Source organism: Chionomys nivalis, chromosome 1, assembly GCF_950005125.1.
Source record: "Chionomys nivalis chromosome 1, mChiNiv1.1, whole genome shotgun sequence".
Lineage (NCBI taxonomy): Eukaryota > Metazoa > Chordata > Mammalia > Rodentia > Cricetidae > Chionomys > Chionomys nivalis.
This window is the reverse complement of record NC_080086.1, coordinates 16017061-16088826: the sequence shown is the minus strand read 5'-3', so window position 1 is coordinate 16088826 and position 71766 is coordinate 16017061. Positions and strand designations below refer to the sequence as shown.

The following is a 71766-nucleotide window of genomic DNA, read 5'->3' as shown; positions in this document are numbered from 1 at the left end:
AGTTAATTAAGCACAAACATAATTCATAAATGACTTCTTCACTCATACATTTTAATTCCTTCAGTTATATGCTCACATTTTTTGCACTATTCTTGGATATCTTTATGACGACATTCCCAGCGCCTGACAATATGTTGAGCTTGTGAAATATTAATCAAATGCCGTGAGACTATATAGATACGTTTGTGGCTCAAGTGAAGCTGAGTGTGGGGCTTGTAAGTGCAATCCTAGTACTAGCGAGACGGAAGTAGGAGGGTCAGGAGTTCAAGGTTAGCCTGAGCGACATGAGACCTTGACTCAAAAAAAAAAAAAAAAAAGCAAAAAAAGCCTTATGAAGAACAACTGGTTTGAAAATTCCATCAATATACAGCTGTGTGTGTGCATGTTCAAGTATGTGAGTGTGCATGTGTGTGTGTGTGTGTGTGTGCCTGTGTGGGGAGGCCTGAGGTCAACCTTGGGTGTTGTTCTGTAGACACTATTCACTATGGTAATTTGTACATGCGTATGGCGTGTGTGCACGTATGTTTGTGAACATGCATGTACACACATAGGAGTTAGAAGTTGATGGCGAGTATCTTCTAGATCACCCCTCCCCCTTACATATTACATACTTGAACCCAGGGTTTCCAATTTGGCTAACCTCTCTAGCCAGCTTGCTCTGGAAATCTCTTGTCTGTCTCTGCTTGGTGAAGGCTGGCATAACAAGGCCGCCATGTTTGCCTGGCATTTTTATGGATACCGGGATCTGAGCTGTGGTCCTTATACTTCTGAGACGTGCTTTACCTACTGAGTCATCTCCCCAGCTCTATCCATTGTGTTGCTAAGAGACAGGGTCTCACATGGGCAAGGTTGGCTGGACAGGGAGCCACAGGGACCTGCCTGTCTCTACCTGCGGAGCACTGGAATAAAGAATGCGTGCCACCACATCTGGGTTTTTTACATGGGTTCTGGTCATCAAATTCAGGCCTCTTGTTTGCACAGTAAGTCCTTCACTGACTGAGCTATTTATCCAGCCCAGTATCCAGTTCTTTAGGAGCACATTGACAATATAAGGAAATCTGCCCGTCTGTGCTATGTCCGGTAATGACATGCCTGATTTTGCGTTTGCATCCAGATGTTGTTGTCTGGCATACTCTAGAATTAAGTCCATAAGCTACTTCAGAGCGATTTTAAAGCCTAATCTTTGCAAAGACTTCCAGGAACTGGATGGAGTCTTTAATCCCTCTTGCTGATCGGTTTCAGCAAATCCCTTGCCATCTCTTATTTTCCCATTCAGTAGCAATCCTTCATGCGTTGGTTCAAGTTCATTTTACCCCGTTTTTAGTTGGAGATGGAAATCAGTAGGACAACTGCCTCCCGCAGAGATGTCTTTGCACTCGTGAAATTCTCTGCTAATCATCCCTTGACTCCTCTTCTCAGCAACTGCGTAATTCTGGTTTTATAAACCCAGCAGTAAATCAAATAACAATGCCATTGGAGCCTGGGTGGCAAGCAGTGCGAGTCAGAAGAGTCACAGGGCCACTGTGTGCCTCACGGACCTGAACAAAATGCCATGTTTCGGGATAGAATTGAGACAGAGCCTGGATCGGCTATGAGAAAGGCGCATAAAACTTAAAACTACCAACTCAGTTTTACTGTCCTAACCTTTCCACACAGGTGTGACGCTAAAGCCCTTTAATCAGCCCTGTGGTTTTCCACAGAACCTCCCCGAGTGCCCCACACATCTCGTCTCATTAATGGATCCCAGACCTGTGCTGAGGCTGGAGCCGGACTGATGCCGAGAACAAGGGCACGGCTGTTCTCACCAGCCACACGTCTGCTTAGTCACACTGTGATTATTACTTCAATAGACAAACTTGTAGGCCAAGGAGATTTGCTTTCCAGCTAGCTCCATGGGCGCCATGATCACGCTTGTGGTTTCCCAGCTGCTGGCTCTTATGTATTTGGGTTCTTGTTTTCCCTAGCTGGTTGTAACCCTACACTTTCTATTGCGCTTCAGTTACTCGCTTCATGTTTTGATAACTGCTTCTTCCCAGACATAAGTTCTGAGTCTAGTCTCCCACCTGAATTATCTGGTGACTCCGCCCAGCCTTGGAGGGCAATTTGCATTTTAAAAGCACTGTAGTATTGATTTTTCTTCCCCCTCAAAACGTCAACTGACTCTGGCAATAACTATCATTTATCATCGGCAGACTATTTCCTGTTTAAAATGGAGCCTCTCTCTCTCTCTCTCTCTCTCTCTCTCTCTCTCTCTCTCTCTCTCTCTCTCAACAGGGTATCTCTGTACAGACCTGGCTGTCCTGATACTCAGTGTAGACCAGACTGGCCTCCAACTCAGAGATCTGCCTGCCTCTGCCTCCTGAATGCTTGGATTAAAGACATGTGCCACCATTGCCCAAGTTTTACTTTGTTTGTGTTTTTTTGAAACAGGGTTTCCCTGCGTAGTCCTAACTGTCCTGGAACTCACTCTGTATACTAGGTGAGCCTTGAACTCAGAGATCTGCTTTCCTCCAGCCTCCTGAGTACTGAGTGCTGGGATTAAAGGTGTGCACCACCACCACCCAGCTCAAGAAATGGGTTTTTCTAGTTTTAATTGGATAGTAGGCTAGTTCTGACCAAATTAAGAATGGAATTCTTCTGCGAGCTCTGAGACTTTCCTTATACCTTGTTTTTAAGACAGTCCTAATACGGCTTGGAATTCATCCTGTAGCCCAGGCCGGCATCAACTTTACATGGACTTTTTTGCCCCATTTCTGGGATTATGAGGTTGTTATACCACACCTGGCAACTCTTTATTTTTCTTTGTTTGAGACAGGGTGGTGCCTTAAACACATGTCTAACATTTGAGGGGCATGGAATAAGGGTCATTACAAGCATGCTTTGGGATATTATTATACTACAAGAACTTCTTTGTGGGATTAAAAAAAAAGCAGCAACTTTTATCCCATCTTCAGGTAGAAACTACGAAAGGAATTGTAAAGACTGACAGCCTGCAATCCCTTCCCCTCTCCCAGACCTCAGGGATCTGATGGGAAGCATCCACAGCTATACTTAATTTTGTAGGAAGGATATTTAGCATCCATTTCCGACTTTTCATCAGCGGAACTGAAAAGAACTAATAGATGCATTTATCTGGACAGGATTTAATTTGAATGTGCAATTAACTAGCGATAACAGCTCAGAATGTGTACGTACTTGAAAGCTTATATGCAATGTTTCTGAGCCTGGCAAACATTATGTGTCCCATACAATATATGAAATAGCATCTTTGTTACCCAATAGGAAGAAAATGGGAGAAATCAGTTGTCTATTAAGACACCAAAATTGATGAGAAACCGTGGCACTGGGCTATAGATAATGTCAGATGTTTCACAAGAGGCGTTAATGAGTCTTGATATGTTTTCAGATAACTGAAATTAGCCACTGTTCCTTCTAGGTTGACAGGAACCAAGCATCTTTGGGATCACGGATAATGTCAACCCCCAACAAAGCAGAGACAGGTGGCTTGATTTTATGTATAGATAAACATGTGACCTAGAAATTATCAAGAAAATGTCACACGAGCAGTTGCTCCCGGCCGACTAATGATCCTACATCTGAGCTTCTGCTTAGCGTTCAGATTCAGTGGTCTTTCCTGTTGTTTTTTATAACAGAGCCTTGAAAAAACATTTTTTTTGAAACAGTGAACAATTTGCAAAATAGAAACCCAGAAGTTATTGAACTCTGCGACTCTCCTGAGTGCTGAGTCCCACAAATCAGTTTTACATTTTATCTGGGTAAATTAACTTGCAGACTTAAACTTTTCAAAATGTCAACTACTTTTGCCAGGGTCTACTTTCGTGCTTGACAGCCGACATGCCTGAACTCGCCGTGGCCATATGTATCCCTAGCCTGGGGCTGGTTAACTCATTTTATTCTATTTGTTTATTTTATTATTATTTTTGGAGACACTCATGTGGTTCAAGCTGGTCTCGAACTCTGTGTCACCAAGGAGGACTATGAACACCCCAGCCTCTCGTATTAGCCTCTGTGTGTGCGACCACACCGGCTTAGTTAACTCATTTTAGTTAACTCATTGACAAGTAGCAGCAACAGTTGCACCTTTTCCTTAAGAGCCTTCAATTCTTTTTGTCTTGTTCTTTCCACATAAAGACTACGTTTTAGGAGATCTGCTTTCCACTGGGTTCCAAAAGGCTTTGTCTCTATACTTGACAGAACTCACCAAAAACTCTGGCCTGTGCCAGTGAGACGGCTCTGTGTTCTTTCTGCCTGCTTAATTCCCTCCCTGCCACAGTCCCTCCGGGTTGTACCTCTGGAGAGCTCCTGGTTCTCCATCCTGAAGCTGCGCTGGTAGACTGGGACCTGGCAGACGTTGCCTTGCGGAGGACACTCCTGCCTACTGCATCTGTAGAGGATGCACAGCTCAGGGATGATATACAGCAGCAGGAAGACCCAGGCGTTGGTGACGAGGCCAATGCAAATGACTGCGTCGTCCCACTGCGGCTGTCGCTGGAGCTGAGGGTTGCCTCTCAGGAGCATGGAGATCCACACCACCCAGATAATGATGGAGACCAGCACGGTGGCAAAGATGAGCCTCCCATGTTGCTTCCAGTTCTCACACGGGCCACAGAAGGTGGCCTTGGAGACAAAGAACGTGAGGGCCATCAGGAAGAGGACATAGATCAGGAGACAGACAAAGTCTACATTGAGCTCACAGGGTGTCATGTGCACGAACATCGACCCTCTCGTCATGATGAGGGTCACATACTCTATGGCGATGATGATCTGCAACAGGCTGACACCGATAGCAATGAAGAGGATTGTTGTCCAGCAGAAGGAGACTCTACCGCGGACCAGCTTCACCAGGTTGGAAGCGTGAGCCAAGAGGCAGGAGAAACAGATAGCAAAGAGAACCCCAAAGAGGAAGTAGCGGACAGGGGCGGTTTGTTGGTTGAGCTGGATGATGAAGGCAAAAGCAAGTCCGAAGAGCCCCAGCACACCGAGAAGGAAGAGGAACTGTGTGGGAAGCACGTTCCACTGGCTGCAGTCCTGCACCCTCCGCATGAGGAAGAGGACTGCCAGGAGCAGCAGTATTGTCACCACTATGCCAATCACTGCCAAGGACTCCAGAACGATGGTCCATGGCCCCTCATTGTCACAGAAGAGGTAATAGTCTTCTGTGGACTTCACGCAGTCCTCGTACATGGTGGCTTACAGGTAGACCTCACAGGGATGAATGCCTGGTCTCCTGCAGGGGAAAAGTGAAGATGAAGATAACTTGTGATGCTAAATTCACTCACAAGAATGCCTGCTGGGTGTCCTGTCCTTTGTTCCGAATGAAGACACCGAGCATTTGCAGGGAATGACTTCACCAAATAGTCACCCAGACCAGGAGAGTAACATTTTGTTTGACACCAATCTTCCTGGCTGGGATAAAGATCTGAGAGACACAAGTATAGTCTATAAATGTAGGAATACCATCTTCTCTACTAGCACCGTATTTATAACTGCTGTGTGTAGGTCAACCAGGAAGGAAATGAGAAGGCTAAACTAAACACTTCCACACTAACTTAGCTCCCTCTCTGCAGAGCCAAACCAGAATGCTCTTCCCTAGGTGACCCCAGATAGTTTGTCTGTTTTCACATCGGAATTTCCAAAGGCCACTTAAAGGCAAGCAGAATCTTCTTGTCTGATTGGTGGGCTCCTCGTTGCATCAGGCACTAGAATGTCAAGCCATCCTTGGTTGGATTGTCTCAAACACGGATGCCCTGCTTAAAGCAGAGAGAGGCCTGCCATGTTCCCCAGTAATTTGAATGGCTGTTTCTTCTTCCATTTTAATTCAAGTCATCCCAATGCAATGGGCTTTTATTAAACACCTGTTTTTTTGTTCATCAAAAAAAGTATACAAAATGTCACCTTCTTTCAAGTAACCTTACAGATATTTAGGACTAAAATCCCTGACTTAAATGAGGTGGCCTAGGAAAACAACAATTTTGAATCCAATAAAATAAAACAGCACAATAAGCAAACACAAGATACCCCGATGCATCTGGATACTCCCAACTCCATTCCCCCTCAGCTAGTCCAAACTCAGCTGGCAGGAGTGGGGATCCCGGTTCCCAGCTGCTGGAAGCCCACTTACCTCCTCGGTGCCTTCTCTGGAAACTGATGAGGCCGCAGTGGTGCTGAAGCTGCGACTGCAGTGAGTAAGGAGGAGACAGCTTCAGGTGCTTTAATCTCTCCTCAAATGGGCGGAAGACCTGCAGGACCTCACTCAGGTTCCAGAAGTGTCTATAAAAAGAACCGGAAGGACAGAAAGACACGCCTAGTCCAGTTTCCACGGAGAATCCTTTGGTGAGAACAATTATTTCTCATTTACTGCTGGCCAGAGGTGCTTCGGCCCGGAGAGGTGTGTCCTCAGGGACGTCTGCTTCCTTACAGTCTATTCCAATGTGTCTAGGACGCTATGGGGAGAATGCTTAATCCCCATTTCAGGGGCTTCTCCCAAAGTCTGATTTTAATCCTAAGATTCCAAAGAGCACCCATTAAGCAAAGTACCATGACTTTCTCTGGGCAGATAGAAGGGCGGTTTTACCTAGACTTGGTCTTCAAATAACTGATGGTGGATAAAACTGTGAAATTAGGGGGGACCCTTTTTCTCCGCCCTTGTCTTTGGGAAATCATTCCTGAGAGCCTGGCTGCTCACTGTGAGTGGTCTCTTTCCTGGACAAACCATTCTTGGTACCTCCCCGGGCTTTGACTGTGACCTCTCATCTTTATCTCCTCGGCCCCATTAACACACTTGCTTAGGCTCTTACTGCATCTGGGCATCCCTAGGTCCAGAGATGAAGGGAGTCATAACTGGAGGGCACCAGCCATACTGAAATAACACACTTATTTTTTCTATGGTGACCTATATAGTCCTCCAAAATGACTGTCCAGTTTCCCTTCTGATTCTTCTCCCATATTCAGTTTGAAGATACCACATTTGTGCACCCAGTTCGGTTTTGAGATACCCTGGGACCCAGCTCTACATTTTCCATCCAACCCTATTTCACCCAGATCGCTAGATTGTGTGGTTTAGCCAAGTTTGTTTTCTCAGAGCCTTGCAAAGAAATAAGCCCATCTCTCAGCTTGTCTTCGATACTGTCTCTATTTGGGATGACCTTTCACCTTTGGAATGACTCTTCACCTTCATTTCCATGTGCTTTGTTTCTCACCTAAACCCGACACCTACATCTAAAGGCTGCTCCACTAGATTTCCCAGATCCTTCTAGTCTTCCTGGCTTCCAGCCCTTGTTGAGTACCTTCGACTAAACTCTACAATACCTAAGAATACTTTCTGTTCAAAATGAAAGAAAGCCTAACTTTTGGGACCTAATTTATGAGTTAATTGTCTATAAATATGTGAAGTGGTAAATAATAAATAAAGTTGATAAATAAAAAACAACAAATAAGAAATATGTTGTCAACATGAGCTAGGAATGGCGATGCACACCTTTAATCCCAGCACTTGGGAGGCAGTGGCAGGCAGATCTCTGAGTTTGAGGCCAGCTTGGTCTATAGAGCGAGTTCCAGAACATTCAGGGCTACACAGAAAAACCCCTGTCTTGAAAAACAAAAACCAAACAGACCAGAAAGAAACGTGTCAAGGTTAACTGTCCTAATCTTACTTCCTTGATTGGATTTAAAGCCGCACGGGCATCAGGATTTTCATTGTTACTTCGGAGCACCTGACCCCACGTGGAGCATCTTCTGGTGCGAGGTTTGATGAAATGAGTGAATCTACTATTTCTGAGAAGAAAGTTTTTTCCCAGTGTGGCTTTCAGCATGTGCTTCTTAATGTCATCCACCCGCCAAGACCTCAGGTCTTTAACAAACCCTTGACAGGTTCCTTCTGAAATGTGTCTGTCTTAAGAGTCTCCTTAACTTCAAAGAGGTCATTTTCTCCTTTGGAGAACAGCCTTCTGGGATGGTTCACTTGCTTTTACCATCACTGTTGCCCCTCTGTAACTGTAAGACTAAAGCTTACGGTAAGGGAATGAACACTCTGCAGAGGACTGGACGGACATCCACGAGAATTCTCTCAGGAGCTCTGTGAGCCTTGGGACAGCTGCTAGCAGAGCTGTTTCCACTGACTTCTTCCAGGTGAACTGTTTTGGTGACCTCCACCCCTCCACCTTCCTTCAGGTTAGTCATGGCTCTCTCTCTCTCTCTTTGTTATATGAAGAGGCCTGCTGACCTTGGGGTGACTTGAGGCAGGTAAACTAATAGGTTAATGACCACAAAGCCCTTTGAGCACCTTGGATAAAAGGGCCTGTCTTAAGTATTAATTATTGTTATTTAAAAATCTAGGGTGATAGAATGAACCCATCTGTTGTTGGGCCTGGAGGATACAAGACCCATTTTGCCAACATAACACACATCCGAATTACTCACACCCCATTTGTTTTGGCTTCTACAAACAGCATCAGAACACACAGCTGAGATATGGCTTTGATGAATCAAAATACATCAATTCCAGCCGGTCCATTAAAAATGGCGATAAAACAATCAAGAGACCAAACGCCTTTTGCCAGAAATAACCCTCTCACAGGAATGGATCAGGGAGGCAATGTGAGCACTCATCAGCCCTAACTCTTCCATTCAGGGTGAGGAAGCCAACACCGCAACACGAGGAACTTAATAATAGAGAAGCGGAGGTCTAGACAGATGAAGGCAAGGACCCAAGGCAGCCAGGGTGTGCAAACCAAGACTCCAGGAAAGAAGCTGTGTCTGCAGAGATTGATTGACTGAGTACAACTTCAGCACTGTGGAGAGATTGGAATGTTGCGGGTCCAGAGGCCAGTTACTTTTTCTTGGGTGGTTCTAGTCCTCCGGAGCAGCCATTCCTTTGCCCACTTCTGTGTTAGAACTAACATCTCGTAACTCACAAATACACGCCTTTTGGAATCTATTAATTTAGCAGACGGCTAGCTTTCACCATCCCAAAAGCTCAGATAGCATCTTGGGTCCATAGAAAAGCCTCCTCCCCCCGGCCCCGTTCTTTCTACCTACCAATGAAATATAAACTTGCCTTGCTAGATGACTTTCTCTTTCCTATAAAAACTCCATGAAACTTCTTCTACATTGAAACATGGAATTTGGGGTAACCTAAATCTATGTTCCCGGGCCATGGTCACTCAAAATGGCTCCCTAATAAATGATCTCTTATTCCCTGTAAGAAGAGAGCTGCAGTTCTGGCATTGACGGCTGTCTAGGCATGCTCTTGCTGCGGTCCCAGGTTGAATTTTCTGACATGTCCCACGTCTTAGGGACAAGTCCTTAGAGTCAAGTCCTTAGATAGGAATTGTGGATTGGGACTAGACGAAAGGAAAAAGAACTGGAGTGTGAGAATGAGCCACATGTCCCTCACCCCACCGATACCGTGACTGGTCGCACGAGAAGAGGCTGTGAGAAGCGGGCCAGGAAAGGACTGTTTGTTCTTTGGTTCATTGATGTCCACAGGGTGCAATTGGCACATTGTAAAAGAAAAGCCCCAAGTCACCAGGTCCTTGTGCTTGACATTTCATGCTCTGTAGTCACCATCTTGAAATTCTTAATGCCTTTGTCTTGGATTTATGTTTGGTCAGTGAAGTGGGGTGGGGCCACAGTGCATGTGTGTGTTTCTTCAAGCCATGACTCAAGCATGACCCAGCTTCCCACAGTATCTTCCACAGACAGGTTCTTGCTAGCGCCCTGGATCAGTCAGCCTCCTCAGGCCTGTAGCTGAGCCTCAGCTGGGTCATGTGTCTGCATGGGTTAGGTAGGGTGCTTTGGGAACGAGGTGGGCACACTGCTCTCAGAAGGGGCTGTTAATGTATCTACTTCTATGCAGGACCCCTACATTTTCAATTTACTCTGAGTCTCAGAAATTATGTGGTTACCCCTAGATATCACATTCTGATAGTTTTCAGATAATAGTATATTGGTCTATATCAAATTGTATCAGTGTGTACAAACTGTGCAGTTTAGTTGTATGTACTAAGATGTTGTAAAGTACCACAACAACTAGTCTAGACTATTAAACTCTTAAAATCAGCTGAGTCTCATTTATAACTGTCTGGGTATTTTTAAAATTATTTATTTATGTTTTATTTTGACAGCAAGGTCTTACTTTGTAGCCCAGGTTGGTCTTTTACCCTGTAGCCTCACTCAGCCTCCAAAATGCTGGAATTACTGGTATAGGCCACAAGACCCGGCTGTCAGGTTCTTTTTTGAAAAGTTGGGAGCTGGAGAGATGGCTTAGTGGTTGAGGCTGCTCCCCCAGAGGACACAGGTTCAATTCCCAGCACCTACATGGCAGCTCACAGCCATATAAAACTCCAATCCCAGGGGATCTAATGTCTGCTTCTAGCCTCCCTAAGCCCTCACACATGTGGTACAAATACATGCAGACAGACACTCATACACTTAAAACAAAAATAAATAAATTCTCATAAAAAATTAAAAAGAGCACTTGCTACTCGCTTGAAGACCTGAGTTCAGTTCCCAGCTCCGTGCCAGGGGGTTCACAACTTCCCATAACTTCAGCCCTTTCCTGGCCTTGGAGTCATGGGCATATGCACGGCATACACTTAAACAGATACATTTTTAAAAATCTTACAAAAGGAAAGGAAAATTATTTTGTTTTCTCCCTAGTTTGTGGCTATTACAACCTTTCCGTTGCACTAATATATGTTTCTTTATAATGAGTTATTTGTAAAAGAATTGCTGTATTATTTGTGTGTATGCATATGTGCGTGCGTGTGTGTATGTGCGTGTGTGTGTGCGCGCGTGCGTGTGTGCATGTGTGTGTGCATGTGTGCATGTGTGTGTGCATGTGTGTGTGCGTGTGTGTGTGCGCGAAGCCAGGAGAAGGCAGTGGGTTCCCTAGAGCTGGGGTTGCAGGTGGTTGTGAGCTTCCTGACATAGATGACTGGGCACCAAACTGCAGTCTTCTGCAGGAGCAACAAGCACTTCTAAAAGCCAAGCATTTTCTCCTGGCTCATGGTTGCTTTATTAGCAGAAGAGAGCAGATAATGTGAAAAATACTGCAGGTCTATTCAAGTTCAACCGCTACATCTAGAAGCGATAGCCTGACACTACTAAGCCAAATGTTGACGCATAAAAATTTAATTTTCCTTAAGTTACTAAGTCCTGAAAGGGAAAATATAGATATAGAACCTTATAGCAGAGGTTATTCAAATGTGTTCTGGTGAACTGTGCAAGGCTTACAAAAATGACAGATAACATTATTTGCAATAAAATTCAGAAAAAAAGAAAGCTTAAAACCTTCAAAATAGTAATAAAAAATGTGTGTGCGCGCACACACACACACACACACACCTACACACCCACACACACCATGGCAGAGCCATGATATCCTGTCAATGAATATCCCATTTTTTTTGTTTTTTTTTTTTTCCAAAGGAAACATACCCAGACTTATTACTCTAGCTTCTATGTTGTCAACTTCTTTAATACAAAAAACTTATAATAATCTCCTGGCTGTACTGGGGTTACACAGCTGGTGGTGTCTTCGTCTATAGTATGTATGAAATGGTTCCTAGGACTTTGATGATAAAGTGATAAATTAGGCCGTGGACCGCTGTCAGTCATCAAGTCCACGCTGTCTTCCGTCAGGAGGGAGCAAAGCTCTCTGAACACTCTCAGCCTGGTGTGGAGCTCCAGGATTCAAACGTCAACGAGTATGGGGGCTGCGATTTCCTCAAACTCTTAGTTAGACCAGACACAAGTGACAAGAACAATCTTTACCATGTATTGCTCTTTTTAAATGTGGTTCAATCACACCTCAGTTAGCTACAAGCTCCAAGTTAGAGAAGTTCATTGCAGACTGTATATATCTTTCACAGATGCATATATTGTAGAAGGCTTCAGAGTAGCAGGTTGCCATATAGTTCTTTAAATTGATTTTTATTGAGCTCTACATTTTTCTCTGCTCCTCTCCCTGACTCTCCCCTCCCCTTCAACCCTCCCCCAAGGTCCCCAATGCTTCTAATTTACTCAGGAGATCTTGTCTTTTTCTACTTCTAATGTAGATTAGATCCATGTATGTCTCTCTTAGGGTCCTCATTGTTGTCTAGGTTCTCTGAGATTGGGATCTGTAGGCTGGTTTTCTTTGTTTTATGTTTAAAAACCACTTATGAGTGAGTATACATGATAATTGTCTTTCTGGGTCTGGGTTACCTCACTCAAAATGATATTTTCTAGTTCCATTCATTTGCCTGAAAATTTCAAGATGGCAGACTGTATATTTAGGGTGAAAAAACCTACAAAGGAATTGCAAAAATGAGCAAGAAATTAGATTAGACTAGATGGCAGAGTTTTAAAAAACCTACAAAGGAATTGCAAAAATGAGCAAGAAATTAGATTAAACTAGATGGCAGAGTTTTAAAAAACCTATAAAGGAATTGCAAAAATGAGCAAGAAATTAGATTAAACTAGATGGCAGAGTTTTAAAAATTATCAACACCACTGCTAATTTTTTTTATTGATTTTTATTGAGATCTACATTTTTCTCTGCTTTCCTCTCTGTCTTTCCCCTCCCCACTTCCACTCTCCCCCAAGGTCCCCATGTTCCCAATTTACTCCAGAGATCTTGTCTTTTTCTACTTTCTACTTCCCATGTGGATTAGATCTATGTAAGTCGCTCTTAGTGTCCTCATTGTTGTCTAAGTTCTCTGGGATTGTGGTTTGTAGGCTGGCTTTCTTTGCTCTATGTTTAAAAACCACCTATGAGTAAGTACATTTGATAATTGTCTTTCTGTGTCTGGGTTACCTCACTTAATGTTTTCTAGCTCCATCCATTTTCCTGCAAAATTCAAGATGTCGTTATTTTTTTCTGCTGTGTAGTACTCCATTGTGTAAATATACCACATTTTCCTTATACATTCTTCAGTCGAGGGGCATTTAGGTTGTTTCCAGGTTCTGGCTATGACAGACAATGCTGCTATGAACATAGTTGAGCACATGTCCTTGTGGCATGATTGAGCATCCTTTGGCTATAAACCCAAAAGTGGTATTACCGGGTCTTGAAGAAGGTTGTTTCCTAATTTTCTGAGAAATCACCACACTGACATCCAAAGGGGCTGTTCCAGCTTGCACTCCCACCAGCAATGCAGGAGTGTTCCCTTTCCCCCCCGCAACCTCTCCAGCATAAGTTGTCACCAGTGTTTTTGATCTTGGCCATTCTTACAGGTGTAAGATGGAATCTCAGAGTTGCTTTGATTTGCATTTCTCTGATGGCTAAGGATGTTGAACATTTCCTTAAGTGTCTTTCAGCCATCTTAGATTCCTCTGTTGAGAGTTCTCTGTTTAGGTTTGCACTTTTTTTTTTTTTAATTGGATTATGTGTTCTTTTGGTGACCAGTTTCTTGAGTTCTTTGTATATTTTGGAAACCAGACCTCTGTCTGATGTGGGGTTAGTGAAGATCTTTTCCCATTCTGTAGGCTGTCGTTTTGTCTTGTTGACAGTGTCCTTTGCTTTACAGAAGCTTCTCAGTTTCAGGACCAGCGGTAATTTATAATGAGGCCTTGACACTAAGATAGATTTTATTGATTTACTGGAATCAGATGAGGTGCTAGCACACAAAACTTGCAGAGAGATCTTTTGTTCGGATGTTGAAGCCGGCCATATCCACTCACCACACAGCCAAGTTTCTGTTTTCCAAAAGAAAAAACACGAAGTCTCAGAGCGACACCCACACTGCAAAAATTCGGAATTGAGAGTGAAAGTTTTGCTAGAGAGACGGCCAGCAGTTAGGAGTGCATACTGATTTTGCAGAGCGTTTGAACTCAGTTCCTGGAGCCCAGATCTAGCAGTTCTCAATCACTTGTAACCCACTATTCTGGCCTCTGGGGACTCCTGAAAACCTCTCCCCTTCCCCTATCCTCCCCCCTCCGATTTAAAAAAATTATTTAAATGTGTTAAGTTGAAAACTTTCTCAGCAGAGCATGGTGGCTCCCCTGTAATCTCAGCACTTAGGAGGCGGAGGTTTGGTGGAAGTTCAAGGCCAGCAGGCCAGCCTGGGCAACATGATGGTTTACCATCCAGCGTCAGCGGCAAAGTGAAACTGTCTCAAACAAAACAGAAACCAGCTAAGGAACTAATTAAACAAAACACCCAAAAACACACAAAACAAAACTATCTGACTTGACAAACATGTTTGGACATGGCATCTGGATAATAAGAATGCATGTTTAGGTGGTATTTGTAAATGCTTAATGAAATTAAATCACAGGATAGACAATGATATGTTTTAATATGCCAAGCACATTTAAGAATTTCAGAAGAAGACAGGGCAGTTTTCAAGATGTCCCTAATTATCTGACACTCTTCCTGCCAAGAAGGTGGGTCTGGTCCCCCTTCAGATCTAGGCTGGCCTTAGGCATTCGTCCATAGTCAGTAAACTACAGCGGGGTGTGATGACGCGTGAACTCCCAGGCAAGGCCAAAGCCTTGCGGCACCTGCATGGCATCTTGGATGGCTTGGTCACCAAATGCTCTCTCCTGGGACACAGCTGCCACACAGAGTGCACGTTTAGTCTCTCTGGTCCACAGTGCCAGCTGAGCCCAGCCTGCCAGCTGCCGCCACTAAAGCAAGAAATGATCCTCTTGTTCCCACTGTCCAGCTGAATCTCGAAGCTGAAATCACGTCTGTGTCGACAGGAGGGAACCGTGTGCTTTGTTATCATGCTGGCTTTCATTTTGACAGAGTTCTAAGCCAGCTTTGTCAAAGCCCAAGGCTTTTATCCCTATGGAAACAGGTAGAGCCACAGGCACCAGCATTGCCCTGAAAGGGCGTATGCTCTGAAGTGTTAAAAATGTTCTCATAAACTGAATGATTATAACTTCTGTGTGTTCCTTAACTGTTGCAACACACAGAAGGGGATAGAGAGTCAGCATGAATGAAATAATTAGACATATTGTTGTATCTTATTTTTTTTTTCAGGATCACGTTGGTTTATTTTTTCCAGAAGAAATAAAAACATAGGAATCAAATATACATTTTCTTTTCAGAATTCCAAGTGAATAATTGAATTAAACTTGGGAATAGGAGGTGACTTCCCTGACTTCTTACAAGGGAATAAGACCGAAAGGCTCACACGTGTTGTTTGGATCAATATTAATGAAAAATTTCCAGCATTACAGTCATTACTAGCAAATCTCTGTTGATAACAACCACAACAATCTACTAATGTGGATTTTTGGATTTTCAGCTTTGGTTGGACTTTCAAAGGCTGAATAATGTCACGGAGGAGCATCTGGTCTCTCCTCAGGCATTCCTCTGCAATAAGCTTATAATCAGGGCAGGATAAGCTCACAGCTAAACTTCCATTTTATTGAGGACAGGAAACACATTGTTTGACATATCATTGCTGGAGCATCACTTCGAAGGGGACTCTTCACTATCAACTTGACTGAGTCTGGAATCACCTAGGAGACACACCTCTGGGCATGTCTTTGAGACCATTTCATTCACCACGTAGTGAAGACCTTCCTGGGATATGGATGGCACATGCCATAGGCTGAAGTTCTGGACTGAATTTTTAAAAAGGAGAAAGCAAGTGGGACGCCAGCGTTCGTCACTCTCTGCTTCCTGACTGTGGATGCGAGGTGACCAGCCACCTCCCATTCCTGCCACCATGCCTTCTCACACCAGCCCTTAGCTTGCTTCTGTAGGGGTCTTGTCAGAGCAATGAGAAAAGGAACTAAACAATCACTGAGTGTACTCACTAAATGAAGAAGGCTAAGGTAAGGTGCACTCATAGGTAATATGATCTTACATCGTGATGTGGTTTATTGTTGATTAACACTGCTCTGCGGTGCCTGACTATGGCAGAAAGAAGCATGGCAACAGGCAGACAGGCTTGACACTGGAGCAATAGCTGAGAGCTGACATCTGATACATAAGCAAAGGAGGCAGGGGGAGAGATAGAGAGGGGGGAGAGAGAGAGAGAGAGAGAGAGAGAGAGAGAGAGAGAGAGAGAGAGCGAGCAAGCAAATAAAAACCACCATCATCAAATCAAAGGTTCCCAGTCATCCAGGAGAAACTGGATCCTGAGGTAGTGAGATGGAATTCTCGGTCAAGAATTCTGGAAGAAGCTGGCGTCTGGGGAGACGTCTAAGGAAGAGTACAAGCAGGGAGCAGCAGACAGTGAGCATCACCAAATCTTTTGTCACTTATCCCTCCATGGAAGGGCCTGGGGAAGGCCTGCTGGCATACGGCTAGAGTTCTGGGCAGCTTTCTTTTCTGCACCGTAAGCATTTTTGTAATATGGGCCAACAATGGTAACCGTGGGCAGAAATGTTCTATCTTCTATTGTTCTCAAGGGCACCGTGTCTTTACTAGTAAGAGGTTTTGATGTTCTCTCTCCCTGTTACAGTGCCAAGGGACCAACCTGGTTCAGGGCAAGGATTTTGGAGGACACTTGGCATAAATATATTTGAGTCTGAAGGAGTGTGGGAAACCTGGGTTTTAGGCCAGCTTGTCAGTGACTCAAAAACCATACAATAATTTACCAGTATCATGGACATTACACTTGCTAAGGAAGGATAGAAGAAAGAGTATGGGCTCCCTGACACCCCCAAACCTGCCCCACTAGAAGCCTCTGTGCCTCAGGTGACAGGAAAGCCACACTTATAGTGACAACAACAACCACAACAACAACACTCAAGAGTCAAGTCGGACATGCTGGTCTGCATCTGTATTCCCCGCTACTTGAGAGGCTGAGACAAGAGGATTGCTTGACTCTAGGAGTTCAAGACCAACCTGGGCAATATAGTGAGAACCTACTTAAAACAAACAAACAAGTGAGCAAAACCTTTGGGGCTGGGAAGATGGCTCAGCAGGCAAAGGCTCCAGAGGCCTTTGAGTTCTGTCCCAGAACCCACATGGTGGAAGAGAGAACCAACTCCCCCAAGTTGTTCACATATGAGTTAGGGCATGCTTGCACTCTCTGCCTCTGTCTCTGTCTCTCTCTCCAAGAAACACATAAATGTTAAATTTAAAGAATCTTTCTTTCATATGCAGTGCTTAGTCCATTAGGGAATCCTGTCTGGTCAATCTTCACACTATAAGCCTACTCTGGTAAGTGCTTTTCACTGCTTCAAGTGACAAACACCTTCCTTGCTTTGCTGTCACCGACCCCAGCTGGTCACTGACGCCTGCTCTCGTGAACCCAGCTCCGATCTTGCACTCGTTACAGTGCATCCTGATTCGCAGTAGAGGAGTTCCCTTCAAAGTTGACTTTGATCATTTCATCCTGTGCTTGCGCCCTGGAGGGGGCCTGTCCATTTTTCTGTGGAACAGTCAAAGGCTCTGCAACAGCCTTCGGTTCTTACATGGCCTCTGCTTGGTCCAACACGAACTCTTCTCGTCCGTGTTTCCCTCTGTTCCCTGTGGGACCCCCTAACCTTCCAGCAACCCTTAGTCACAGAGCCTCATCTTCCTTTGGGGCCTTTGCACTGGCTATTTCCTTGGTACATCTTTGTTTCCAGCCATCCATCTGCCCAGATGCTTGGCTAGCACCCAGAGCTGTTTTCTGGTCTCATGACCTCATTGGTAAAACTTATATACCATTCTCTTCACGAATTCCCTAACATCACTCATTTCCTTCTTCCCTACTTTTTAATTCAGCCATAGCACTTATTACTTCCTAAAATATGTCATACACGACACACATGTTTCCTCCACACCTGCTCTGCAAGGGTTTGTTTCGCTTGTTCGTTGACACATGTAATTGCCTAGAGTCGTATTTGGTGCATTGGAGGGGAGGAATAGAAAGTTTGTGAAATGAACAAATGATGAGAACATTTAATACTATTTTAGGTCAAACAGTAGAATCAAACTCAAAACAAACAATAAACAAACAAACAAGAACAATAAAAGCCACGGTGCAGGCTGAACTATGGTGAGTTAGAAAAGAGGATTGGCCGATTCCACAAGGTCCCATAAATTCTCAGCCCTGTCTGGTCATGGCTAGTGGAACAACACCATGAGTTTGTGATCCAGGAGAGGGTCCCTTTGCTTCTTACTGCCCCATGGATGTCCAGTTCTGAAGAAGGCCTTCCCTGTTCCCCTTTCATTTCTCCATTTTGCATGAGACTTTTAATGGCTGGAGAGAGGGCACAGTGGTTAAAAACACTGGCTGCTCTCCCAGAGGACCTGGGTTCTGTTCCCAGCACCCATATGGCAGCTCACAACTGTCTGTAACTCTGGTTCCAGAGGATCAGACATCCTCACATAGACATACATGTAGGCAAAAGGACTCTCATTCCACAAGACGTTGAGAGGAACTGGCAGGATGATACGCCAGCAAGGGGGCTTGCCTGAATGAGGATGGCCTTGCTGCCTCGGAGAAGGCTAATTCAGATTATGGCAGCGTGGGGGAGACAGATGCCATCTGAGAGCATCCAGTCAATCATCTCTTCCCAGGCTGATGTCCAGCATTTTGAGTTGAGTAGTCAGGTGAATGCTGGGTACACAAGACCCTGTTTCACATAAGCAGACTAGAATGCCCAAGGTCACATGGATAATAGGATATGTCAAAGCCAGAATTTGCCTCCTGGCAGCTTGACAGCTGGGTTCACACTCTCAGCCACTTGGCAGCCAAGTGGATGTTCAAGAATGGCGAATGAGACAAGGCGTGTGCCTACAGGTGAGGCAGAGGGAAGCGGCTCATCCTCCTGTGGGATTTACTCTGTGGCTTAGTGACTGTCCTCGAATCCCTGTGTCCTTAGGGTATGGGCCTTGGATGGAGATAGACAACTCTGTGAACCTGAACCTCCAGAAGCAGCACTGTCTCCCAGCAGTGATCTGAGTGACTTGTCTTTATCCTTCACCCTCTGTAGACAGCAGTTAAGCTCAAAAGTCACTCAGTTCTAAGACATGTTTCTGAACAGGCGATTCTGTCCTGTAGTCCAGACTAACTTCAAACCTGCTATATAAATGAGGATGAATTTGAACTCCTGATCCTTCCGATCCTCCTGCCTCCACCTCCCAGGTGCTCATCACACCGGGCTAGCCTAGGCCAGCCTAATGAATCTCCCAGTTCATCTGTAAACAGAACAGAGAAAATAGTGCCGATGACCTCCTTACAGGGTAAATCAGGTCAGTCACAGAATGAACAAGTAGCAGGGACACAGTGAATGTGTCATAGGTTTTAGTTATCAGTAGCTCGTTTTTGTTTTGCTAAGAAAAACACTCCTTTTAGATTTACTGATTTTATGCATGTGGGTGTTTTGCCTGCATGTATATATTTGCACCATGTGTGTGCCTTCAAAGGTCAGAAGAGGGCATCAGGTCCTCTAAAACTAGAGTCACAGACAGCTGTGGGCCACCAGGTAGGTCCTGGGCACCAAACCTAGGTCCCTTGCAAGAGCTACAAATGCTCTTAACTGTTGAACTGCGTCCCCAGACCCTTGCTTTATTTTTGAAACAGGGACTTGATATGTAACCCAGGCTGGCCTGGCAGCCTCCTGAGTGTTGGGATTACCTGGCAGTAGCTTTTTTTTTTTTTAATTCCACTTAATGTATATTAATAAAATCATGTACTGTGAACATGTGCGTATGCGTGTGTGTGTGCGTGCCTGTGTGCGTGCATGGAGAGAGTCTCATAGATCCCAGGATGTCCTTAAGCTTGCTCTGTAGCCAAGGATGCCCTTGAACTTCTGATCTCCCTCCCTCTACCTCCTCAGTGCTGGGACCACCACACCCAGCCTATGTGATGATGGGGACGAAACCCAGGACCTCATGAATGCTGGGCAAGTGCCCTGCCAATCTAGCTACACCCCAGACTCCATTGTGAGCAAACATAGCTCCAGGAAGCGGATGTGAGGTGGGGATAGAAATCACAGAGGCAGCGGCTGTTACTGGAGGAGCCAGGGAAAACATTGATGCTGCTGAAGCTGGACCTGAACAGGGTAGAGAGGGATGGGGGAGTCTGGCAGGGAGAGCACAGTGACATTGGGAAGGAGGCCCTGGGAGAGCATGGCAGAGGAACCTCTGGTTGCCACGGTGCTTCTGAAGAATAAGGGACTGAGGAGAGAGGAAGAAATGCCAGGTGAGAAGAGGTTGTGGCCTGGGGCAACATAAGCTTATGTTTTAAAAGATTTATTCTATTTATTTATTTATTTACTTATTTATTGTGTGTGTATGGGGTGTGTGTGTGTTTGTCTCTATATGTAGATGGAGATTCCCACAGAGGCCAGAAGAGGAACTTGGACCCATGGAGGTAGAGTAACAGGAGGTTGTGAGCTTTCCAGTGTGAATGCTGGGATCTGAACTCCAGTCCTCTGAAAGAGCAGCAAGTGCTTTAACCACTGAGCAATCTCTCCAACTCCACGACACGTCTTTGTCTGTTTGTTTATGAAGGTGTAGTTTACTCACAGAGACAAACAGTCCAACAGTTGGGCTGTGCAACGGCTCTTCACAGCCAACACCATTTCTTGCCTCGCTCACAGGCTGCTGTGCCATCTCGACCTTACTAGCTTGGCTCCTGATTCTGCATTTATGGCTATTATTTGGGTCTCGCCCCAGATTCTTAGGGATTGATGTCTCTATAGCAACAAAAGTAGGGAAAAGGTTAGCTCCAGTTCAGGACATAAATTCAAATGCCAAACCTGTGGCATCCACCAAATACAAACCCATCAAGGTGGCACGCCGTGAAACTGTGATTATTGTGCTCAAGATCAAAGAACATTACTCAAGAGTGGAGAAGCCAAGTGTAAATTACGGAGATCTTCCTTAAACGAGCCATGACTAAGTCTCTGGGCTCACTGAGGGTTCCTCTGTGTTTGTGCATACAATCACCCCATGACCCCAGGACACTCGTATGTAAGCTTAAGAATGTGGCATTGTGCCACGGTACACACAGAACAAATTTTACTGGACAGAGCTTGCAAAAATGCAAGGAGTGTTAAGGCCACGGGAAGGCGGTAGCTTCTGGGAAGAGGTAGAGCCTGTTCACGCACACACAGTTCAGGAGGCCGTAGCTCAAACTGTGCCCTGAACACTCAGTCCTGGGAAGGGTTGGTTAGTCATTGACACCTAAGTTCTTCTGGTCACTGGTTTCCAGTGCAGGTTTTTACCCATTTAAAACAGGAGCCATGCGCTCTACTCCAGCACCCCAGGGAGAGAAGTGAGACAAGACCGAACGATTTGAAAAATAAACTTCAGTTTTGGCAGTGATGCTGATGAGGGTAGGTGGGGACAGGAATTTTTAGTTTCCTCATTTGTAGATTGACAATGGGAAAGTCTGGTTCTTGTAGCCTACCATTTCTCTTTCATTCTCTTCCCTTCCCTTCCCTTCCCTTCCCTTCCCTTCCCTTCCCTTCCCTTCCCTTCCCTTCCCTTCCCTTCCCTTCCCTTCCCTTCCCTTCTTCCCTTCCCTTCCCTCCTTCCCTCCCTCTCACCTCCCCTCCTTTTTTCTTTGAGAGACCTGTCTAATTTTTAGCTCAGATTGGAACTCACTGTGAAGTCTAGGCTGGCCTTGAACTTGTGACAGTCGTGCCTTGGCCTTACAAGTGTGTGTCACCATGCCTGTCCTGTTTTGGGGTTTTGTTTATTTGTTTGTTTGTTTGCCCCTTGCTTGAAATAGGGGCTCAGGCAGCACAGGCTAGACTCAGACTCTTTACATAGCCAAGGCTGACTCTGAGCTTCCATTCCTCTTGGCTCTGAAGTTCAGGATTACAGGCACACACCACTCTGCCAGCTACTTTCCATTATTAAATGAAGAACTGGGGTAAACAACTTGTTTTGCTTCCTTAGCCCTTGTCCCTAGTGTCTTAGCTCTGTCACCATCATCTAGCCATCTGGGTTCTCAGTGTGAGGCAGGTGACTGAACACCCCCCCCCGACTGTGCTCCCCAGTTCTGGCTTTTGAAGGGGAGGGAGGGGAGCTGAAGAACAGCAGGAACTGGGGGCGAAGGCTGAGCAAACCTGCAGATCTGAGATCTGGCCACACCCATCCCACTGCTCTCCTGTGCCTTCTCTGACTTGCTCTGGGCAGACATACCTGCTCACTCCCTCATGCGACAGTTACTGCTGATTGTCCCCCAAAGTCATTCTGAATACCTGTCTCATCTGCCACTGACTTTCCTAGCTACAAAGGCACACACTCACTTCCCAGGTTGCACACACTTCTCAGGAGCACACACACCTTACAGTTTAAGTTGGCCTCACCAATTAGTAGAACTCTGCTATTTGAACTCTGGAATTTTTTTTTTCTCACACAATGAAACTACAGAAGTGGCATCTTCCTTTCCTTGGTGCTTTTCTGCCATTTTGCAATCCTGAGACAAAAAGCAAGCACCTGCCATTCAACATACTTGTGTGTTTCTTGCTGTGGGAGAAAAGAAAACCTTACCAGCTTCTTCTAAACACTTAACCGTATTCCTAAATGATATCTTGGGGTGGGGTGGAGTAGGGTAATTTAGAGACAGGGGTATTCCAGGCCTTTTTGAAAAGGTAGGGGTCAAGGTACCATCAATGGGATGATGAGACCCAGTCACCTGAAAAGGTAACAAAGAATGTACTGTCATTATGGCTGGACCGTATTGAGGAAGAGATCAGAGAGCAGGGAAGCAGAGGTCAAATCACATAGGGCTGTGCAGGTCAGAAAGACTTTCAGTTGTCTTAGTACAACAAGAGGGGATTGTGCTTATTTCCTGAACAGTGAAGCTGGGCTTCTTGTCTCAGCCATGTGCTCCTTCTTGTATTTTCTGCACCATGGGACAGAATTTTCCTTCTGAAATATGATGGGGGTCACATTCCTGATCAATGCCACAAATTACTTTTAATTTTGCTCAGGTCAAAATCCAAACTGGGGCTGGGAGATGGCTGAGTGATTAAGGGTGTTTGTTGCTCAATCATGAGGGCTTGAGTTTGGATCCCAGCATTCACATAAGAAGCCAGGCACCCCAACACCCTCTTTAGGCCTCTGTGTACACAAACATGCATGTGCACGCATATACATACACATACACACACACATATACACACACCATAAGTAAATAAAAATCCACATTGCCTGACATGACCTAAGGGCCCTATGCTACACTTCCTTTAGTCTTGGGTTCAGTGTGAAAGCCTGGGGTGGGTCTCACCTCCTCATCTGTGTGAGAGTCATGATACCACCCCCAATACAGAGTCAGAATGTGCAGTGAGTGTCATAGTATATGCACAGTGCACGAGGCGGTGAGGCCGATTTTTAGAGACAGCCTGGGCTGCAAACCAGAAGCCACCCCGAAAGGCCTCCAGCAATCACTTCATCAGCTATGGTCTCTCCTTACTCCACACCTTTGTATTTCTTCCCCTTACTAAGCACTGCACAGAGCTTCTGCTGTTCCCATAGTAACCAAACCCTGACTGGTGGCCTCCTGACTCTTTCCCGGGGATCTTTACAGTTGTCTAAGGCGGGGCTGTTGACGGGACTTGATCCTGGAACACTGCATGACCCCAAGCTCACTGCCTTGCCTACTCACAACCTGTTCCTGCTCAGCTATGCTCCCCGCTTCCCGCTCATGGCCTCTCGGTCTTTATCTTCTCTGTGGGCCAAACTACTCATTTTCTTCATTCCTATCTCGTTCAGTTAAGGAAACTGGACTCGGGCCTTTTCTGAGCTCATCTCATCATACTGAATAAATCCTCCTCCTGGTGAAATTCCCTGCCCCCAGGGCTGCTTGTGTGTGGGAGTGTGGTTGTTTTCTCCATCTGCTTTTGCCAACTTCTGCAAACCCCTGGGGACCACAGCTGCAAACCCGATCCTCAGCTATTGTTCCCAGATGCGCTGCCTGGTAGCCCTGGTACATAGCGGCTCAGAGGTAGTCAGGCATCAGAACACAGCCTCTTCTCTGGGATCCCTGAGGATGCTCTGCAGACTCCCGATCGCTAACTGCAGTGGCAAACATCAGCTGGGCTCCGCTAAGACTGTGAACCTTGGGGTTGGAGAAATGGCCCAATGGTGCTCGCTGCTCTTCCAGAGGACTGGAGTTCAGTTCCCGGCAATGAAAGTCAGGCGACTCCCAGTCTGCTGTAACTCCAGCTCCATGGGATCTGATGTCTTCTCATGGGCTCGGAGGGCCTCTGTACACACATGCACACACACACACACACACACACACGCACACACGCATGTAAAAATAAATATTTTTAAAAGGACTATAGAACCCAGGAAAAAAATTATACTTAGAATTGTCTCTGCCACTTAAGTCAAAGATTTGTTTTTTTTTGTTTCTTTCTAGATAAGTTCCTAAACCAATCATAGGTGAAAGCCCCTGCATAGATCACGTGTTCCCTCACTAACAAAAATACAAAGTTGATAACAATGTTTAAGAATCAGTTTTCAGTGACCCAGACAGCGGAGAAAATGTTGCTGGGATCTTTCTGATCTGCCACGGAATTTTATCCCTCAATAAGAAGGATGCTGCCAATCTTGACTTATTTTAGAAAAACCGGCAGGGAGAGAATTTGAAGAAAAGCTGGAACTGGAGAAGTACTGCCCCCTGTTGACCCCAAGTCAGAGGACAGAGTGGCACACTTCCAGGACGTTCTCAGTTCAGAGGGCCACTCATGTCTTCACGAGCCAGACCTCATTACGACGTCCATAGGGCTTCATGGGCGGGTCATATCCAGTACAGTAGTAAACGTCACCCTGGTAGGTGGCTGGCGTGCCCTCCAGGGCGGTACGGAGCTGGGTGGCGTGAGCGATGTAGTCTGCTTCCTTGGCATAACCACCAAATTGTCTGGAAATAGGAGAGCAAGGGCTGGTGAGAAAGGACACGATTGTGCAGGGAAGGCCATTCTTCAGAGAGAAGACACGGCCGTGGTTAGGTTAAGCAAGCTAAACAGGCAAGACTAGTGGGGTCCGGTTCACCTCATCTGTGAACATGCAAAGACTGTTGTTCTCAAGTTATGCATATTGCATGCAGCATTGCAATTAAAAAAAAAAATAAAAAAAAAAATAAAAACCTGTAACCCAGAGAATGAAATGCAGCTAAACAAGTCCCCTTAGGGGAGGCTGACAGTCTCAGGGCCTGTCCCCCTCTTCTCTGGCTCCCTCTGCTGCCTCAGCTGCTTCTCTTAGTCTGTCACTAGCAGGAAGGGACACCTAGGAGGAGCCACGGTGGGGGTAGCACTTGTATGTCTTCTAAAGCAGGGCAGCTGTCATGACGGAGCACATCCTAACGGAGACAAACAGTGTCTTCATTAGATGCTCACCAAGGCTGGGACCCCAGGGTGTCTTGGGAGGGATCCCATGCCAGCTTTACACGCTTTGACAACGAAGAAACCTCTTCTGCCCACCACCCCCCCCTTTTTTTTTCTTCAAAATTACGATAACTTCCTTTTCTAGGAAGAGACTCCTCACAGATGGGGTTACTTCTCTTGGTGGCAGAAACGGGGACTAGAGGAGCCGTCCCTTTCCGGGTGAGGCTCTTTCTTGTGTCATTGCCTCCACACCAAAACCCATCCCGCAGCCAGCTCTAAATATATCATTCTACATCTGGGTTACACTAACTTCTTTATTAGAGTCGAATACACCCGTATTGCTAATGAGCTTTGTGACTCAAAATCTGACTTCGCACCAGGCCGAGACGAGGCCAAATAATACATTATTTTTGGTGGGGTTCTTTGAATCATGCTTGGCTCTTTTACGAGCAGTTAGTCACACTCAGCAAGCATTCCGCCTGTTGATTACAGGGTCACCCAGGACTTCATCTGTGAGGCATTGCTCATCTTAAGGGCCAAACAACAGCCAGAGAATATTGGAGACGAAGCCAATTTCAATTGATTGCAACTTGGTTCTTCATGAAAACTGATGGCAGGGCAGGAGGCAGATGAAGACAGCTGAGTTCTGCTTCACTGGGACTTGTCGAGGAGGAAATTGGATTAGCAGACAGAAGATAAGTTTCAAGGGCTTTTCTAGCAATAAAGGCCCGTGAGGCGCTGGAGTTTTGTAATGTCTGTGTTTAAGGACTGCCCGTGTGAAAGAAAGAGGATCTAGCAATAGGGGCGTGAGCAGAAGGCTTCCCACAACCTCGACTTAGGCCTTGCTATGAAACTGTTCCGTGAAAACGGACAACTCACGTTCTCTCAACTACTAATTCTGGGTGGCTTGGGACAATGGCTCAGAGGTTAAGAGCACCTGTTGCTCTCACAGAGGACCTGAGTTCAGTTCCCAGCACCCACACAACACAGCAGCTCCAGGCAATCCAATGCCCTCTTCTGGTCTCTGAAGACGCAAAACCACATACAGACGTGCTTAATTAAATGTGAGATAAAATCTTAAAAAACAAAAACAGCGCTGGGCAATGGCAAAACAAAACAAAAAAAAAAACCAAACAAAAAACAACACTAAAGAACTGAATTTGGAAAGGTCCAGAAGTATTGGTTTTTTTTTTTTTTTTTTTTTTTTTTTTTTTTTTTTTTTTTGATTTTTGAGACAGGGTTTCTCTGTAGCTTTTGGTTCCTGTCCTGGAACTAGCTCTTGTAGACCAGGCTGGCCTCGAACTCACAGGGATCTGCCTGCCTCTGCCTCCCGAGTGCTGGGATTAAAAGGCATGCGCCACCATCGCCCGGCTCAGAAGTATTGTTCTTAAATGTGCCTTCATCAGCCGAAGGCAAAATGGCTGTGTGCCTGCTTCAATCCCAGGCCGGCCACAATCCAGCTCCCAGTCAAAGTCAAATCCTTTAGTATCTTGACTGTTTGAGTCCTTTGTTAAGTCAGGACGGTGACAGTGACAATCTTGAGAGGCTATCGGGGAACTGAAGTGAGAAAAGACTGCAGACTGCCCAGTGGAGTGCTAGGGGGTACAAGTGTCACAGCTGTCCCTTGCCATCTATGCGGTGCGTATGCTAGGTCTCCGCAAAGATATTAAAATCTGTAGTTGCTCAAGTCACATATGCAAAAGGCACAGTATCTGGATATGGCCCATGGGATCCTCTCATATGCTTGTGTGAGTGTGTGTGCACGCATGCGTGTGTGTGTGCAGGTACGTGTGAGGAGGATATGTGTATGTACGCTACAGCACAGGCGGAGGAGAGAAGACAACTTTTGGCAGTCAGTTTTCGCTTTCCGTGGTGGGGCTTGGGGCTCAAACTCAGATCTCCAGGCTTGCATGGCAAACACTTTCCCCACTGAGTACTGACCCCTCTCATGCCCTTCAAATAATTGTTGGATTATGGGCCATACCTCGTGCAATGGAAATGCTCTATAAATAGCTATTACAATGCATTTTTTAAGGGAATAATGATGAGGGGAAAAAGGTTTGTGGGGCCAGCGAATGGCTCATTTGGTAAAAATACTTGCCAACCAAGCCTGATGACCAGGGGATTCCCAGGATCCACGTGGTCAAAAAGAACCAACTCCTGCCAAGTCATTCAATGACATCCATATGCTCACCATGGCATGCACTCATTTACGTACGCATGAACGCATGCATGCACACACCACCACCACCACAAACAACAGCAGCTGTCTCCAAGTGTTTTGTAAAATGTTTAGATATGTTTGTTACAGGTGCGGCTTACAAGTATTTTGCCACACAGATCTGTGTTGGGTCAACCAGATAGACGAATATTCATGTGGTAATTTCTTAAAATTAAAAAAAAAAGAAGAAAGAAACGGGGGGATATCTGGGAGTTGGAGGACAGGCTCCAAAAAGCTACAAAGAAACCCTGTCTCAAAAAATAAAACAAAACAAAAAAGTCTATTTACTTATTATTTATTTATTTATTTAAGGGGTGTGTGTGTGTCTGTGTGGTGCATGATGCATGTCATGGTGCTGCGCTGTGACGGGGACCGAGAACAACTTGTGCAGGTCGTTTCTTTGTTTTCACAGTGTGGATCTGGAGAATTAAGCTCAGCGGTCAGCCTTGTGGGCCAACACCGTTATCAGCGGAGCCATCTCAACAGCCCTCACGTAGACCTTCCTAACTATTTTAATGTCTATCCGTCACCGTCACCGTGTGACAGCTAAATTTTGTCAGCTTGACTGGGTTTGGAATCACCCAGGGGACACACCTCAGGGTGTGCCTGTAAGAATGTTTCCGGCGACGTTTAACAGAGAAAAGAACGAGCATGCGCAGTGTGGCCTCACAGACTGCAAAGGAAGAGAAAGCGGGCTGAGCATCCACGGCGCCCATTACTCTCAGCTTGATGGATGCGCTGTGCCAGTTGCCTCACAGTCCTGTCTCCAGCTTCTCTGCCACGACGGACTGCATTCCCTCTCAAACCCAGCCTCTGAGGACCTTCCTCCCTTAAGCTGCTCTTTGTCAGGGTTTTTTTTTTTTTTTTGTCATAGCAACAAGGAAGCTAATGCACACTGAAATCGTAGACAGGGCAAAGAACTGGAGTCAGACAGGCTCACTGGGAAAGCGATGGAGCTGGTAGCAGAAGCACAGGCGTCTCCACTCAGGAGGTACTGGCTACAGTCACAGCGAGGAGAGCTCAAAAGTGGCTCTCAGGGGCCCAAGGACCTCAGTGGTGACTACAGGAACAGGACCTGACAAAGGACTCTTGGGAGGAGGAAACCCAGTGGAGGGTGACAAAGGGAATGTCATCACTCAAGAATTTATTAAGTTCACTCCTGAAAGCCCCCGGCTTCTTTAACATTTGTTCCTGGGAAAAACATGATGCTTGGAATAAAAATAAAATCTCCCTCTGGCTTCACCATGGAAACGACTAGAAAACAAACATCGCTGGGAGGGTCACAGAGACACGGGCATGTGCTCTCTTCTCTGCCCATTTTACCAACTCACTCCGGCCCCATCCCAGAAAGATATAAACAAACCAGACAGCCAACTCCACCCAGGACCACAGCCCCTCACACGGAGGAGGCATTGGCTGACTCAGCCCGTCACCACCACCAACCACCTCGTTCCTGCTGGTCTCAGCTTCCCCGCTGCACACAGCTCTCCAGATCATCAGTGCGCTCAAATGCGCACTAAGGAATGCTCGTAAAGTCCTTTGAGCTCCCAAAAGGAAATAAAGTGCTCCCATTGTTTCTGTAAGCCTGTTCATAAGTTTCTAACTCCTTGTCTTCAAAGAAGCTGTCCTCTAGGGCGCTGTATTTTATCGCGCCCAATGTCAGAATAGAGACTATGGTTACCATGGAAGCAAAAGACACAGACATAGACAGACAGACAGACAGACAGACAGACACATACACACACACACACACACACTTCCAGAAACAAGAGACTAACTAAATAGACTAGGGAAGTTAGGAGGTGGTTAAGAGGCAGACTCCCACCATGTTAGCTCTCTGAGGTCTTTGATGCTAACATTCAGTTTAGCATCACAGGGAAGGAGAAAAATGGAATGACTGTGGGATTGACCATCTAGTGTTGTCTAAACCTTTAACAGGAGGTCAACAGCAGCTGGCAGAGTTGGCTGCTGTCCTTTTCTCTCCCACTGTCACTGTGACAAACAGTGACCCAGGGCAACTCGGGGGAGAAAACGGTTTCTTTGGCTTACACTTCCACATCATAGTCCATTGAGGGAACTCAGGATGGGAATCTGGAGGCAGGAACTGAAGCAGAGGTCACAGAGGAACCTTGTTTACTGGCTTGCCACCCATGGCTTACTCACCTCGCTTTCTTATAGCACCAAGCACCACCAGCCCAGGGGCTGGCACCTCCCACAATGGGCTGTGCCTGCCCATATCAATCATTAATCAATAGAAGGCCCCAAAACAAAACAAAACAAAAAAACAAAACAAAAACCTCCTTACAGCCCAATATAATGAAGGTAATTTCTCAATTGAGATTCCCTCTTCCCAGGTGTGCTGGCTAGTTTTATGTCAGCACTCAAGCAAGGGTCTTTTCTTAATTGGTGATTAATGGGGGAGGGCCCAGTCCATAGTGGATGAGGCCACCCCTGGGCTGGTGGCTCTGGATTCTATAAGGAAGCAGACTGAGTGAGCCACGAAGAGCAAGCCAATCACTCCTCCATGGCCTCTGCATCAGCTTCTGCCTCCAGGTTCTTGCCCTGTGTGAGTCCCTGACCTGACTTTCTTCAGCGATGAACAGCAATGTGGACTCGTAAGTCACATAAGCCATTCCCTCCCCAAGTTGTTTTCAGGCATGGTGTTTCATCACAGCAATAGTGACCTTAACGAAGACACCAGGTGACTCTAGATTGTGCCACGTTGACAAAAACTAAGCAGCCCAGTGCTGTATGCCGCAGCTATGCACCAGGCATGAAGAACAGCAGCAGAGTAACTGCATATCTCAGTTCCGTAGCGAGGAGGGCATTTCGCTCAAGCAGATGGACAAGCCCTGACTGCGTGGAACATCCCTGGGCACAAAGCCCAGGCGGAGCACGACAGCTAAAGAGCTCCTGTGGTACCCTGGCCACCAGCTTTAACTGTTCGGTCAGACAGAGTATGTGGGCAGATGGAAACACAACCTAACGGGTGATGTGTGAACATTTACATATATGATTCTATCTCCTCCTTACAGTAAACTAGGCATACTTACATCTGTCCTACAGACATGGAAACTATGAATCATATGCCATCAATTCTAAGGTCATGGCTGCTGAGTGAACTGGGGCTGTATCGTTGGTCACCTGACAATGAACTCCTGGTTTCCAGTTTCCCCTCTCTTCTTTATTGTTTGCAGAGTAGGGAAGCAAACTAAAAATCATGCTCACACTGGGTAAGCTCTCATCACTGAGCCACACCCCTTGCCCTTCCAACTTCTTCTATTCACACATACACATATATACACACATATACTTATATAGACATATATACACACATAGACATATATACACACATATACATATATACATACATATACTTATATAGACATATATACTTATATAGACATATATACACACATATACATACACACATATACATGTATATGTACACACACACACATATAGCCAGTTATGGTGGTGCATACTTTTAATCCCAGAAGATCTCTTGTGAGTTCCAGGTCAGCCTGGTCTATCTATATAGTGAGTTCCAGGATAGCCAGGGCCAGGGCTACATGGTAAGGCTCTGTCTCAAACAAAGACTTAAAAGTATTCAGGTAGTATTACCTTTTTCCCAAAGGCATTTTATTTATCTAGAAAGTCCTGCTAATTAATGTATGATCTTTCTGAAGACACCTCTTTACAAGGCTGTAGGAAAAGAATTTAGTCACCAGACTTCATTATGGAAATAGTACTTCTGGTTAGAAATAGCCCTGTTGCTTTGTTTTATCAACCTTGCTTTCAGCTGAATCAGAGAGTGGCACACAGTGCTGGAAATGCACATTTGATTTGTGGTGACACCATGTGGCCAACCTAGGAACAATCCCACAATAAATTAGAATTTTATGTTCAGTTATAACACATTCATTCATGGAGCAAGGCTAAATCAGTGCAGTATTTGGCACTTTTCAATTTTGTTTTGGTTTGTTTGAGGCAAGGTTTTACTATGTACCCTGGGCTAGCCTCAAACTGTCTCCCAAGTGATGGGGTTATAGATATGTGCTGCCTTCATGTGTTTAGATTTCATAGAATTCCACAGACCCAGCTCAATTCTTCCTCCCCTCTCCCAATTCTCCCCTTTCCCTCTCTCTTTCCTTCTCTTCCTTCCTTCCTTCTGGTATGGGAAGTCCTTCTGTATATGTGTTGCTGTTATTGGTTAATGAATAAAAAAGATGCTTGGGACTATAGACAGGGCAGAATAGAGCTAGGTGGGAAAACTAAACTGAATGCTGGGAGAAAGGAGGTGGAATCAGAGAGACACCATGTAGCCGCCCAAGGAGAAAGATTTCCGCAGGAGCCTGATGGGACCTTGCCAGTAGGCCACGACCTCATAGTAATGCACAGATGAATAGAGATGGGTTAATTTAAGATATAAGAGCTAGCTAGCAATATGCCTAAGTGATTGGCCAAGCAGTGTTTTAATTAATACAGTTTCTGTGTGATTATTTCCAGTCCAGGTGGTCAGAATGAACAGTCTCCGCTAACATCTCTACCTCCCCAGCACTGGAATAGAAATGTGCGTTGCTGCCCCAAGCTTTTTCTTCATCACATAAGTGCTGGAGACCCAAACTCAGGTCCTCTGGTTTACACGGCAAGCAACGTCATCAACCGGCCCATCTCTCCAACTCTGAGTCGACCCTTTAATATTGATTTATTTGTGCACACATGTGTGCTGTGTGTGCGTGTGCATGTTTACACATGCCACGATGCCATATGGAGGCCAGAGGACAACTCTGGGGAGCTGATTCTCTCCACTTTGTTGAGCCTAGGGTTTCCTGTTTCTGCTGTTTCACCGAATGGCTAGATGACTATGGCTTCCAGATGGTTGTGTTTCCACCTCCCATCTCGCCATAGGGGTGCTGTGCTTGCAGGTGCATGACAGTGCATCTGTGCTTTCATGTGGGTTCTGGGGACTGAACTTAGGTTAGCAGGTTGTGTGGCTGTTCAGACCCACAGAGCCATCTCCCTGGTCCTAATTTACCCATTACCTAAATGCCCTTTTCCATCCTAAGGAACCAAGTTCCTCAGAGGGTGGTTAACTTGAGTTGAGAGCAGAAAACCGTAAGATGTTCTTGAAAGCAAGGAAGATGCCGAGAGGTGTGTCAAAAGGACAATGTGGTGAGTTCAAGACCAGCGTGGGATCCTAAGACCCAGTCTCACAAAGGGAGGGAGGGGCTGGAAATAGCTCAGTGGTAAAAGTGCTTGCATGAGATTCTGAGTGAATCTGCCGTCCTGACAATAAAAGCCAGGCACATAGCGAGAGCACCTGAAATATCAGCGCTCTCCTGGGGTGGCAGGAAGTGGAGACAGCTGGCCTGGTTTGGTAGTAGAAAAGGAGCAGGGTCTGTCTGAAACAAAGCAAACAGTAAGGATCAAGACCCAAGCTCTCCTCTGACCTTCACATCCTCTCCACGGCATATCCTCGCCTGCATTTATACCCACAACAAATAGATTCTTCTCAAAAAGTCTAGAAGGAAAAATGAAAAACAACAAAGAATGGGTACAAAGCAGTGCGATGCATCCAGCATGTCTAAAGTCGTAGGTTTCTATGGATGGTAAAAACAAAAACACACAAGCAACAGAGAGGAAGATCTCTGCCTTTGGGAGACATCGATGAAAGAAATCATCATTCTAAAAACTAGCAAAGGAGGAGAAGGTGACAGCCATGCATCCTGATCTTTCTATATGACCCTGCCTTTGTAGAACCAAACAAGGGAAGAGGGGAGACTTGTCTTTGTTGAGGTATGCCAGCTGATAAACGAAGGTGCAAATAGAGGACATTATTTGGTAAGCTCCAATGGGACAGGCACATAAGCGGGGACATCCATGGCTTATCAGAAAACTCCACAGAAACAGAGGTTAGTAGGCATAGGAGCCCCTACCAGGGCTCAGAACCTAGAGACACAGGAGCCCCTACCAGAGCTGAGCACCTAGAGATACAGGAACCCATACCAGAGCTCAGAACCTAGAGACACAGGAGCCCCTACCAGGGCTCAGTACTAGAGACACAGGAGCCCCTACCAGGGCTCAGTACTAGAGACACAGGAGCCCCTACCAGAGCCAAACCCCTAGGAAATACTTGGGCTCCAAACTCGAAGGCCTCAGTCTAAATGTATCTCTAGTACCAAATACCAGTCTCCAGGCAACACGGGACAAAAAGACATGTGTAAATGCCACATAAATGCAAGCTGCAAGACTGAGACATTTGGGAAACAACAGAACCACTGATCCACCAACCGCAAGAACAAATGAATGCGCTCTGTGGTGTGGAGAATTATAGATCGAAAAAGCTTAAAGATGGACTGACCAAAGCCAGATGGCTCAGCAGGTAAAGTACTTGCTGTACAAACCTAATGACTGGAGTTTGATCCCCCAAACTGGCAATGGAAGGAGAGAACTGATGACTAAAATTGTTCTCTGACCTCCAATGCACGTGTGAACACGCATCACACATACACAATAAAAAATTAACTGACTAATCACAAAGCAGTCATGGGTTCAAGTAAACCTTAAAGATGAACTGTAAGATGATGGGAGAGTCAGACATGGTCATGTATGCCTGTAATCCCAGAAATCGAGGCCACGGCTCAAGCACCCAAATAAGTAAGTAAATTAATAAACAAAGATCTAGATAAATAACTAGTTTATATTATTAGAATTGAGAAAATTACTATTAACATTTAGAAGTAGTATGGTATTATGATTGTACTTTTTAAAAGAAAATCCAGTAGTTCCATTAAACTATTTATGGGTGAAATCATATAATGCTTGGAATTACTCAAATAAGTAGTTCAGGGTGTTCTGCCTGTCATCATAAGACAGGAAACTGTCCCCGGGTTCACCATCCATGCGAATGACAGGTGCAAATGCTTTCACTATCTTTTGCTCTCTGCCTCTGGGGGTGCTCCTCAGTAGTAGAGTGATGGAGGAAGGTCATTGGTTAAAAAATAAAGAAACTGCTTGGCCCTCATAGGTTAGAACATAGGTGGGTGGAGTAAACAGAAAAGAATGCTGGGAGGAAGAGGAAGTGAGCTCAGACTCCATAGCTCTCCTCTCTGGGGCAGACACGATGAAGCTCTGACCCAGGATGGACATAGGCTAGAATTTTTCCTGGTAAGCGCACCTAATGGTGCTGCGCAGATTATTAGAAATGGGCGAAAAGTGTGAAGGAGAGGATGGGGGGAACTTGGGGAAACGGGATGATTGGAGATAAAGGAAGGTTGGATAGGTGAGCAGAAGCACATATCTTAGTTAAGGGAGCCACCTAAGGGTTGGCAAGAGACTTGAACCTGGAGTGGCTACCAGGTGCCAGGGCAATGTCCCCAGTTATTTCCTTGGGCAGCTGAGGATAGGGAACCTGAAATGACCCTATCCTATAGCCATACTGATGAATATCTTGCATATCACCATAGAACCTTCATCTAGCAATGGATGGAGAAAGAGACAGAGGCCCACACTGGAGCACCAGACTGAGCTCCCAAGGTTCTAACGAGGAGCAGAAGGAGGGAGAACATGAGCAAGGAAGGCAGGACCACGAGGGGTGCACCCACCCACTGAGACAGTGGGTCTGATCTATTGGGAGCTCACCAAGGCCAGCTGGACTGTGACTGAAAAAGCATGGGATAAAACCGGACTCTCTGAACATAGTGGACAATGAGAGCTGATGAGAGGCCAAGGACAATGGCACGGGGTTTTGATCCTACTTCATGTTCTGGCTTTGTGGGAGCCTAGACAGTTTGGATGTTCACCTTCCTAGACCTGGATGGAGTGGGGAGGACCTTGGACTTTCCACAGGGCAGGGAACCCTGACTGCTCTTAGGGCTGGAGAGGGAGGAGAAGAGGAGTGGGGGGAGGGGGAGGGGGCGGGAGGAGGGGGAGGGAAATGGGAGGCAGGGAGGAGGCGGAAAATTTTTTTTCAATAAAAAAAAAAGAAATGGGCTAAATTAATATGTGAGAATTAGCCTAGAAGAGGCTAGATATAATGGGCCAGGCAGTGTTTAAAAGAATACAGTTTGTGTGTTGTTATTTCGGGGCATAAGCTAGCCAGGCGACCAGGAGCTGGGCTGGCAGGAACACAGCCCGCAGCTCCTACTACAGTAGAGCATGCTTAGGATGAAAATTTCCATAAAATATTTAGCAATTATGTCAACAAAATATAACATATATTTTATATAATATAAAATAACAAAAGCAATTATACTGTGGTAGTTTGGGTGCAAATGTAGGCTCGGGTATTTGAACATGATTCCCCAGTTGGTGGCGCTGTTTGGGGAGATTATGAACCTTTGCAGGAGGAAAGATGTCAGTAGATGTGAGCTCTAAGAGTTTAAAGTCTTGCTCCATTTGCTTTCCTTTCTGTTTTGTGTTTCCTGTTGGGTTGTGATCTCTCAGCTTCTAGCTCGGGCCTCCTGCTCCCATGCACCAGCCACCATGATGGACACTCCTCTGGAGCCATAAGACAGAATAAACTCTATCTACAAGATTTTATCACGACAACAGAACAGTAACTATGACAGTACCAACCCATTATTCTGAGTCTGGATGGACAAATGGTTAGAGCTTTGCCGCATCCGCAACTGTGGCCACCACAGCTGAAGATGCTTGTCTTCCTCTGTACGTGGCTAGGTACCTGTCACCTGGTATTTTAACATAGGGGGAATCACCAACCACTCAGAAGAAACTTGGCCTCTGAGGGAGGCCTGGGGACCAAAGGACAAAAGACACGTGCTGGGGCTGGGGTGAGCGGGGAACTGATTCAATTGTGCCAATCTTCAGGTAATTACTAGATAGAGAATAATAGATCACAGCATTAAGTAACTTACAAATAGTGTTTTAGAGAGTATTAATAGGTAGCCTTTCACAGTAGCCCAGGGTACTGTGTATCACATTCATTTTATCAGCAGGGCTTAGCCTATGGGGAAAACTAGGCCTTTAAGAGGCTTAGTAACTTCTAAAGCAAAGTCTTGCTATTTAATGCAGCAGAACTGAGAATCATACTACATAATAGCAGTTTATACTTTGCACCAGACCACCTATCAAACTGCAGGAAGGAGAACAGGCAAGATAGAGTGGGCAAGACAGAGCAGGAATGACAGAGAGACCAGTAGACATCTAGGGGACGAGATTTAAGGAGGCTCTTACTCTCAGAGCTCACCCTGCACTTGGGTGGCTGTAGGAGTAAGTGCTTCCTTAAATTTTTGCATCCTGGGTCCCTCAGTTACCTATCCCAGTCCTGACTCTGCTTAGAGTTCACCCCACCTCTGCACAGAGGCTGGGAAGTCTGAATGAGGACTAGAGTAAAAAGAAAGAGAACTCGAGGGTTCCATCGGCAGCAGCACAACTGTGTATTCCACTTCTGACCTCTAGGGGGCTCTGTTCACCCAGCCAAAGACCTCCCACAGCAGGCGTGCTCACACTTCGGCCTTCAAAGGAATAAGGGTGGGAAGGAAGTCCCACTTCAGAGCAGGAATTGGAACAGGGAAGCCTTTGTATGGGGTGGGCTTGTAGTGGACAGAAACTCCGTGCAGCGGAAGATCATTTATACGACTAATTTTCACAAAGTGGTCTTGAGCAGAACCCAACCCCCAGCCTACGGTTACTACTAAAGATTTTGGCCTTCTGAACCTGGTCAGGGGCCTGTTACACAGTGGGATTTCGACAAGCAGGGAGTCACCAGTTATCTAAGAGATTTGACTTGCAGGGCAGGCCATGTACCAGGCTTGAGTGTGAGTAGCTCAGTGGTAGAGCACACGCTTAGCATGCATGGGGTTGTAGGTTCAAGTCCCAGCACCAAGAGAACAAAGCAAAATAAAACAAACGGAAGCCGGCAACGGTTTGCCTTCACTACTTCCTATAGTGAAGAAACGTAACCGTGAGGGAGTCCTTGAAAAATATATCCTTTACCTAAAGGACCACGGACCAGGAACTATCAGGGGGCTGGCTGTTTAGCTCTGACAAACACTCCCTACCCTTCTACATTCAAAGGAAGTGCAGGGTGTAAATCACATTCCCCACTATTATATTCCAATTTATTTGTGAGCCCAAACTACAGTTGATGTATATATATCCCTTGGTTTTTCTTAGACCCTGCTGTGGATAATGCACGTAGGTATTTACCTCCAGCTTAGGCTGAGGGGAACTCTACCCATCAATATTACAACAAGACAAAGCATTTATCCAGATAAACTGCAGATGCATGTGTCTACGGCCTGAAGAAATTAGAGTGGGTTGTTGTCACGATTCAGTGTTTCTTTGTTGAAATTAATTATGCAACAGCAAAAAGATTCAAGAAGAATCCAAGGCCGGCAAGCATGGGCGGGGATGCTAAGAACCATCTCCTTACGTGGAATAGACAGTGATGGCCTCCCGCTCCTCGATCTTCACGCTCTCGTCACCCGGAACTGGGGGGCTGCTTTGAAACTGGTTGGGAATCCGGAACCAGACTTTCAGCTTCTTCTGTAGGGAGCCATCTTCATTGGGGAACACGGCAAAAGAGATAGGGACTGTCATGCCCATGCCGATTCCTGAAGGCATCAGAACACAGAGGGCAGCAGGTGTTAGACAGAGCCTCTGTGGGCCATGGATATAATTTCTCTTCCAAGGCATCTTTTTTTAAAACGAGCAACAAACATTTCAGGCAGTAAAAATATATAATTAGACTTGTGCAAATGTTTTATATAACTTTTATATGTTGGAGATAAGAGTATAATGGTGCTATTCATTTTTATGTGTTTGCATGTGTGCCTTCTGAGCGTATGTGTATCACATTCATGTAAGTGCCTGTGAAGGCCAGAAGAGGGTACTGGGTCCCCGAACTGGAGCTACAGATGACTGAGAGCCATGTGGGTGCTGGGAGCCAAGCACTGGTTCTCTGCAAGTGCTCTTAGGTGTTGAGCCATCTCTCCAGCCTTTCCTTTGGCTGAGAAACGAGTTTAGGTCCTCCAAGAGCAGTAATTCATCTCAAAACAGTGCGCTGCCTCTCCAGCACTATGCTTGAGGAAATAAAAGACAAAAAACCATTTGGTGACACATAGCAAGACTGGATCTGCATATTTGAGAAAAATATAAAATATGGAAAAGGATGGGTAATACGACCTCCCTTGCAGGACAGAGTGTAACTGTTCAAAACAGGCGTATGTCTGAGTAAATTATGGACACGTGATGCCATCCATACAAGGCAACTATGAGGAATTATGCCCAGAAGACTGTTTAACCACAGAGCATAATTACAAAACAACAGGTAACAGGGACAAAATATGCAATAGTAGGAATATTCGGTTTATATTGAAAGGTCCTCTGAAAGGCCTGGTGTGGTGCCACATGCCTACAATCCCAGCATTCCAGAGGAAGGATTGCGTTCCAGGCAGCCCAAGTTACGTAGCAAGATCCTGACTCAAAAACCAGGAGCTGAGGATGCAGCTCAATGGTAGAACATTTGCTTAGCACACCCAAGGCCCTGGGTTCGACCCCCTAGCGCTTTGAAGCTCTAAAGAGACACAGAAATGTGTGAGCTAGAATGGAAGCGGAAATTAGCCATTGAGTTTTGTTTATACATATTGACAACCGAGACAGATACTTTAACAGTTAAGAGAAAAAAATTCTTCTTAACCTCTTATAGGGCATCTTATTTTCCAACGCCTGCTTACTTTGCTCTAAGAAAATATCACCATGGTTAAAATAGTTCTGTACTATCTTTCTAACCACCATCATGGAAAATACTCAAAAATCAAACCCAGTATCTCTATTTTCATGTTCCTTTAAAACCCATGACTAGTTTTCAGGGATTCTGCAGGGCTACCTGAGTCAGGAAGCTGCCTACAAGTCCAACAAGCCAGTGTGGTGTCACACGCCTCTCAGCACTGGGCAAGTAGAGGCAAGCGAATCTCCGCGAGTTCAAGGCCAGCCTGCTCTACATAGTCAGCTCCAGAAAGCCTCACTATGTAAAGACTCTGCCGCAACCCCCAACCCCCAAGAAATAAGTAAAAATAAAACTAAAATTTACACTCCTGTGATGTACCTTACATAAAAATTTATCCCAATGATTAGAAATGGGGCTGGGGGAGAGGGGCAGCCAGCCTGGGCTGCTGTGTTACAACGCCAGGAATGGCTTAAGAGTTCACAGACCTTAGACCACCAGAGCTGAGTCTGGGGCTGTCACATGCACAGTTCACTGGGCCTTTGCAGCCTGAGGCCTGAGGGCTGACGGGTTTCCAGCCTGGCGCTGGCAGTTTCCAGTCAGATAACAGCCTTGCACAGAACCCAGCTTCCTATGGGTGTGCTCTGCCCACTCACCCACGGTGAACATGTAGTGTTAAAAAGCACAGTAAAACAGACGAGTGAGCACCTAGCTCTGCACTTGGGAAGAACCACGAACTGAGTGACAGAGAACGTGTATATCTCCAAGTGAGAGGCTGGCTGGGCTGACATCCGAGCGGCCTGATAGCAGAGCTTCCGGCCGTGAGCTTTGGAATAGGCAGTCACAGGTGTCTATAGTCACCCCCTGGCATTTCCTTGGCTGACATGAGCTCACACAGAGCCCTGTCCCTCTGGGGTGCTCACCCTTGTCATTGGTGCCACCCACATACTTCATGATCTTAGGCATTGCTTCCCGGAGAGCCTCATCCACAGGCTTGTCTGTCACTTCCACGGTAGCGAACTTCCCTCCTTCACAGGCCCTCTCCTCATAGGAGACATCTTCCTAGAGATCCAGGAGACACAGTGATGAGAACAGAGATGAACGCAGTGAGAAACTCCCCAGAGTGGGTATGGTGGCCATGTAGACGGAGTCGAAATGAAGTACCATGAGATCCTGGAACTCTCTATAGACCAGGCTGGCCTCAAACTCAGAAACACACCTACCTCTGCTCTGTCTCCTAAGCGCTGGAATTAAAGGTATGTGCCCGGCTGATTCTGAGGTTTTTACAAATGTAGATTATCAAAAGTTATTTAAAAATCTTTTTTTTTTTTTTTTTGGTTTTTTGAGACAGGGTTTCTCTGTAGCTTTTGGAGCCTGTCCTGGCACTCGCTCTGTAGACCAGGCTGGCCTCGAACTCACAGAGATCTGCCTGCCCCTGCCTCCCGAGTGCTGGGATTAAAGGCATGCGCCACTAAAAATCTTATAGGAAGGTCTAGCGCTTGCCTGTAACGGCAGCACTTGGGAGGTAGAGACAGAATAAGAGTTCAGGGTTATCCTCAGCTACATAACAAGATGAAGGCCAACCTAGGCTACATGATATGCTGTCTCAAAGCAAAACCACAACCACCAAACAACAAATAAATTTGATGATTGACATTCTGAGGTTGCTAGAGAAGCTATTGGACCTCAGAATACTGGAGACACCACAAAAGTGGAACACCAAGAGATCAAAAAGCTTTTGGAGACTAAAAAAGGAGAAAAGAAACGAAGAAAAATGGGGTGCTGGAGAGGTAGCTCAGAGTGAGGACTGTGTGCTGTTCTTGCAGAGGACTCAAGCTTCGATCCCAGCACCCATGTTTATAAAGCTCACACTCTTTATAATTACAGGTCTAAGGGATCCAGTGCCTCTGAACTCTGGGAATACTTCAACTCACATAATTAAAAATAAATAAATAAATCTTTTAAAAATCTGCTAACCGATATGAAAAAAAAATCCCTAGAAAGGTTAGAAGATAGCGTTGCTTGAAACATACCAGAAAGTTAAGAACAACACAGGGTAAGGTGATAAAGGAAGTTAGCAAGAGAAGATGTGAAGGCTGGACTGGGTGGCACTGGGGAGGTAGAGGAAGAAGGATCAGAAGTTCTAGGCCAGCCTGGGTTCCATGATATCCTGTCTCAAAAAGAAAAATAATAATTAAATCAAGCCAAAAAATAACAACCCTCCAAATGCTCCCTTTTACCAGATAAAACCACCCAAAGAAGCTACAAACAGCAGAAAAGGAGGAGAGGGAGGAGAAGAGGAGGTGGCAGCAGCGGCAGTGACAGCAGCAACGAAATGACAAATGACAGCGTACGCTGGCACGGAGAAGGATGCAGGGAAAGACGAACCATTTGCACTGCGGATGGAATGCACAGTGGTTCAGCTACTCGGGAAACCCGTTTGGAGGATCCTCAGAAAGCTAACTAAGAAAGACCATACGACCCAGCTATGCCCCCAGGTCAGTGCGCCACGGAGAGCCACACACCCATGCTTATCACTGTGTTATTGACAGTAACCCCGACATGGAGCCAGTCTAGCTGTTCCCCAGCGGAGCAGCGGACACAGAGTGTGAGGTGTAGACAACAGTCTTATTTAGCTGCAAAGAGGGAATCAACAACAGCAGGAAAGTGGGTGGGAGTGGAGGTCACCATGTGGAGTGAGACAATCCAGACTCACGAAAGACCACATTTCCTCATTGCTGCATCTGCATTTAAATACGTATAAGGTACATACAGCTGTGACATGCATGTGAACTATAGAGGAGGAAGAGGGCTAAAGGGAGGGTGGAAGAGGGTGAGGACAGACATCTTGTTTTCTTTCGCGCAGAACCCAGCTTTAAATACACACACACACACACACACACACACACACACACAGGCAAGAAAGCTGAAGGGGAACCATCTGTGGAGAGGGAGGAGGAGAAACACAGGGAACAAATACGAGCAAATTATAATGATATTTATATAGATATGTAAGTGAAAATCCCCGAATGAAGCTTGTTATCTTGTATACTAACTTAAAACATTAATAATAGCGAGCCAGCAGCTGGATGGCTCAGGAGGTCAAGACACCTGCCACCACGTCTGATGACCTGAGTTTGTTCTCAGTCCTATGTGGTAGAAGGTGAGGTCTGACGTCTTCAGGTTGTCCTCTGACGTGTGTGCCATGGCGTGTCCACTCCCATGAATGAACACACACCCTGACACACACTACCAAATAAATAAATAAATACAATTAAAACAAAAAAGATTAGAAGATTCAACATTTAGGAAATGCCAGAAAAAATAAAATAAAACAAAACAAAACAAAAAACACAGAAAGGCAAAAAAAAAATGTATTAATAGTGACAATCCCCCAGGAACTGACCATGCCAAGAACAGTCTCGTTCTAATGTGTGGCTGAGAGCGAGGAAAGGTCAAGGTAGAGGACTTGCTTATTGCGGGTGAGGCTGTTTCAACCCCAGCAACGCCAGGGGAAAGAAGTGTGTATGTTCTTCCATAGCTTCTAGACTCAATACCAGCCCCTGACTCCGCTTTGTTTGTTTTGGTGTTGAGAGAGAGCGAGCCCAGGGCTGTGTGTGCATGTGTGCATGTGTGCATGCATGCGTGCGTGAAGCTTCACCACTCGGCTAGACACTGCCCCATCTTCCTTTCTCTTCTCTAGTTGTGTTTATTTCTTTTGGAGCTGGGGATGGGACCCAAGAAGATGCAGCCATAAAATCTGTGGCATACCATCAGTGTTGCCATGTTACTGAAGGAGTGGGGTCCCCTCTTGGGGTTCTTACACTCACTAACAAAAGAACTCAAAAGAAAGCCTATCAGCCTTTAAATTAAGACAAACCCGGGGCAGGCAAGCTGTGAATCTTGGCAGCAGTCTGACGGGAGACGGAGCAGAGAACGGAGAAAGAGCCATGCCATTTGACTTAAGCGCACATGGAGGCCATACTCGTTGTGGGATAATCTTTTCCTGCACTGTGAAGATGTGTCTTTGCCAAGGCACCTTCTGATTGGTTTAATAAAGATCTGAATGGCCAATAGCTAGGCAGGAGAGAACCGACAGGACTTCCAGGGGGAAAGAGGAACTGGAGATGAATGTCGTCTGTGAGAGAGGCCACGAGATGGGGGGGTAAGTTGGCCATAGAGAATGGAAGAGAGGTGAAAGCTATGTGTCAGAATGTAGATCAATAAAAATGGGTTCATTTAAGTTATAAAAGCTAGTTAGGAACACGCCTAAGCTAAAGCCAACCTTTTATAAATAATAATAAGTCTTCATGTCATTATTTGGGGGGTGGTGATCCCCACAAGAAAGCCTGGTGAGAAAGCTTACTACATATCCACACGGTGGGGGGAGGGAGGGGCTTTGAAAAGAGTGAGGCTGAAGTGAAGGGGAAACCTGACTGGAAAAGAGACAGAGAAGTAACGAGAAAGGTCTGCCTGCCTGCCTGCCTGCCTACCTGCCTGCCTTCCCTCCCTCCCTCCCTCCCTCCCTCCCTCCCTCCCTCCCTCCCTCCCTCCCTCCCTCCCTCCCTCCCTCCCTTTCTTCTTTTTTTAATTTTTTGAGACAGGGTTTCTCTGTGCAACAGCACAGCCCTGGCTGTCCTGGAACTCCCTCTGTAAACCACCTGTATCTGTCTCCCAAGTGACAGGATTAAGAGCGTGTGCTACCACCACCAAGCTGAAAGGTGTGCTTTTCTGAGTAAACCAGAAAACTAGGCAGGCTTGACTGTAGCTCGGTTTGCTGCTAAAGGCTGGGATTCTGGACAGGAAAAGTGTGCTATAATCTCATTAAAAGGATAAGTATTCCTCTGTTCTCTTCAGCTTGGTTTATGGCAAACCTGCCTTCCTGAGGGTGGTCCCTTGGCCTCTTGGTGGGGGACTAGCTTGCCCAGCTGCATGAACTCTGAAGGGAGGAGACAGTGCCATGCCTCTATCCAGGGGTAGATGCCATTCTTCGGGTTGGAACAACAGCTCCCCTGCAATGGCCCTTCAATGCTGTTCTACCATGGAGCTGCATTCCCATCCTCCCCAGCTCACCCCGCACACTGCAGCCTCTCTCCACCAAGGTCTGTCCTTTGTACCGAGCCTCTGTCCTATGGCCTTTAACCTCTCCCTGTGTTCAGACTCACGACAAACATACAGCTCTCCTGTGCCCTGTCCCCTTCACCTTACCTTGTGACATCTTTCTGTGATAAAATTCTGTGTTCCTGGACACCCAGGAAATCAGTATTGCTCAAACTTTGTGTTTGTTCTTCAAACTTTTAAAAAATTTTACAATCCACAAAAGAAAACTATCTCTACATCAGCCTTTATCATGAACACACACGTAGCTGAACTAATGTTCTGCAAAAACAACATTTCACCCATAGTGATGGGGTACAATGTGACTCCTTCAAGTCTTTTCCCGTCTACTCTGGTTGAGTGAAGTTTGTCTCAGGGCACTAAAAGTAAAGTTGGTCTGTCTTGGTTTTACTGTCTGGCAATGAGACACTGCTGTAGTCGAAAAATAAAGTCTTCGTGGATAAGAGCGAAACCACACAATTTTACATGATGCAAATCCCCGGGTGTTTATTTGATTAAAGGCTTTCTCCTTTAGTGATCAGGAAAATGGGACTCATGACTGACGAACTGGCTGGTAAGGCTTATCAAACAGGGTTTCCTGTATCATGCCACATCAAAGATTCTCAACTGGAGAGGTGGCTTTGACTCCTAGGGCTCAAAGAGGGGAAAAGAGAATTTAGGTGTGAATGGTCTCTGTAGTTTGAATAATACTTAATATTTAATACTCTAACTTCATATTTAGAATGCAGAAAATTATTTTTGTTGAAACTGGACTCTCTGAGCATGGCGGACAATGAAGGCTGATGAGAAGCCAAGGACAATGGCACTAGGTTTCGATCCTAATACATGAACTGGCTTTGTGGGAGCTGAGCTTGTTTAGACGCTTACCTTCCTGGACATAGATAGAAGACCTTCGTCTTCCCGCAGGGCAGGGAATTTGGACTGCTCTTCAGTATCGAGAGGGAGGGGGAATGGTGTGGGGGGGAGGAGAAGAGGAGTGCGGATAGGGGGAGGGGAGTGGGGGGAGGGGGCAATATTTGGGAGGAGGGGAGGGAAATGGGAAACGGGGAGCAGGTGGAAATTTTAATTAAAAAAGAATAAAAAAAAACAAAAAACAAAAACTATTTTTGTAGTACAAATTAAAGGTGAGTAATGAGAAAGAGAACAGGGAGACTTTATCTTTTTTTTTTTTTTTTTTTTTTTTTTTTCTGAGGGGCTGGGGATCTCACTATATAGCCCTGACTGGCCTGAACTGTCTGTGTAGACTAGGCTGGTCTCAAATTCACAGAGACTCACATGCCTCTGCCTCCTGGTGCTGGGACTAAAGGCATGCACCACCATGCCCAGACCAGGAAAATTTCATGCACACTCTGAGTGTCCAGTTCATGTTTAACTCCCATTCAGAGACTGAGTGTGTAGCTCGTGGGTAGAGTTCTTCCCTATAATTTTAGTACTGAGGAAATAAGGGCAGGAGGAGCAGAAGTTTTAGTTCAAGGACAGCCTGGTCTATTTGGGATCTGTCTCAAAGGTAAATATTTCTCATAGCCTTACAATTCATGGTGGCTGGAGAAAGGGACATCATTTTCTTCTGTGGTGTATTCATGTTGCCATGGTCACCCATGCTCATGCAGGAAAGCCTATTTAAACTCAGTGGGGCAGACACACACATATGCACACACACATGCGCGCGCGCACACACATACACAGACATGAAAGCAAGAAGGGGCACTTTTGGGGAGAAGACTGGGGGATGAGACAAGATAATAAGAAGTGTAAAAAACTAATATTGATTATACACATGTAGGGAATTGTTCAAGAATTAAATAATAAAAGAAAGAAAAAAACCCTTCCTATGAGACTGGAACTGCATCAAAGCAGGAATCAAGAGGCAGCTAAACAGCCTGTACTCCGGGCCATCTCACCTAGAACACCGGGGACCCCCTATGAAGCTTCCAGCAAGTGAGACTGATATTTCCAAACAGTATTCCAGCGTTAACTCTGCGTGTACCCCAGCAGAGTTCACTCTCTAACACCCCTGTCCTGGTGAATCCCGCACCCCCTCATTCTGCTACTTGTCATGTCGAAACTCAACTGATGGAGGCCCCACAGCTCCTACAACACTCAACCACATGAATCACAGAGCTTCAGAACTGCAAACGGTTTCAAAGGTCACCTAACTGTATTTACCCAGAAGGAAATGAAGAATCAGACAGATTGGATTGCCCAAGAAGACCCAGTTGCTAAGAGGTGAAACAGGAAACAGAATTCTGCTCAGCATCCTCCGTTCTAGTTCTTGTCGAAGGACCACAAGGCTGCGGGGGACCCACGCGGCATTCCGCTTCTCTTTAGTCAGGGTGTGTGTTATTGGGGTCAGACACTTGTATGTCTGCTGACAAATTTGGAACAAAGTCTCAGAATTCATTTTATTCAGTTAACTTCTGTAACAAGTGGGGCAGCTAAAGGCAAGAACTCACTGGAAAAAAGAGACAGCCGATTCTTTGGGCTTTCCTTCCTCCTTCTATGCAAATATTCAGCAGGCTCTGAGTATCTGCTAAGGACTGAGCATTGCACCGGGTATCATCGTGCAAAAGGACCTGAATTCATTCAGGTTCTCTCTCTCTCTCCTTCCCTCACTTTCTCCCCTTCCTCTGTGTGTGTGTGTGTGTAAACAAAGGGACAAGGTCAGATATCATGTATCAGGATCCAACTACCTTTTAAAAAATTTATGCTGGACAAGCAGTGGTGTAATAAGCCTAGCACTTGGAAGGCAGAGGCAGAAAGATCTGAGTTCGAGGCTAGCCTGATTTACAGAGTGAGTTCCAGGACAGCCAAGGCTACACAGAGAAACCTGTGTCTTGGAAAAAACAAACAAAACACAAGATTGTTTATGTGTATGAGTGTTTGGCTGCATGAATAATGCATAAATGTATACCAGGTGCATCCCTGGTCCCCAGAGGTCAGGAGAGAGCATTAGAGCCCCTTAAACTGGAGTTACGAATGGCTGTGAAGTGAGTGCTGGAAGCTGAACCAGGTCTTCTGCAAGAACAGCCACTGCTTTCAACCACTGAGCCCCCTCTCCAGATCTCTTGGCTGCTTTTGTTTTGAGACAGGTTCTCTTATTGACCTGGAAGTCAATAAGTATGCACAGGGGAGGTTAGTGCTTTAGTCTTCATTTTTAGAGGTATTGGGGAACAACAGGTTAAGTGCTATGCCCAGGTCACAGTGGGAAGATGGTGGAGGCAGGACTCAAACCTAGGCTGTTGTCCTGCACGTCCTGCACGTATTCACACAGGTTGGACCAGAGGACACCGATCATTTGGTCGATCATTCTTATCAGTCCTGCTCCAAGCCTTCTCAGGACCCACCCAACTCATAGCGGGCTCCCTGCTCCCTCCCTCCTCGAGCAATGGAGAACCTGATAAGGTCTGGCTGAAATCAGTCCCGAGCATGTGGACGGCTCAAAGCCACATGAGGCCCAGCCCACAGGGCCCTTTCCCACCTGCCAGGGGTGTAGACAACCGATTGTGACCCAGACCCTGACTCTGTATGTCATAGACAAAGCTTACAAGTCTCTTGGAATATTTAACAAAATGTCACAGAGGCAGCCTTAGGCTTCCCTGGCAACAGAAGAATCTGGGGCCTAGGGGGGCTAGGATGTTAAGTAACTTATTTATAATCCTCCTGCCTTCACTGCTGAGTGCTGGAATTGCAGCCAGGCACAGCCATACCTGGCTTCGTTCAAGTCTTAACAACGTCTTTGAGTTTCAATGAGATAACTACGCTATAAGTTGCTCGGCAGACACCTAGTACTGGGGTGTGAGCTGCCTGATGTAGGTGCTAGGACTCGAACTCAGGTCCCCTGCAAGAGCGGTGCACAGTCTTAACCTCTGTGCCGTCTCTCCAGCCCCATAGTGTATCTCTCCTATTTGCTCATTAGCCACTGAAACAAAAGCTCCATGAGGGCAGAACTCCTGGGTGGATTCACCCTGTTGTAACATAGCTCCAGCTTGGAACTCACAATGTAGGCCAGGATGACTTCAAACTTGTGGCAATCCTCCTGCTTCCACCTCCTGAGTTCTGGGTTTGCAGCTATGAGCCACCATATCCAGCTTGGTTTTGCCTACTCTCTCTTTCTTTCTCCCCTCCCTCCCTCCCTCCCTCCCTCCCTCCCTCCCTCCCTCCCTCCCTCCCTTCCTCCTCCCTCCCCCCTCCCCCCTCCCTCCCTCCCTCCCCCTCCCTCCCTCCCTCCCTCCCTCCCTCCCTTCCCCCTCCCTCCCTCCTCCCCCCTTCCTCCTTCCCTCCCCCTCCCTTCTTTCTTTCTTTCTTTCTTTCTTTCTTTCTTTCTTTCTTTCTTTCTTTCCTTTCTTTCCAAGATGCCTGGTCCACACATAGTTGGCACACAAAAGAGTATTATTTGTTAAAATAATTATTGTAAACTGGGGGATTTCTCACAGAGAACTTGGATATTTGGCTTTTCTTAACTTGACAACACTAGTCCTGGGAAGCTGCTTGGTGGTAAAGCACTCTTTTGTTTGTTTGTTTGTTTTTGTTTTTTTGTGAGACAGGGTTTCTCTGTGTAACAGTCCTAGCTGTCCTGGAACTAGCTCTTGTAGACCAGTCTGGCCTCGAACTCACAGAGATCCGCCTGCCTCTGCCTCCCGAGTGCTGGGATTCTTAACATGTTTCAGTGGCCACCAGGCCCTGTAATCTAACCAGCCGGTTCCGTTCATTTCCATTATCTGCTTGGCTGGTGAAGGCCTTTGAATGTGGGTCCCCCTGAGATCAGCGCTTCAACTGCCTGTTCCATGTACAGCTGGGGAAACTCTGAGACAGGGACAGATGCCTTGCTGGGCCTCTAGATAATTGAGTCTAGTCTAGAGGTGAGTTGTGAGCTTTTGTGTGAGGCTCACTGTGGTAAGTTCCAGAACTTGGTCCCCAAGTATACTGGCCTTTATCCAGAATTGTGGTAAAGAGAGATAGTACTGAGATAAAATACTTGTCAGGCCCAGGTTTGAAGCACTCAATCCGTAGCATAAGGCTCTAGGTTTGATGCCCAATATCAACCAGTCAATAATCAAATAGAGTTTAAGGAAAACAATGTATGCGTGCAAGATTTTAACTGGGTACCCAGCTTCCAGTTTTCAAGAAAGCAGACCGTTGCCCACTCCTGTGTTGAGGCAAACTAGACAGAACATGGTGATTATATCCCTCACTCTCTCTATGCACCCAACACGAACAGTTCTATAAATCATGAACCGTATAGCTCTGAACTTTTGAAAATACCTGTGACTGTGAACTGCCCCACAAACCGTGCCGCATAGCCCAAGGCAGGTTGAAGAACCCCTCATGGCTCCCTAGCAGATCTGCCTGCTTCCCACACCCCACCCCCCACCCCCCCCCGCACTCCCAATCTGCACAACACGTCTGTAGCACAAACCTTTTCTATTCCTTCTGTACTTGGGGTTGGGGGGGTTGCTTTTTTTTTTCTGTTTGTTTGTTTTTGCACACTAGGATTTTTGTCAGTCGTTTCTGCAACCAAGAGTTGCTCAGAATGTAGCCAGGCGTGGTAGCTCACGCGTGTAACCCTAGCACACATGAGGCTGAGGCAGGACTATTGCCACAGAATTCAGGGCCAGTCTGGGTTACACAGCCAGTGCCAAGCCAGCCTGGGACAGAATGGGTCTCTGTACTAAGAGGGGGGAAGTTCAGACAGTTTGGAATGCTTAAATGGACGAATGCATTCAACAGGCGGTGTCCCACTCTCCAAGATGGATCCTTTTCGCATCCTGCTCGGGCTGAGCCCGACAGCATTCTCCCCTCCTTCCCAGGATCAGCGCCTGGCTGTGAAGCGCGGCGGCAGCAGGAACGCAGCTCGGTCACAGTCCCACCCACAGTTTCGCAACACTCCCTCCAGCCCGGGCCAGGGTGGGGACGGCTGCGCAGTCCTCCGGTTCTGTGCAGCTCTGCAGGCCTACCTTGCCCCCGGTGCTCAGAACCTGCCAAGGCCACGTCTCCACGCTCCCGAACAGCGAGTTTCTGATCATGCCCAACATGGTGTCGCCCTAGGAGCTGGACGACTGCGCGGAAACTCCGTGGCCAAGTAGGACCGCAGGGTCCACAGAGCGAGCGGCCAGTGAGTGCCAGAGAAGTCAGGGGACTGGGGCGGAGTCTCGGCAGTACGGGGCGTAGCCGAGGCGGGGTCCCCACAGGCTCTACCCACACGGGCCGTCTCCAATCTCTTGGGTGGAGCAGGGATCAGTGCCTGAAACACCTCATTCTATTCCAGATACACCTTTTTTTTTTTTTTCCCTCTTTTTTGTCGTGACAAGGTTTCTTTGTGTAGCCCTGGGTGTCCTGGAACCACGCTAGTCTGGAATTCACAGAGATCCACCTGTCTCCGCCTCCGGAGTGCTGGGATTAAAGGCGTGCACCACCACTGTCCAGCAAGATATATTTTCTACTTTCCTTAGTCAACTTCTTCCTACCTCAATGCCTCACTCTGAGGATTAAAATAATCTGTTTGTTATTTTGTGACAGGGTCCACTATGCAGTCTAGGCTGGCCTCAGGATCCTCCTGCGTCAGCCTCTGGAGGGCTGGACTTGCAGTGTTCCCTACCACCCTGGCTTCATCGTCTATGAGATGGAAAAAGCCGCTCTTAACCAGTTCCTTACTGTTTTCTTTTCTACTGTGTTTGTTTGGTTTGGGGGGCAGGGTCTCAGCCTGGAACTCACTCTGTAAATGGGGTGACTGCCAGCTAGGGCTGTCTTCCTGCCTCGGCTTCACCAGAGCTGAGGATTATGGGTGAATGCCACCATATCCAGCTCTTGAGTGCTTTGTATCCCCTGAAAGCTAGCGTCCTAGGAAGTCCCAAAGGTGGGTTCTGGGAACCGACCTCAGATCCTCTGTAAGAGCAGAGTGAGCTTTTCACCACTGGGTCATCTCTCCAGTCCCGACATTGTGTTTGCTCAGAAGTTCCACATTCCTTGTCCCAACAACAGCTCATTCTGTCCCCTCATAACCTAGCTGATTTTACCACAGTTTCGTGAGTGCCTGTTTCTTGCCAAGTACTTTACAAATTTTATCTGTACTCCTAGTATCACTAGCAGGTATACACATGCACATATCCGTCTTACAGAGGGGGAGGGAATGGGAGGAAGGTCGTGGATATGAGCAAATACAATGATAAATGCAAATGACATATGCAAAAATGTCACAACGAAACCTATTGTTTTTAGACGCTCTCTGTTCTGGTTTTTGTTTTTTTTTTTTTTTTTTTTTTTTTGTCAACTTGACATAAGCTAGAGTTGTCTAAGAGGAACCTCAGCTGAGAACATGTCTGCTTCCGACGGTCTGACAGCAAGTCTGGGGAGCTCTTTCTTGACTAATGTCTGATGTTGTGGGGCACATCCCACGGTGGGCAGTATCATCCCTGGGCAGGTGGCCCTGAGTTGTTTAAGAAAGAAGGTTGAAAGCTAAGAGGTGGAGGCACATACCTTTAATTGCAGCACTCAGGAGGCAAAGGCAGGCGGATCTCTCTAAGTTCAATGCCAGCCTGGTCTACAGCACAAGATCCAGGACAGGCTCCAAAGCTACACAGAGAAACCTTGTTTCAAAAAACCAAACTAAACCAGGCCAAACCAAACAACCTTTTGTTTGTTTGTTTAATAAAAAACAACAACAACAACAAAGAAAGTAGGTTGAGCACTTGAGGAGCAAGCCAGGAAGCAGCACTCCTCCTTGGGTTCTGCTTCAGTTCCCACTTCCAGGTTCCTGCCGTGGGTGACAGACAGGGTATGATCCAGGAGCTGTAAGGAGAAATAAACCTTCTCCTCCCCTAGTTGTTTTTAGCCATGGTGTCTTATCACAGTAATGGAAACCTTAGCTAAGACAATAGTAATAGCGATAATAATGATAATATAATAACAACAGTAATATAATAAGGAAAGCAGAGGGAGGAAAAGAGGGAACTGGGTCAAAATAAACAGCTTTCCAAACCAAAGGAAACTCATGGTCTATAGCTCACACTGACCCTTCAGGACCATGCCCTTTGGCCCTTTGGTATCTGATTTCTCTGAACAGACCCTTAAAACCCTATGTCTCTATGAACACCGCACCAGGTTCTAGGGTCCTGCCCATAAGACACTGGTACACACACCTTGAACCTGATGGCTGGAATGGCTTAAGTTGTCTGCCCATTGAGCTGTGATCTGGATGTCTAGTGTGTGAAGCTACTGAGCCAGCTGGGTATATGTCTCCTTCCTGAGAAAGGGAAGTAGAGGCTGAGCTAATCAGAAGCATCAACAATGATCATAACAATGCTCAAGTTTGGTAGAAAGATATTCACATTACTTAACTGCATGTAAAAGGGGGCTTTCCCCTGTTCTGATGACACACATTTCTTCATCAGAGTGAAAATTTAAAAAGTGTTATTTAATTACTTCATATTTTCTTGATTCTAAAATGCCACTTACTGTTGAGAGGCACTATTTTTATGTACTGTCAAGAAAAAAACAAAATGTCACTAAGTAAAAACTCTGACATTCTATTGGCTATTAAATGCATCTACATACATTAAATTAGAATTTAATTGGTAAGAGATTGTTATGTTGCTTTGTTTGGTTTTGTTTGTTGGTTCAACTACAGCCTCACTATGTGGCCCAGGCTGGCCTCTGACCTACCATCTTCCTCTTGTAGCCTTCTGAGTGTGGGGGTTATAGGGGTGTACCACATGACAAGCTTGTTACCTTGCTTTTAAGATTTATTTATTTATTCTTTATTTACTTTTGATCAGGCAGTGGTGGTGCATGCCTTTAATCCCAGCACTTCGGAGGCAGGGGCAGGTGGATCTCTGAGTTCGGAGTCATCCTGATCTACAGAGCAAGTTCCAGGACTGCCAGGGCTACACAGAGAACCTGTTTCATGAAAAACCCAGGGTAATAGTTCATGCCTGAAGTTCTAGCACTCTTCAGACTGAGGCAGTAAGTTTGCTGAATGTTCAAGACATCTTGGGGCATATAGTGAGTTTCAGATCAGTCTAAACTACAAAAAGAAGGTCTGTCTCATAACTAACTGAATAATTAAGTAAATAAATAAATGAGCTGGCTCAGTGGTTGGGAGCACTTGTTCCCATGCACCCACATGGAAAATCACACTTATTCATAACTCCAGTCCCAAGACATCCTGGTCCCTTTTTTCCGCCAAGGGCCCCAGGCACACACATGGTGAATAGATATACACGCAGGACAAACATGTATACACATAAAATAAAACAAATAAGTACAAAAGATAAACAAATAAATAAAACCAAAAATATTTTTTTTCTCTGCTCACAGTTATGTCTCCTTTCTTACAAATGAATCTGTTAAGAACAATGGGACATTTCAGAACTGGAAAGAAGGTGCAGTGGTTGAGGTAATTTTAATGGATGGTTTCCATGGAAATAATGCTCCGGGTGGGTCTGCAAGAACATTTACAGATTAGATGAATGGAGTAAGGAAGCACCACGCTACTATGAGCCAGCGCAGTGTTCTGTGGTCTCTGAGCCAAAGCATTCACTGCCTGGTGCATGCTGCTTGTGGACACAGAATGACCAACTGCACCATGCTCTGTCTCCTTCCGTCTTTAATTTGCTTTTGTTAGGTATTTTGACCCAGTCCCCAGAAAAATCAATAGTACGTTAGGATTCAAATGAAGGTGCTATCAGGTCCATAGGCTGGCTGCCCTTGAAACCAACAAAAACCTAGGGTGCAAAGGGCGAGGTTGCAAAGGGAAGGTTGCAGGTAATCAAAGAAGTTAATACAAGGATCCCGGGTGTGTCCTTGGACACGAGACCCAGGCAGAACTGGGAATTCGGGAAACAAGGGGTTTGGTCTGTGGAAGAAAGTTTAGAAAATGATAGCTCCAAATGAAGGTTCCCGAAGCCATGTTTCTCTCTGACCCTTTGCTGTCCTCCGGGTTCTCACACTTCCTCCTTTGACGCAAACCTTAGAAACCCGAAAGCCTTTCCCTACTTGAGTCATAGAAACGGGAACCCTGTCTCCCCAAAGCCAGCCACAAAGCCTGAAATGTTAGGCATTCTGTAAGAGTTTATCCTCATGCCTTTTAAATACTTAGGTTTATAGCTATAGATTAGTGCCCTGCCCAACCTTCACACCAAAAGATTTTTACTCCAGTGGGCAGCAGTTAATGCAGAAACCATAACCGACCAACTTGCTGCGAAGACATGATGGGGGGAGGGGGGCGAGGGAAGGGGGGGACTCAACCCTGTAGGAACAACTACGTCCATCCCAAGAGCCTGAGGATGGGAAAACGCGCAGCAGTAAGATGTCCTCTGACCGTGACAAGGCTGTTGCACTCAGGAGTGCTCTGCACTGAAGGTATCTGCACAAACCAGCATAAACTGGGTCCCTCAGTCCCGTGTGGTGGTGCACGCCTTTCATCCCAGCACTTGGGAGGCAGAGGCAGGTGGATCTCTGAGTTTGAGGTCCACCTGGTCTACAAGCTCCAGGACAGCCAGAGCTACACAGAGAAACCCTGTCAAAAAAATAAAAATAAAAAAATAAAAAAGTCCCTCAGCATTTCATCATGGACAGGGGAGGGGGTCAATAGGGCTTCACAAGTTCTTGAGGAACTATTGGAAGTTCATGGTTGTTGGTGCTGGGGTATCCTTAAGGATCTGGAGAGATGGAGACATTTATTTTATTTTTAATTATGTATATGCATGCATTTGTTGTGGAGGCCAGAAGAGGGCATCAGATCATCTGGAGCTAGAGTTACAGATGGTTGTGAAGCTGCCTGGTGTGGGTGTTGGGATTTGAACTCAGGTCATCTAGAAGAACAGTATATGCTCTTAACCGCTGAATTACCTCTCCAGTTCCTGGGTGTCTTTATTCTCCATGCTGTAGCTGCTGATAAGTTTGCCTTGATTCAATAAACACCCCCACCAAGCATGCTCTGTCGAGAAACTCTGGTTAAATTCAGCGGGTGACACACAAAAAAAGAAGACTTGAAAATGGGGGTGGGGTGTTGGGGGGACTAACGGAGAAGGGTTCGGTGGGAGAGGACTGGGGATGAAGAACAAAAATTGCTAAAATTCATCCTATAAATGTATGAAAGCATCAAGCAAATTTTTTAAAATATTTATTTATTTATTTATTATGTATACAATATTCTGTCTGCGTATGTCTGCAGGCCAGAAGAGGGCACCAGACCTCATTATAGATGGTTGTGAGCCATCATATGGTTGCCGGGAATTGAACTCAGGACCTTTGGAAGAGCAGGCAATGCTCTTAACCACTGAGCCATCTCTCCAGCCCTCAAGCAAATTTTTTAAAAGTCTATCTTAAAGAAATGAAGGCTTTTATTCCAGGAAGACCTCATTCCATACCATACTGAAGATGAAGAATTGTTACAACCAGGGACCGAGAAGGGTCTAGACGGACAGGCCCTGCTGGGTTGTCCCCGTTCATTCAGCTCCACCAGTTCCCACTTTTGTCTGGTCACACGTCTACACAGCTGTTCCTGCTTCATGTGATTTGAGTATTAAGTTGGATCATGTCCCTTGGGTCCTTCACCTGAAGGCTCCCTGTGTCATGTGACACTATGACAAAATGATTCCGTGATGCTTTTTCTCTTGTAAACCTGCCCTTTGCTATAAGGATGTCAGGCATGGTCCTGATGGTGGGCCACCTGGAACATCTGCAGCAGAAGAACCAGCTCCAAATAGGAAGCTTCATGGGGGGGGGGGGCGCATCTGGATTAGCACTTATGTGGAAAGCAGGGCAAGTCAGAATTCTGCCAATAAATCTGTACCTTCACGGTCAGGTCCTACTAAAAAGTCACATGGGGGTCTGGGCTTGCTAGTGTATACCTGTAATTGCAGTACTCAGGAACCAGAGGATTGTTTTAAGTGCTAGGTCAGCCATGGCTACATGTTGGGACCTCAAACCAGCCCAGGGATGGTGCCACCTGCCTACATGCTTTTAATCCCAGAACTCGGGAGGCAGAAGCAAGCAGATCTCTGTGAGTCTGAGCCCAGCCTAGTCTACTGAGCCAGTCAGAGTTACCTAGTGAGATTCTATCTCCAAAAGCAAATGAAACAAAACAAAACCTTGCCCCAAACCAAATGAAACCAAAATAAGTTATCCCAGGGAAGAAAGAACAAACGATGCCCAGGTTCACATGGACAGCTGGTGCCTGGGCTCACGCGTGGCTGTTGGAGGAGACCTTGTGGGAGTAGGTTCTTTACATCCTCCATGTGGAGGAGAGTCAGACCGTGGTCAAGCCTTGCCCCCCTCCCCCCAGCCATCGCACCAGCCCCCAGGAAACACTGTAAAGGGAAATTTCCCTTTTTTGTATATAAGAAAATTCTGGCCGGGCGGTGGTGTCGCATGCCTTTAATCCCAGCACTTGGGAGGCAGAGGCAGGTGGATCTCTGTGAGTATGAGGCCAGCATGGTCGATAGAGATATAGTTCTAGGACAGGCTCCAAAACTAAAGAGAAACTCTGTCTCAAAAAAAAAAACCTAATAATAATAATAATAATAATAATAATAATAATAATAATAATTTCCTCCCTTTTCTTCAGAAAAGGTTAGGGAAGTCAGCCTAGGTCCTGTAGTCAGAGGGTTTTATAGAACAGCAGAATTGAGCTCGTCCTTATGTGGAAATGAGATGAACAGAAAAGGCTAAGTTACAGGGTTATGTTGACTGATCTTGATTTTTAACAAACAACTGTTTATTGTTGTGTGTGTTTGGGGGTGTAAATGTATGTCACAGGGCACATGTGGAGGCCAGAGGATAACTTAGCGGAGCCAATCTCTCCTTCCACCTTTATGTAGGCTCCAGGGACGGAGCTCAGGTCGCCCGGCTCTCGCGGCAGTCACCTTTACTGATGAACCCTCTTGCCAGCCCTATGTAATTCTTTTTTAGCTTTCATTCTTCCGTTGAGTTAAGGTTCAGAATCATTCTTTCCTTTGAGGTTGTGCCATATTGTAAAACCTTTCCCCTACAGAGGACTGAGTTAGGGAACCCGGTCCAGGGTTGTAGTTTCCTACAGTTGGGTGTAAAGAAAAAACCATTCACACAAATGAGGAAGTAAGGGTACGATATAAGCAAATATTGGGATTCAATGGGTATCTCCAGGACTTTCAGGTTCTTGTATCCTGGACAAGGAACTGGACTGAGCAGAAGCAGGGATAGTTAATTACAAACAGGTACGCTTCTGAGAAGGAGAAAGCAGATTGGGCCTGACTCTTCTTTAGGAACTTAAACAGCGAATACTGAATGTAGGATGTTGGATTTTATGCTATGTTACATGAGCTTTTGAGATCGCTCACATCCGGTATACTTTCTCGTACATCCTCTGTTCCATGTTGTTCTACATGTAACTTCATTTATTGCATATCTCATTGCCTTGGATCTTCACCAGGGTGTATTAGTAGTGTATGAGCATGGTTCACCTTGTGACACCGGGGTGTATCTGTTCCTGAGCTGGTGGCTCCAGTCTGTGCTAGCTGGCCTCCGTCAAGGGCTGTGTGAGTATGTGTGTGTGTGTGTTTGTGTGACTGTGTGCATGTGTGTGTGTATGCATGTGTATATGTGTGGTGTTTGTGCATGTGTGTGTGTGCATGCATGTGTGTATGTGTGGTGTTTGTGTGTGCATGCATGTGTGTATGTGTGGTGTTTGTGTGTGTATGTGTGTGCATGTGTGTATGTGTGGTGTTTGTGTGTGCGTGCATGTGTGTATGTGTGGTGTTTGTGTGTGTGTGCATGCATGTGTGTATGTGTGGTGTTTGTGTGTGCGTGCATGTGTGTATGTGTGGTGTTTGTGTGTGTGTGCATGCATGTGTGTATGTGTGGTGTTTGTGTGTGCATGCATGTGTGTATGTGTGGTGTTTGTGTGTGTGTATGTGTGTGTGTGCATGTGTGTATGTGTGGTGTTTGTGTGTGCGTGTATGTATGTATGTGTGGTATTTGTGCATGTGTATGTATGTGTGTGTGCATGTGTGTATTGTGGTGTTTGTGCATGTGTATGTGTGTGTGCGTGCATGTGTGTATGTCTGTGTGTGTATGTGCGTGTGTGTGAGTGTGTATATTCCAGGCTTCTTCTCCCCCCAACCCGCAGGAGTTTTTTTGAGACAGGGTTTCTTTGTATAGCCTTAGCTGTCCTGAACTCTTTCTGTAGATCAGGATGGCCTCAAACTGACAGAGATCCTCTCGCCTCTGCCTCCTAAGTGCTGGGATCAAAGGCATGCACCACCACCTTGGGGCTTCCAGCCCTCCTCTTTACCAACAGGCTTTTCTTGAATGGTAATTTTGCAGCCTTTTTGTCTAAGCTCCTCCCAACCTCTGCCCTACTTTCCTGTCCCAGGAAGCTGATTTGATCAGTGCAGATGTGTTGTTCCTGGATCTGTAGACCCATAAATCCACCACTTCGGTTTCCCTGAATTTCAAAGGAATCTGGAAGCAGGAATTGATAAAGAAAAAAATGATTAGTTTACATTTTGATGAAAATGAGGGGAGAGGACAGATAGATACTGTGGCACATACACTGTCATCTCCATTATACACGCGTGGACACACACACATACACACACATGCACACACACATACACTAAATAAAATGTAACTTTAAAAACATGGAAACCCCATGCTGTGCCAATGACCCAAAGCCTTAACTCTATGTGACAGAAAAGCCTCAACCTTTACTGTACTAGCACCCTTGAAATTATAATTTTCTTTTTTCTCTAGTCTATCTCCTTTGGCAGTCTCTCTCTCTCTCTCTCTCTCTCTCTCTCTCTCTCTCTCTCTCTCTCTCTCTGAGAGAAAACAAAGAAACAATGATTTGACTCCCCCCATTATTGGGAATCTAGAACAAGGTTTCTTTTTCTTTCTTAATGAAGTCTCTCTGTACTTGCTGCTGCTATCCATGTGTCCAATTTTTTTGTTCCACGATACAAGAACTTGGGACCCTCTGTAGGTGCCCAGGGAACACAGCCATTCACTGATACCAGCATCATTTGGGAGGATTTAATGTGGATTTCTTGGCTACAAATCAGAATCTCCGGGTAGCAGCCACAGGGAAACTAAATTTTTATTTAATTAGCCAATTAAATGCTTTTCGAGACAAGGTCTTGTATAATCTAGGCTGGCCTTGACCCAAATTCTTTTCATTTTTTTTCTGGATGAAAATACACATTTCAAACTAAGTTAGATTTGGTGGTACACAGCTTTAATCACAGCATTCAAAAGGCAGAAGCAGGAGGATGTCAGCCTGATCTCTACATGTAGTCGGAGCTGGATGTGTACCCTGTGGAAACCTGCTGAAAAAGAAAAGAAAGGAAGAGAGGAAAGAGAAAGGAAGGAAGAAAGGGAGAGAGGAAAGAGACAGGAAGGAAGGAAGGAAGGAAGGAAGGAAGGAAGGAAGGAAGGAAGGAAGGAAGGAAGGAAGGAAGGAAGGGAGAGAGAATATACTGAGGGACGTGCAATGTGTGACTTTTCCTTGGGAAGCATCCTTTCACCCATAGAGTGGGGACTGTCTAAAAACAACAACAACAACAACAAAAACTGTTCTAAGTCTAGCGTGCAGAAACAATGACTTTGTTGAGGTTATTTGCAGGAGCATGGCTGACCCCCATGCAGCTGTGTACTGTAGAGCCTACTCTTAGCCTGGGAGATGACTCATAAAAGCCGCAGCACCAAAGAACTGCAGTGTGCCTCCTACAGTCATGCGCCATGTGCATCCGGGTCATGACTCTGCAGCTGAGGTGCGGGGAGGAGTGGTGACTGGACTCTCAGTGAAGGGTCTGGTGAAACCTTGAGGCTGGCAAGCATAGCGAGTCAGCCAGCTGAGGCTCCCCTTGGCCTGGGCTGTGCTCACGTTCCTCTGTAATGCAGTTGGCGTCTAGGACCCCCACCAGCATCTAGTGCATACGTACCTCACTCTGAATAATGGAAGAAGTTTCTTTTCCCCTTATCAGCCAGAAAACTTAGATTCTATTCAACCATGCTCCATTTGCCCCCTAAGGCCATGTAAGAAAGCTCAATTCAGCCTAAACTGGCTGTCTGTGCATGCAGAGAAAGATCAGAGTATGTCTTCAAAGTGAACGTTTAGGGAAAATACCCTATATACCATATCATGCTTATGATTGTGTGTGCATATGTTGAAAATGAGATGTGTTAAGGGAAGAGACATGCGCAGAAGGGAAACATTTTGCGGATGGGGTGGCATTTGAGAGAGAGTCTCTCTGTGTAAGTTCTGGCGATCCTGGAACTTGTTCTGTAGGCTGGCTTCGAACTTGGAGATCTGCCTGCCTCTGCCTCCTGAGTGCCGGGATTAAAGGTGTGCACCACCACTCCTGGATAGAGGGAATGATTATATAACTTAATCAATTAAAATAGCAAACCGGCTGGAGAGATGGCTCAGCGGTTAAAAGCTTGACTGCTCTCGCTGAGGACTCAAGTTTAGTTCCTAACATATGGGACGGTTCACAACTGCCTGTAATGCAAGCTCCCGGGGATTCAATGCCTCTAGCCTCTGCACAAACGTGCTTTGGTCTCCTCCTCCACACACACATATAATTAAAAATAATCTTTGTAAGCAGAGAGATGGCTCAGTGGTTAAGAGTGTTTCCTGCTCTTGCAGAGGACTCGGGTTTGCTCCCCAGCACCTACAGCGGGTAGTTTACAACTGCCTGTACCTCCAGTTTGAGGGGCTCTGATGCCCTTCGTCCTCCATGGCTACCTGTTCACACGTGGCGCACATAAACTTCTTGTAATTTAGAAGAAACGATGCAGGAGAGAAAGTCACTATGTGACAGAGCTCAGGTGGAGGGGTTTTTATTTGGGGGAAGTAAATGGGAAAAGGTGGGAGGAGAGAGGGGAGACTGGCTCTGGGGACAGGCGTGGCAGAAGAGAAGAGAGAAGAGAAAGAGAGAGACACACAGATTGAGAGAGAGAAAGAGATGGAGGGTGAGCAGGGCCCTTTTAAAAGGGAACTCAGAGAATGAGCAGCACAGGCGGCGCTCTTAGTGGCTACAGCTGAGAATACATACGCCAAGGTCAGGCCAGTATAGACTCCTGAATACTAACAAAACTCACATAGGCACACACTCATACACATAAATTAAAAAAATCTTAAAAAAAATAGCAAACCACCCACTCTATGCCTTTAGTAACCAAATCTTCTTTGAACTCCATAAAAGGAAGCTGTAAGCAACCAGAGCCCTTGAGTGTCTTGCTCTTGTGATTTCCCTGGTGTGTCTGACATCAGACTCCATGTGTCTTTCTCACATGGTCTCACCAGTGTGTCTGACTCTTCTATCAGTGTGTTTGAAATAACGTTTTGTTGCTTTTGCAAATTTGTGTAAGCCTTTATTTCAATTCTTTGGAGAAGAACACCAAACCCTGGGAAAAACCATCCCAGACCATCAGGGGGTGCCCCCAAACCCATATTTCACTTACCTTTTCAAAGGTACTTGAATAATGAGATTCAGAAATTTTTATTTAAAAGCATGTTTAAAGAAAAACAGAATTGCTTGGCATGGTGGCTCATACTTGTAATTGTAGCACTCGAGAAGTTGAGGCAGAATGACAGGAGTTCAAGACCAGCCTTGTTGAAAAGAAAGCAAAAAACAAACACAAACAATAACAACAACGAAACCTCAAACTTTCTTATTTTATACAGATGTGTTGGCATGATGTAGGAGGGTCTTCTATCTATCTGTTGCTTTCATTGGTTAATTAATAAAGAAAACTGCTGGGCCTGATAGGTCAGAACATAGGTAGGCGGGGAAGACAGAACAGAATTCTGGGAGGAAGAAAGCAGAGACAGGCAGACGCCATGATTCTCCTACCCGAGACGGACGTAGGTTAGGATCTTTCCCTGTAAGCCACTGGTGCGACACAGATTATTGGAAATGGGTTAATCAAGATGTGAGAATTAGCCAATAAGAGGCTGGAACTAATGGGCCAGGCAGTGTTTAAATGAATACAGTTTCTGTGTAATTATTTTGGGTAAAGCTAGCTGGGTGGTGGGAAATGGTCCGCCATTCCTTTTACTACAGAGGCAGTTGCCTACAGTCCCAGTATCGAGGAAGTGGGAGGCAGGAAGAAAAGGAGTTCAAAGTCCTGCTTAGTTACTTGTGCAGTGGCTTCAAGGCCACTCTGGGCAGAATTGAAGAAGAAAGACAGAATGGAGATGCTGTCTCTCAAATATTTGGAAAACCTCAACCATTTAAATCTTTCAATGGCACTGGATGCACAGAAACTTTATCCTCAGCCAGGTGTGGTAATGCACACACCTTTATTCCCAGCACTAGAGACGCAGAAGCAGGAGAATCTTTGTGAGTTTGAGGCCAGCCGGGTCTACAAAATGAGTTCCAGACCAGTCATGACTGCACAGTGAAAGCATGTTTCAATAAATGAATGAATGAATAGTAAAAATCTAAAATCTAGGAAGAAATGGTCTCCTCACTGTGTTTAAACTGAACCTTGATTCATAGGATCCCTGAGAATAAGAAAAAGGCTGTTGTTTTATGAGACTCCTTTGAGGAAGACTCATCACAGAGCAGTGCCAATCAGGTTTGGTAAATCCTTTGCACAATAGAGTTCGAAAGCGATATTCCTGGATAATTTCCGCTGTGCTCAAGAAAGTTAACGCGCTAGCTAAGTAGACATTTTCTCAGGATTCCCTTCCGTATGTGGATCCAAACCAGGGCCAGCCTGATTGGAAGTAGGTTAAGTAGACTTTCAGTGCTCTTAAGCTCAGCGTGGGTCACCAGCTGTAACTGTCACTCAGGGACGTCATCACTGCTCTCTGACTCGCCTTGAGGTCATGAAGGAAGCTTGCAATCCTTCAGCAGTAGATGCTCCTCATCTGGCTCGTGTCTTGGTGACAGTGCAGCTTCACAGTGCAACGTCCCTGGCATCCTGCCAGGTAGCGCAGCAGCCCTGGCGTGAGGCAGTGACTGAGTGGGACATCATTCACTTCCATCCATATTCGTCCACGTAAAAATACACACACAGGCCGGTGATGGTGGCGGCGGCAGAAACCTTTAATCCCAGCCCTTGGGAAGCAGTACAGATGCACTGGGTGTTTGTGTTCAGGCATCCATCATACTGGCCGGCCCTTGGGGCTCTGATAAGATATGAAAGTTCTCAGTTGATGCCGCTAAGAGCACCTCCTGTGCACATTCACTACGCTCCCTTTAAAAGGCCTGCCCACCTCCCATCTCTGTCTTTCTCTCTTTCTGTTTCTCTTTCTCTCTCTCTGCTTCTCGGCCCGTCTCTCTGTTTACCCTTGCTCCCCCCACCTCTCTTCTCTTCTGCTGTTCCTGTCCCCAGAGGCCAGGCTCGCCACTTCTGCACCCCTTTTTTACATTCCCTTTGCCCTAATAAAAACCCCTTTACTTGAACTCTTACTCATGGCATCTTTCTCTCTCATTTGTTGCTCTTTTTTTTTTTTTAAATTATAACATTGGGCACAGGTTGTGAGGATCGTTCATATCTGAATCAGGCAGAGCAATATAGTATGTGCTTCCATCAAGCTGCCTCAAATGCTGTCGAATTTGAAATTTATGAATTGTTAATTTCTTGAATTTTGCATTTTAACATTTAAGGGCAGTGCTTGGCTACAGGCAACTAACTGAACAGTGGAGAGGGAAGACTAGGAGAGAGTACCCCTTCCTTCTGGGAAACAAGCGTGGCTAGAAGCAGAGGTAGGGTTTAAAGGTTTCTCTGTACGCAGTCCTACTGTCCTGTCTCTCAGCAAAATGGGCAAAGGAATGGATCCGAAGCCTTTCCTGGTTTCCAGCAGTTCCAGGCACTCCATCACAGGCTTGATGAGCACTGGGGGGTTAACGCACCGTGTGAGGTTGCTGTGAGCTGGATGCAGGCCAGAAGTCTGTGTAGCTCCTGGCTTTTATAACTTGAAGCTATGATGACTTTTCAGGTTCCAGCTCATGATGAGTGTTCAATATCCCGCAGCAGGGCTAGGTATTCCTCCTTTCTTGGTGCACAGACAGGTCCTGTTGGGAAAAAACATGCATGCATATTACACCATATATGTAGTGATAACTCAGGATCATTATCAAAGGTTAGGGCTCCTATGCCATCGGTCAGCTGAGTCTGGGACCTCGCTAGATCTGGAAAGTAGGTTGCTATGACCTATCTTGGTGATAGAAACCTGGCTTTTGCTGAATGGACTTCATGTTCTGTTGATCGTATTAAACAAGTATACTAGTTCCTTTGCTTGTTGCTGTGACCAAAATACCCCATAGAAACAATTTAAAGGAGAAAATTTGATTTGGGGGCAAATTTCAAGGGGTATTAGACCATCATGGGGGTGGCTTAGTCTGTGTCACTGGGGGTCTGAGGTGGTTGGTCATAGTGTGGTGTGGTTGCGGACAGGAAACAGAGAACTCAGACCAGAGCTACAGGTGAGTGTAACCTTCAAGGCCCAGCACCACTGACCCACCACAGCCATCAAAGACTTACATGTTCTGAAGGTTCCACCCCCCCTCCCCAAAGCACCATCATCAGCTGGGTACCGAGTGTTCCAACACATGAACTGGTGGGGGGTGGCTTTCACACCAAACCTTAACAGCTAGTATCTACTGGCCACCTAGAGCACAATCGTCCGTTAGTCATGACCACAGGGCCTGGTAGGTCAAGAAACATTGACTCCTTCAGGCTTGGTCAGCATTCCACTAAGGATGGTCACTTTGACTTTCTGTTCTGTTCTGTTTAAAATTTAAGTCAGGGCCCAACTATGTAGCCTGGTTTTCCTGTAACTCTTGATCCCTTTGCCTTAGCCTCCTGAATGTTGGGATTACAGGTTTATACACCCTTACACCCAATCCGGCCTTCCTTTCTGGAGTCTGCCTTCCTTCCTTCCTTCCTTCCTTCCTTCCTTCCTTCCTTCCTTCCTTCCTTCCTTCCTTCCTTCCTTCCTTTCTTCCTTCCTTCCTTCCTTCTGAGATAGATTCTCACTGTGCAGCTCCAGCTGGCCTGCCTCTCATTCCTGGGTGCTAAGATTAAAGGTGTGAGTCTCCCTGCCCAGCTCTGGATACCCAGCTCTGGATACCTGGCTCTGGATATCTGGCTCTGGATGCCCGGCTCTGGATACCGTTCTTAGCACTGCCTGGGCAGTCCCAGCCTTTCTTGATTGCGGCAGACTGAAGCTGTATACGGTATATCTAAACAGCAAGGTAAGGCTGGCGTCAGATGTCCTCATCAGGGCATCAAGCTGTCAGTCTAGAAAGATCAGTAGCTGCTCATCCTCCTTACTCTCTATTAATTCTTCTGATCCATGTTAACCAGGTCTGTTTTTTTATACTATTTAAAATACTTTTAGGTTTATTTATTTTATGTGGATGAGCATTTTACTTGCATGCATTCATTCCAATCTCATGCTTGCATGGTGCCCTTGGAGGTCAAAAGATAATGGATCCCCTGGAACTGGGGTTATGGATGGTGGTGAGCTGCCATGTGGCTGGTGGGCATCAAACCCAGGTCCTCCACAAGAGCAGCAACTGATTTTAGTTGCTGAGCCATCTTTCTAGCCCTAAGATACTATTTATTTATTTATTAAATATTTCTGCCTCCTCCCCACCACCGCCTCCCATTTCCCTCCCCCTCCCCCAATCAAGTCCCCCTCGCTTGTCAGCCCGAAGAGCAATCAGGGTTCCCTGCCCTGTGGGAAGTCCAAGGACCCCCCACCTCCATCCAGGTTTATTAAGGTGAGCATCCAAACTGCCTAGGCTCCCACCAAGCCAGTACGTGCAGTAGGATCAAAAACCCATTGCCATTGTTCTTGAGTTCTCAGTAGTCCTCATTGTCCGGTATGTTCAGCGAGTCTGTTTTTTTGTTTTTTTTTTTTTAATATTTATTTATTTATTTATTTATTTATTTATTTATTTATTTATTTATTTATTATGTATGCAATATTCTGTCTGTGTGTATGCCCGAAGGCCAGAAGAGGGCGCCAGACCTCTTTACAGATGGTTGTGAGCCACCATGTGGTTGCTGGGAATTGAACTCAGGACCTTTGGAAGAGCAGGCAATGCTCTTAACCACTGAGCCATCTCTCCAGCCCAGCGAGTCTGGTTTTATCCCATGCTCCTAAGATACTTTTTAATTAATGCAATAATTCTGCACATTGTGACAGTTAATTTTCACTGAAAGTTTAATGAGATTTAGAATCGCTCAGGAGACACACTTTGAGGCACATCTGGGCAGTTTCCGGAGAGGTTTGGCTGAGGAGATAAGACCCACTATCAATGTGGCCAGTGAAGAACCAAAGTTTCTCCATTTTGTCCTCTGCCTTCATCTTGGGTCTTGTGTAAGCTATTTCCTGTAAAACATTCCATTCCTCAGAAATGGCTCCGGACAAAAGTAGCAGGGTAGCCATCTGGAGAGTACAGAGGACTGCAGAATGTCCCACCCGAAGGTCAGCTGATAAGAAAACTTCACAAGCAACAGATGAAAAAAGTCTCTAGATTCCAGCTAATCAGGAGTGAACCCATCACTCCACACTCTGCTAATGTAACTTTTCTGGGTTTTGCCTTTAAATAGTGCCCTTAGAAGGCCGGAGTAGCTCCAAACACACATAAATCTTGCTTTTGCATTTCAGTGAGTCAGTCTCCCTGGTGGTCTTTTGGGGTCCCGACAGATTGGGCATAACAGCTAGCACCATCTCATGAAGTGGGACCCTAGACTGGATGAAGAGGGAAGGAGGACGTCCACTGAGCATCAGTCAACCTCAAATGATGCGATGCGATCAGCCCTCAAGCTCCTGCTGCCGTGCCAACCCACCACAAACAAAAATAAACCAGTCTTTCCTCACCTTGCCCTTTTCATATGTTTTGGCAAGAGCAATGAGCACACATATTTTGGAAGCATAATGTCCTGTTTTATTGTGTGTGTTAAATTTTAGTTTTATATATATACCATGAGTGTGTGGATGTCCACAGAAGCCAGAACAGAGTGTTGGAGCCCCTGGAACTGGAATTACAGGCAATTGTGAATCTCCTGACATGGGGAACCAACCTGGTCCTCTGGGAGAGCAGCAAGTGCTCCTTACTACTGAGTCAGCTCTCAAGTTTGCCAGAGACCTGCCTTGGTGGGGAGTGGAGCGGTGTTGTTCAGGTGCCAAAGAGGATGTGGGGCGGGGGTGGAGCGTGGGGTGGGGAGAGGAGGTGGACACTAGAGTCCTTTGGGGGGGGGGGGAGCGCCACGGCGATCACACCTTTTATAAACTCCATAGTTGCGCAGAGGACCAAATGGGAGACAAGGGGGCGTGAGCTGGAGTGTGACCGGAGATCAGGAGTTGAAGAATCTAGTATTGATCTTGACAATAGGCACCAATCATATGTTAATGGAAGGGTCACAAGTTCCTCTTGCTAGAAGTAAGAAGAATGACAAGGAAGGTCCCGATGTCTTATTCTTTTCCCGTTATACCATATCATTCCAATTTCTCTGTATTTATTAACTGAACTCTTGCTCTTAATGGCCTCAGGCTCTGAACTGTAGGCAGTTCATCCTTGGGATCAGGTGTGCCTAGTAAATCCCTAACTTTCCTGTTCTTGTTGTAATTAGGAGGGCACAGTGGAATTCCTGGTTCCATGGTGGTGGGGATTTTTCCCCAAAGAATTTTTTCTTTAGAGACTACCAACCATTGTACACATCTTTATCCTTTACCAAAGCCAACACAAAGTTTCCTAAAGGGAGAGGTATAATAGTAAGAATCATTAAAAATGAAAGGAAAAGGTGCTGGACAAGTGTGGGCTACAATGTTGAAATGTTGGATCTTTGTCAAACAGCAAAGCTCACCATGCAGTCCACGCCCCCAGCTCTACAACCTGCTCTTCTTCTGTGTAAATACATCAGGTAATAATCACAAGAGGGTAATTAGCATATCCAGTTCCTCAGATGTTTATCTTCATAGTTGTCATTTTCTTGAGATGGGGATTCTTTGTGTTGCCTTTTCTAGATCTTCCTGCAGCAAGGGCCGCCTCTACAACCCAGTGTTTATCATTTATTTGTTGTGAGGACTTTGGAAATCTTTTCTCTTTTCTTTTTTGTTTGTTTTCTTTTGTTTTTTGAGACAGGGTTTCTCTATGTAGCTTTGGAGCCTGTCCTGGAGCTGGTTCTGTAGACCAGGCTGGTTTTGAACTCACAGAGTTCCATCTGCCTCTGCCTCCTGAGTGAAGGTGTGTGCCACAACCGCCTGGTGCAAATCCTTTCTTCTAATTAGTTTGACATGTATATAATAAGCCTGATGTGGTGGTGCATTCCTATAATTCTAGCACTCAGGAGGCTGAGGCAGGAGGATTGCCATGAACTTGAAGTTAACCTGGATAGTGGGTTCCAGGTCTGCATAGGATTGGAATTTATCTCAAGGACCTGTCTCTAAACCCCAAAATGTATTTCTCCCACCTGTTCTTTACAACCATGGTCTGTGTACCGGAACTTACCTCACTATCTGTCGCTTTGGACCTGCAGACCAACCCCTCCCCACCTCTCAGTCACTATGTCTAGTAACCACTCTTCTGTTCTCTACTTCCATGACAACAGCTGTTTCAGATTCCACATACAACCAGATCATGCACATGCTGTCTGTTGTGGAATATTTCTTTACACTGTATGAAGATATGTCACCATGGTTGCTTTAGTAAAAAGCTAAAAAGGCCAAGAGCTGGGCAGGATTTTCAGGGCAGAGAGAATGCTGGGAAGAAGGTGGAGTTGCCAGCTGGACACAGAGGAAGCATGACATGTAGGAGATGAGGTAACAGGCCATGAGTCATATGCAGCACATACATGAATAGAAATGGGTTAATTTGAGTTGTAAGAGCGAGTTAGAAATAAGCCTAAGCTATTGACCGAGTTTTCATAATTAACAATAAGTCTCTGTGGGGTTATTTGGGAACTGGCTAGGGGGACTGAGAAAGATGAATTACATTTGCCTTTCCATGACTGGCTTAGTTCACATAACATATTGTCTTCCAGAATTGTTTGCATTGTCAAAAAGGTTGTATCCCTTTTATATCTGGATAGTACCTATAGGATTAGGTCTTGAGATAAGTTAGACATGTCTACCAGGTACTTGCGTTTTGCAGTGACCAATCCACCACAGTTTGAGGCAGTTAGGGAGATCAGGCTAGGACGTGCAGGACTAACACCATTTTGCCAAGTTCTGTTCCAGGTGCTGTCTACTCTAGTTTCTCCCGTTGACTGGAAGTGAAGCTCCTTTTGCAAGGCCTGGCGAGATCATTTGTCAGTCTGGAGGATGGAGAGGGCTCTAACAACTCAAGACTGTCAGGTGCATGCACCCAAGTATCCTCATGTTTGGTCTCTGAAGTCTCCCTGTTATGGGAGGGGGCGGAGCTCTTGACCTTGATATACATGACCTACCAGTCTGGCTGTCTTTGAGTACTCCCTGAACTCTGCAAGCTGGCAATTAAACCCCAGGACTGCTTCCTGCAGCTGCTGCCCTAAAGCTATAAAGAATAGAATCCCTCCCACAGTGTGCCTTGGGCTGTCTGCTTAAAAAAGGCACATCTGGTTGCTTTCTAGTTCTTTCTTTTTAAAGAGTTGTTACCATTGTTGTTGTTATACATGTATGTATGCTACCTGTGCAAATAAATGCCCATGCAGTCCAGAAGAGGGCGTCGGGTCTGGCTAGTGCTGGGAGGAAGAGAGCAGTAGGCACGCTTTTCCCTGAACCATCTCCACAGTTCAGCTTTCTCATCCTTTTTGCTTCAACACTTCTAACATCTTGGAAGAAAAGCGACCAGTGCCATGGTCTTCACACTTGCCGCTTTCCTTCTTGTCGCCACCAATGGGGTCTTTTTTGTCTGTTTGTTCATGAATCTCACTCTGTCGCCCAGGCTGCCCCGGAACTCACGGCAATGCTCTAGCCTCAGCCTCCCAAATGCTGAGAAGTGGACACGAGCCACCATGCCTAGGGCTAGTTGAGAAACGACTCTTCCGAGACTGAAGCAGTGATGTGGGGGCAAAAGGACCATCCAAGTGGACCTTACTAGCTTACTCCTCCATGGAAGCCTCTAGTAGCTGGTAGGGGTGCCGAGGAGGTCCTGCAAGACACCTGTAGGAACTGTCTGCTTCAAAGGGAAGAAATTCTTCAGGCTGGTTATCTTAAACATAACCCTATACCTTCCTAGTCAGGGACTGCCCCAAGGAATGCCAACTTTCACGTTTCTAGCTTTCAGAAGAAGGATTTCCTTCCCCACTCCTCTCTGTCTATCTGTCCTTCTCCCCTTCCCATCTCCCTCTCTCTAACAGTATTTGCTGTAGCCCAATCTGGTCTGGAACTTATGTGCTTCCTGACTCTGCTTTAGGAAAGCTGGGAGCCAGCCTGGCTGATTTGGTAATTTTATAAAAGCTCTCAAGATGATCAATATCAGCATATTGTGTGACAGTGGCTCTGTCTATTGCTGTCATTCCCATGGATAGTGTCCCACTGTTTCCTAGGTCTCCTCACTGTTTCCTAGGTCTTTCTTGCATGAGCCAGGCTCGTGTGTCTCCCTTGTTTTCTGCTCTTACTAGGCAATGTGGACTTCCTGCTCCACTAGCGACTACTGAGGTCACCCAGGCAGGCACAGAGCAAATGTGGTTAGAGATCACCGTCGTCCCTAGAGGTCCTCGTAGCTCTTCAGTTGAAATCCTCGGTTTCTTCATGCAGAGAGATAGATATTATTAGGCTTATGAAAAAGGAGAAGCATTCCTGAGTCCGCAGCTCATATTTCTTTCTTGTTTTCTCTTTGAGACCGAGTTTTGCACAGGCAAGGGGAGCCTTGAACTGATGATCTTCCTACCTCTGTTTCCCAAATACAGGTTTGTACACCACACCTCCCTGAGACTCATGGATCTAAACCAAACAAAATGTTTTCTTTCACCCAACTTCCTAAATTTGTGCTTCCTTTTTTGTTTTGTTTTGTTTTTCGAGACAGGGTTTCTCCGTGTAACAGTCCTAGCTGTCCTGGAACTAGTTCTTGTAGATCAGGCTGCCCTTGAACTCACAGAGATCCTCTTGCTTCTTTATTCATTAACTTAATTAACTACTTACAGCTCAAATATATATATATATATATTGGCATATATATAGTAATTAGTTTATAATATATATATAAGCTAATATATATGTATGTATACACATACACACACACATATATTAGTTTAGAATATCATTACCCAGGAGTTTATTTACTATGTCCTATTGTTATACACATGTGTGGGTTTCATACTAACAATGTCAATTGTTAACAATTGTTACCAAAGCAATCCATAGCTACAGTTTAAGATTCTTTGTTTCTTTTTTTTTAAATTAATTAATTTATTTAATTATTAAAGATTTCTGCCTCTTCCCCGCCACCACCTCCCATCCCCCCCCCAATCAAGTCTTCCTCCCTCCTCAGCCCAAAGAGCAATCAGGTTTCCCTGCCCTGTGGGAGGTCCAAGGACCACCCACCTCCATCCAGGTCTATTA

The 71766-nt window shown here is 45.8% G+C and overlaps 2 protein-coding genes across 3 annotated transcripts in view; both read right to left on the bottom strand.

Annotated features, from left to right (window-relative positions):
* Gprc5d (G protein-coupled receptor class C group 5 member D) overlaps window positions 1-5205 on the bottom strand; it is a 10941-nt gene extending 5736 nt beyond the window's left edge. For both annotated transcript variants that reach the window (XM_057791523.1, XM_057791513.1), the window contains exon 1: window positions 4311-5205. In XM_057791523.1, coding sequence (XP_057647506.1) covers window positions 4311-5205 — 895 coding nt within the window. The remainder of the gene's footprint in view (window positions 1-4310) is intronic.
* Window positions 5206-24362: 19157 nt separating this feature from the next.
* On the bottom strand, window positions 24363-50416 carry Hebp1 (heme binding protein 1). Its single transcript, XM_057780324.1, has 4 exons — window positions 50234-50416; window positions 40085-40223; window positions 37869-38049; window positions 24363-24785 (listed from the first exon to the last, which is right to left on the bottom strand). The coding sequence occupies exons 1-4, from the start codon at window positions 50309-50311 to the stop codon at window positions 24611-24613; spliced, it is 573 nt and encodes a 190-aa protein (XP_057636307.1). The 5' UTR covers window positions 50312-50416; the 3' UTR covers window positions 24363-24610.
* Between the last annotated feature and the right edge of the window lie 21350 nt (window positions 50417-71766).

Excerpts from the sequence above, each read along its gene's own strand:
- Hebp1 (XM_057780324.1), bottom strand. The coding sequence starts at position 50,311 with ATGTTGGGCATGATCAGAAACTCGCTGTTCGGGAGCGTGGAGACGTGG. Across the intron at positions 40,224-50,233 it reads TTCTGAGCACCGGGGGCAAG|GAAGATGTCTCCTATGAGGA; the intron begins GTAGGCCTGCAG and ends CTGGATCTCTAG. Across the intron at positions 38,050-40,084 it reads GGGTGGCACCAATGACAAGG|GAATCGGCATGGGCATGACA; the intron begins GTGAGCACCCCA and ends TGATGCCTTCAG.